The sequence below is a fragment of the Cornus florida genome, unplaced genomic scaffold (genome assembly GCF_030987335.1).
Source record: "Cornus florida cultivar Cherokee Brave unplaced genomic scaffold, ASM3098733v1 CherokeeBrave_3.0.0_Hap2_Chr07, whole genome shotgun sequence".
Classification (NCBI taxonomy): Eukaryota; Viridiplantae; Streptophyta; class Magnoliopsida; order Cornales; family Cornaceae; genus Cornus; species Cornus florida.
The window spans coordinates 38,204,172-38,276,260 of record NW_026775577.1 but is presented as its reverse complement, the minus strand read 5'-3'; the positions used below and the strand labels follow the sequence as shown (position 1 = coordinate 38,276,260).

Sequence of the window (72,089 nt, the reverse complement as noted above, 5' to 3'; positions counted from 1 at the left end):
ATGTTGTGAAATCATTATTTTAGGTTGTATAGACCTTATTTGACTTACTTAGAGTCAAATCTCCCTTCTCATTTGTAAATTGACCATTTCACCCCTTGGTTAATGGATTTTGCCCGTTTTGACCCTTGTTTCCGCTTTCATTGTCTTTGAATTTCATAACTTCATGGAAAGTCACTTGGGTGTCTTAGAGATGATTGATATCTCTATAGACCTTGTTTCTGGTTTCGCTTTCACATTTTGGACCCATTACATGGTCAACTTTTGGTTCATCACTGACGCACCGAGTAGAAAAACCAGGGCCATCACGTATATCATATGCTAAGACAGTCAAGGTAAACTTCTAAACAAGTTGCTACGTAAGCAAACAAATATGTTATCAAATCAAAACATGTTATCAAGAAGTATTTAAACACATAGAGTATGGCAACACAAGCATGATATGCACCCAAAACCTGTTGTCCAAGGTATTCGAATGCGAACGCTCTGATACCACCTGTGATGGCCCTGGTTTTTCAAGCTAGTGCGTTCCGTGATGAACCGAAGATTGACCCGATAAGGAATCCAGATGCGGAGGTAAGAAACTAGACAACGGTCTCTCAAGGCACAACACACCTCTAAGACCCTAAGATGACCTTCCATGTGGTCACAGAACCCAGAGGAATAAAGTGCGGAAGCAAGGAAAAAAAAAAAATTTCAAATAAGCCCCGAGGTGCAAAATAGTCATTTTTGAAAATATGGATTCGAGTGCTACCGAGCACACCGTTGGAAAGACAACAAAAAAAAATCAAGATGGACTCAAGAATCAATTGATTCGAAATCCGGATGAACAAGATATGAAACTCTAAAGTTTCAAAAAAAAAAACTTTTAGGTTTCAAATCAGTGTGGCAAGGGTACTTGAAAAGGGGTAAAATGTTCTTTTCAGTTAGAATTGAATGTAACTGTGCATACCATTGGATAAACAAGGAAAACTTAATGAACTTAGACTCAAAAATCACTTGATTCAAAATCCGAATGAAGAAGATATGAAATCCTAAAGTTTCAAAAAAATAAACTTTTAGGTTTCAAATCAGTGCGGCAAGGGTATTTGACAAGGGGTAAAATGGTGTTTTTAGATAGAATTGGATACAACTGGGTATACCATTGGATAGACAAGGAAAAATTAATGAACTTAGACTCAAAAATCAATTGATTCGGAGTCCGGACGAAGAAGATATAAATCTTCAAAGTTTCATAAAAATAAATCCAAAATGGTGCTCATGCTGCTAGGCAAAAAAAAAAAAAAAAAATCTGTTGGCCTGGGATTTTTCTGAAATTGCTACAACAAAGAGCTAAAAGGACCAATAAACGATTTTTTTTGGAAAAATACGAAAAAGAAACCCCTGCCAAAATCGAGTTTTCTATCCGGCCAAATGAGAGAAAATGAAAAAAGCACACTGTGAAATACCCAAAATGCCCCAAGATCAGTAAAAGGGTTAAAAACTCATAAAATGTAACTTTGCACCAAATATGCATTTGACCCTAAATACATTTCTAGGTTGAAACAAATGTGCACGCAAGTGTAATAAATGATTCTAAGCGTGCAGGAATGGTTCGCGGCTCCCGAGAAGCCCCAACTCAAACCCGACGACCAAATATGAGAAAAATGGACTTGAAATGGAAAATTTGAAATCCAAAAACATAAAATGGAGTCAAATTCCCATTTGGCCCTTGAACACACTTCATACATGATTAATGAGACCCTATAGAAGAATAAAATTGGAATTCCCACATCCGATGCAATCATGGTGAAACAATGACTTGTGATTTTCAATATTTTCATAATATTTCATGAAGTCAAAAGTTACATAGGATACAAAATAATTGTCATTGGCCTCCGGCCACATCTCATACATATCAATACATTCTAAAATGTGTAGTTATGTATACGTTACATATATGGAATCAAAGATACAAGTTTTGACATATAAAGCTATAAAATGACATTTCATGTTAACATTTGCATGAAATGTAAACTTAAAAGTTATAAGTCATCCAAGGAATGATATGTGTCTTGAACCAAGGTATCAGTACCTAAAATAACCCAGTAACTTTGGGGTGAGTAAACAAGTTACTCGTAGGGAATGAGCATGCATAGACCTAGCATTTTACAAAATTATCACCTTAAGGTGAAACAAGTCAAAAGGGCTCATGCTACCTAAAGTCTATGTTAAAATGAGAGTCAGGGAGCATCCTATACTACCTTAGAGTATTTCTAGCATAAACCACATCATTCATGCAATTTAAACAACGTAGGAGCACATAGTGTAACGCAACAAGACATAGGTATCCAAAGTTATCAACTTTTAAGCTAGAATGCAATAACTATTGAAACGGTTCATGCCACCTAGAATCTAAGTCAAGATGCTTACATAGGATCATTCCTAAGTCATATCAACATGAAGCAACATGAATCAATATGTCTATGAAATTGAACAAGGTTGGGACATTTCATACAACATGACAAGATTTAAATCTTCAAGAAATACTACTTGAAATTTAAAGAGGGAAATCAAGGGTAAAGCATGATGTCTATGTAATTTAAACAAGATTGGAACAATTCATATAGCACAAAAAGTTTCTTAAATCTTTAAAGAATAACACTTGAAATTTAAGGAGTGAAATCAAAGATTAAGCATAATATCTATGCAATGAAACTAGGTTGGAACATTCCACATAACACGACAAGTTTTAAATCTTCAAGGAATAGCAACTTGAAATTTAAAGAGTGAAATCAACTAATGCGGATACTCGGATATCGCCCGGATTAAAATCATACTCTTGGGATCACTTTAAGGCTATTAACCCATGGGTACCTTCCCCTAGTGTGCACTGTAATGTAGGGAGCTCTCTCTCTTCCATACTAGAACCAAGTCCTAGCCATGTTAATTCTTGATTGATATCCCAAGTTCCAAAATCAACAGGTTGTGCAACCAAGAGTGTATCAAGATACAAGTAATGCATTAAACCACATTCCATGCACAACCAATAATTTGGAAAACACAAGTCATGTCCTAAGTCCTCAACTATATTGGCATGTGAAATGTCAAGAAACCGTAATATGCATCTATATAGACTACAAACTAGTATTTATAGCATGAGGAACCCATTGATATAAATATACCACAAGTATATGATTAATGATTTAATTATTTGGTTAACAATACTTGAACAATTAAATCATTCCAATGTAAGGGTGCAAGTTCATTAACTACATTAATGAAACTAAGTTGCAACAAGTCATGATACATGATAAAAAGGCAAAACCCCATGAAATACAAGTCCAAATCATTAGTTTGACAAGGGTTCAATATCAAACCATAATTAACTCGATGGAAGCATAAAAGGGGATTTAATCAACTTAAATGATTAAATTCTCAAGACTATAAGGCAACTCTAAAAATTCTACGAACAAGATATGTCAAGAATCATGTCAAGGACAAATGTAATATCAAGTTACAAGTTCATTCCACACAAGATGCAATCATGTGAATTAAATTTCATATAAAGGAAATAATTAAATATCAGTCCCAAAACTTATCCGATTATTCTCTATTTGATACACGTGAAAGAACTTGTCAAGAAAATCATGAATACCAAGTTAGAAACTTAATCAAGCCCATAGAACCATTGAATAGATTTTAATTAATTCATTTAATTAAAATCTCTAGATTTTAAAATTCATCCCAATTCTCTTAAATTAAAGTATGTTATAAAACATGTCAAGACTTGATTTAATAGCACGATACAAGAAATTTCCCTGCAAGATACAACCATGATGATTAAACCTTCATACAAGAAAATAAAAAAATAAAAGGTTTCAAAATCTAATCAAATATTCCCGATTTAATATATGTGAAAGCATATGACATGCTCATCAATAGTATCAAGTCGGAAATCCAACGAAGTGAATAGTACACTTGGAATAAATTAATTAATCTAATTAATTAATTATCTCTAAATTTTAAAACATCTCTGAATCTCGCAAATTCGCATATGTTGAAGAGTATGCTAGGGCCTAATATAATATAACATCACATATTGATTTCAAGCTAGATACAGCCACATGAATTAAATTTTTATTCAAGAAAATAATTAAATAAAATTTTCAATACTTGTCCAAATGCTCTCAATTTAGTACATGTCAATGAATATATCAAGGTGTAATTTGATAGCATGCCACAAGTTTAAACCAAGGTATAACTAACCGGGAGAATTAAATCTCACACAAACAAATAAATAAATAAAGTTTTTAGATTTAATACAAAGGCATGTGATTAAGTTGTGTAGGCATGGAATACACTCAATATAACCAAGATATAAACCTAAGACATCCCCTACCTCAATTTGAGTTGAAATCTCAAATTCCCACCGAAAGAAAAGTGCTCCGAATGCGACGATACTCTTAGGTTATGTTGGGAAAAATGAGAGGAACAACTTTAACTTTTGAGGTACCATGAAAATTCAAACCTGAACTCAAAAATGGTCGGAAATGGTTTCTAATAAGGGGCAAAGGTGCACGTTGTCAAGGCCTTCAATAAACGCTAAGGCACTACAATATTTTATACGAGGGAAGAAGGCTGAAATGAAGGAAAAAGAGGGTCAGCCATGGCTGCCATGGATGGCCGGCCAAGAGAGGGGAAAGAGATGATGAAAAAGTGATTTTTGACTTTAAGTCATTTTATTTATAGTAAAACCCTAAATGTGCCCGAAAGGGCCCCGCGTGGTCCGAAAAAGTGAAATTTGAGTAGACGAGCTCAAATGGCAAAACCCCATGAATGAAAAAGAACTGAAATGAGAAAATATGAATAAAGGAAGAAACAACATCGAAAACTAAATCCCGAACAGAGAGATATGCCTGATTAAATTGGGCGACAACGTAAGTCAGAAATCCCTAAAACATGGGAAAACGACCGGGAGAAAATTCTAAAAGTTCACGACTTGACGAAAAGTGAAAATAAATCCCGTACGATGATTTAGACTCAAAATGAGGTATTTTGTAATAACTTTCATTAATTACACAATGGCCCCTATAAAAAGAGATAACTACAAAACTGTCCAAAATGAAAATATCTTCCATAAGATATTTTCTTAAAAACCCCCGAAATAAAATATCTCCAAAAGATATTTATGAAAAACACCCCAAGAAAAGAAAATATTTCCGAAGAATTTTACATCCATACTCTTATGGACACCGAGAGCAACCAAAAAGCTTTTCTACAAAAGTAAAGATACGTATTTCGTGGAAACCACTTAGGGTAAAGGTATGTGAAGTCAAAAATCAACTCTGAGTATGAAAAGTGAGGTTGTGCCAAAAAGTGACAAACGGGAAAAAAGACGAAAAGTGAATAGTGTCCAAAAAGTGAAAATGTGGAAATGACTCGGTCTTTAAAGGAAGTTGTCAATCCAAAAGAAAGAGTCTCAGACACCATTTCCAAGCTCTCGAGACGACACCAAATGACGAGAAATAGAACTCGGAAAAGAAAATTAAATGAAAAAAATTTATCCGTAAAATTTGAGAAAAAGAAAAAAAAGGAAAATGACCAGGTCATTACATCATCGCTAGAAGCCGATCACAATATATTTTTTGTGACAAATGTTGATTTGTCGCTAGAGGTGAGATATATTGTGATAAAATATTTTTTGTCACAAAATGAATAAAAATTGCGATAAAACATATGTCGTAAAATATTCTAAAATTGTCGCCTAATAACCTCCAAGACCTATGAAATTTGTAACTTTTTGTCACTATTTTATGAAAGTATTTTTTGTCACTATATGTATACTCATTTGTGACAAAAATTGTTGCTATAAGCTATTTTATTATGACAAAATCTTTTGTCACAATATACGTCCTATGTTGTAACAAAAATATTGTCGTTATAAGCTACTTTATTGTGACAAAAATTTTGGCCACCATATATATAACATGTTGCGACAAAATTATTGTCGGTATAAGCTATTTTTATTATGACAAAAATATCATCGCAATATGTGTCCTATGTTGCGACAAAATTATTGTCGATATGACTAGTTTTATTGTGATAAAAATTTCGTCACAATATATAGGCCATGTTGTGACAAAATTAGTTGTCGCTATAAGTTATTTTATTATGACAAAATTATTTGTCGCAATATATATATTATGTTGCAACAAATATGTTGTCACTATAAGATTAAATATTGTGACAAAATAAATGCCGCAATGTATATACCATGTTGCGACAATATTTTGTCACTATAAATGTTGTTTTATTATAACAAAATATATCTTTTATCACAATATATCTATCATGTTATGACAAATATGTTGTCACTATAAGTTAAATATTGTGACAAAATAATATATTGTCACTAATAAATTATATAATTTTGTTTTCACCTATTTGAAATTTGGAACCTGTAAATTAAATTAAAATATTAATAAACTAAACAATCTAAACCAAGATCCAAGCATATCATTCAAAATCAATATATTTGATAATCAAATATAAAAGATAAAACACATATTCCATTAAGAATTTAAATATTAAAATGTGCAAATCATCTAAAATGATAATTCCAGTACATATCAAAATGCTAATGTATAAATCCAATATTACTCAATGCTAATCGCATACACATTTTAAAATCCCAAAAGAAATCTGAATCCAAAAGGGAAACTAGATTGCAATCAATGTGAAACCTGGAAAAAAATAAATAAAAATAATAATAATAAGAATAAGAATAAATGAAATTAGAATTTGAAGACTGAAATAAAATTTTAAAGAGTATTTTAAAAACTTGATATCCAGGTGAGAATACACTACAAGAAAATAGGGGTTTTTACAACCTGTAATTATTGACATGCATAAAAAGTAAGCCTTGTTAAGCACTAATTTAAGCCACATGTTTTGAGGAAGTCATTACATATTATATCCACGGCTTGCACTTAATTTCCTATTCAATTGTTTTATAAAACCTACATTTTTAATTATAACAACCTATTTGTTGCATTGTCAATGTTGAGCCAAAATTAAATTTAAATTAACATCATTCCCACCCTATGCCTTGTGGAAAAAAAATTCCCACACTGTAAGCCCACTAACTCGATGTCAACACTCACTATTACAATCGGCTACTATATACATGTAATGGCCCTGTCATTTTACGTCCTTTCTTTTTTCGGAAATTACCCTTTTTCGTCTTTTCCTTATTTCGTCCCCATCTCGTTTTTCACTTTTACTTGCATAACCTCATTTTTTGTGCTCGGATTTGATTCTGGTTTTGCAGACATCCATGATATTTAAATTCCATGACATCTAAATTTTTACTTTTGAAGAAATACATATTAAATGCTTGCTTTCTTTGTAAAAGCTATGAAAACAAGACTTTTTGTAATTATCTATAACTTGAGGGGTTTTTGGGTAATTAAGTAAAGTAATTATTTTTCGTCTTAGGGACCATTTTGCAAATTAATTTGGAAAATATTTTCAAAAAGGACCTTTTTGCAATTTCCAAAAAATATGACAAGTGTCACATTCCTATGGTGCCACTTGTTGATTTTGTGGTAAAACCACTTGGAGGCTTAATCTCATGACACATGGAGGGTGGAGATTCACCCACTTATTGTCCTAGGATTGGTGCACTTGTTGGCATGGATGGTTGACAAGTGTAGGGTTAATATTTAATCTTGGAAGCTTACTTGGATTCATGACAAGTGTAGGACTCACCTTCAGTCTTACATTAGTGTGTGTGTGAGAGGTAGTGCAAGAGCACCTAGTGAGTGGAGAAGCCCACCAAATTAGCTTAGGGTTTACACATTTTAATTCATTTATCACTTTCCTCTCAAGAACCCTAAGAAAGCCACCATTGGAGAAAAGCTTGACTAGTAGCTTTGACTTTATTTTTGGTGCCCTTTCACTCACCTTAGAACTTTGAACTTGAAATACTTTAGGTTCCTCCCACTCCCCTCTACAAAACCCTTGTTTGGTTTTTCATTTTTAAGCTTGGTTGCCTTGGATTCAAAAGGAACAATCCTCTTGTGAGGTAGGGGGTGTTATCATTTATCTTCCAAGTGATTTTATTTGTTCCTATAGTGATATCTAAGTTATATTTTTGTCTTGTATGAAAATGAGAAATAAATAATTAATTGTAACTTGAATGTAATTCACTTTAGACTTGATAAATAACATGACCATGGCTTGATTCATAACATATGTTAATTTGAGGTCATTTAGAGTCGTTTTGAAAATCTAGAGGGATTAATGAATTAATTTAATTAATTTTTATTTATACACTCCTATGACTTAAATCAAGTTTTGAAGTGATTTATATAATAACCATGACATGTACTACAACATATATTAAATTGAGCATGTTTAGATGAAAAGTGAAATCTAGAGAATTTAGTTGTTTTATTTAATTGTTGAAATTATGAGTTTAAACTTATATCATACTTGTGAGGCTATGTTCTTGTTGTTGAATGATATTGTTGTAATTAGTGGTAAATTGCATAATGATTATTCAATATTCTTTATGCCATTTTAGTTGAGAACTTAGGGCATGTATTGTGTTTCCAAAATTGATTTGTGCATGTTGATGACTTTACATTATATATATATGTTATGTTGATACATATATGTAATGTGCACAAAATGTTGATTTTGAAAACTTGGGAATGTCGTTGTTATGACTATGGCTAGGGCATGGTTCTAGTACGGGGGAAAGTCCCTCTACAAGTCTGATGCGCACATAGGGAGGTTACCCATGGGCTAGTAACCCTAAAGTAATCACATTGTCGGTTTGATCCGGCGTGACGTCCAAGTATCCACTTTGGTTTGATTTCGCATTTAAATTCCATGTTGTTAACCTTGTGAAATTACATCTCATTGTGTTATATTGAAAGTTCTATTGTCACTTGATAGCATGAATTAAATGGTATTGGATTGTAACTTGGTACAAAGATAAACCCATGCATTCCCTACGAGTAAACTTGTTTACTCACCCCTAAGTTAATGGGTGTTTTGCTGGTAAAGAAGCCTTAGTGAGGGACGCACAGCATTCTTAGACTTACTAGAGTTCTTGAAGTATTTTTGATGACATAGAATATGCATATGTTATGCTTACTTTGATAAAACTTGTACTTATTGTCTAAGTTATGTAATGTGCACTTAAGTGCACCTTTTGACACTCTTAGAATATGTATGTAATGAGGCCAATGGCCAAGGACACATATATGCCATGTATGTTACTTTATCCTTATAGTTTGTATGTGGAACTTAAGGGATTTCATCCATTGAAGGGTCATATTTTTCATATGACGTCCCATGAGGCCGTAGGCCATTGTACCACGTCTATTTCATCATAATACATTTGCGTGCATGCTCACTTGGGCAAAATTCACACCATTTCATGAAATGAACTTCCTTTGGACACTTTTTGACATTTTAAATTGTAAATCTGATGTGAGGGCATTTTAGGGATTTAACCTTGACAAATTAATTCCGTTCTTCACATGGTCACTTAGAAAATGTGATTTTAGGGGGGTTTTATTCTTTGTGTTTTTCCAGAAAATGCCATCTTAGCATTGGAAATCGCATCTGAAATTCAGCTCTCAGTTTTTAAATTTAGTAGCTTTTTGGACCCTCTGGACCAGTTTTCTTGGGAGGGCATTTTGGGCATTTCACATTGCGTATTTTTTTATTTTTCTCTCGAGTCACGTAGAAAACTCGATTTTGAGGGGTTTCTTCTTTGAGTTTTTCCAGAAAATGTCATCTTGACCCTCTAATTTCCATTTTTCCCGAAAAAACCCCTGCTGCCAGGGTTTCTTACTACCCATTCTGCCGCCTTCACATCTAAACAGTTACAAGGGGTTTCATAACCAGTTAGATGAGTGTGGGCAGTGTATTTCTCGTGAATTTTGGCCTCCTAACCGGTTAGATGTTCAAGGGTTGCCTCTTTTGGACCGTTTTGCCCCTTCTTCTTTCGTTAGTCATATCTTCTTCATCCGGACTCCGAATCAAGTGATTCTTGACTCTAAATTCATTAATTTTTCGTTGTCTTTCCAATGGGGTGCTCGGTGGTACCCACTTTTAAGCTGGAAATGATGATTTTGCCCCTAGGTTCATTCATGTTCATTTTTGAAACGTTGCTTCCGCATTTGATTTCTTTGGGTTCCGTGACCTCGTTAAGGGTCATAGTGGTGTCTTAGAGCCATGTAGTATCTCTGGAGACCTTTATTTTGTCTTTTGCTTGCGCATTTTGGATATCGGGTCATTTTTTGGTTCATCACTAACGCACCAGGTTGAAAAACTTGGACCGTCACAATACAAATTTAATAACTCTAATTTCTTCTAGAAACCATCTCTAAGGCCCTAAAAGTGACGGCCCAAGTTTTTCAACCCGGTGCGTCAGTGATGAACCGAAAGATGACCCGATAACGGATCCGAAATGCGGAAGCAAAAGACAAAACAACGGTCTCTAGAGATACAACATGGCTCTAAGACACTATTATGACCCTCAACGAGGTCACAGAACCCAAAGGAATCAAATGCGGAAGCAACGTTTCAAAAACGAACAAGAATGAACCTAGGGGCAAAATTGTCATTTCTAGCTTAAAAGTGGGTGCCACCGAGCACACCATTGGAAAGACAACGAAAAATTAATGAACTTAGACTCAAAAATCACTTGATTTGGAGTCCGGATGAAGAAGATATGGCTAACGGAAGAAGAAGGGGCAAAACGGTCAAAAAGTGCCAACCCAAGAACATCTAACCGGTTACCAAGCCTTCCTAACAGGTTAGGAGACCAAAAAATTTGCCCAAAACACTGCCCATGCACATGTAACAGGTTACGAGGCCTTATCTAAACGTTTACATGTGAAGGAGGCAGAATGGGCAGTCCAAAAACCTTGTAGCAGGGGTTTTTCCGGAAAAAATAAAAATTTGAGCCCTTAGATGACATTTTCTGAAAAATCACAAAGAAGAAACCCCCCTCAAAATCAAGTTTTCTATGTGACTCAAAATGCCCTCCCAAGAAAACTGGTCCAGAGGGTTTAAAAAGCTGCTAAATTAAAAAACAGAAATTGAACTTCGGGATCGATTTCCGATGCCAAGACGACATTTTCTGGAAAAACACGAAGAAGAACCCCCCCTAAAATTATGTTTTCTATTCAACCATGTGAAGAACGGAATTTATTTCCCAAAGAAAATTTCCAAAATACCCTTAGGTTAGATTATGCAACAAAAGTGTAAAATGAGTCCGTTGGAGGCTCAAAACACAAACGATGAGGTTTTGCACAAAAACGACTATGCACGCGAACGTAACTTACCTATTTAGAAGCGTTACAATGTTCCATGGCTTAAAAATATAGCCGATGCAAAATCCGACCCCCCAACGGGCAAAAAGGCAAAAAATGGAACTTGGAACGAAACCTCGAAATTCAAAATTATGAAATGGTTCCAAAATACCGTTTAGCCCTTGGCCATATTTCATACAAGATTAACAAGACCCTAGGAAAGAATCAAAATAGAATTCCCACATCCAATGCAAACATGGTGAAGCAATAACTCAACATTTTTCAATACTTTCATAATATTCCATGAAGTCAAAAATTACATAAGATACAAATTACATGTCATTGGCCTCCGACCTCATCTCATACATGTCAAATACACTATAAAGAGTGTACTTACATACACTTTACATAAACGAATCAACGAATACAAGTTTAAACAAATAGGGCTACAAAAAGGCATCTTATGCTAACACTTGCATAAAATAAAAACTTAGAAATTGTAAGCCATCCAAGGAGCAATGGAATCTTCAAATCCTGAGTCCTGTACCTGAAATATGCCCCAGTATCGTAGGGGTGAGTAACGTAAAGCTACTCGTAGGAGATGAGTGTGCATCGACTTAGCATTTTACAATTTTATCACCTTATGGTGAAACATGTTAAAGGGGCTCATGCCACCTAACGTCTATGTCAAAATGAGACTCAAGGAGCATCCTAAGCTACCTAGATCATTTCTATCATAATCACATTATTCATGCAATTCAAACAACATAGAAACATGTTATACAAGGCAACAAGATATAGATTCTCAAAGTCTTTAACTTGAAATCCAAAATACGAAAACAACAAGTGTGGATCATGCCACTTAACGTCTATATTCAAAATGAATCTATAAGATCATTCCTAAACTACATTTGAACATCAAAACACAAATTATGATATCGATGCAATTTAACTAACATTGGAACTTCCAATACAACGCATGAAGCATGCTTTCACAAAGCTACATCTTAAGCTCAAAATAGGAAATCAAATAAGGAACAACAAGTTATGATATCGTCTAGTTATCAACTTGAAATGAAATACGAAATCAAATAAAGTGGATACTCGGACGTCACGCCGGATCAGACCAACAACATAGTTACTTTAGGGTTACTAGCCCATGGGTAACCTCCTTATGTGCGCACTAGACTATATAGAGGGACAATCCCCCGTACTAGAACCAAGTCCTAGCCGTAGCCAAACAACGACATCCCCAAGTTTCCAAAATCAACAAATTGTGCAACAATGTATATATATCAACATGTATATACAAGATATCAACTATTTACCAAGCACAATCCAAATTTTGAAAACTTATACAATACATGCTCAAAATTCACAACTACTATGGCATGTAAGATGTCAAATACAAAGTGTGCAATTCCTCACACATAGCAACAATATATTCAATAAGGAAAACCATATTCTCATGAATATAAAAGTAACAACTATGTTATCCAATGCTCAAAAGTAATCAAGTGAACATACATCAAATCCAAATCCATGATTTAAATATAGAAACAACTTCCAAAATGCAATTAAAACCATGGAGTAATAAAGTAGAATTTAATTAAACATAGATAGTTAAATTTTCTAAATTCCAAGTTAATCCAAATAACCTCAATTTAATATATATTGAAAGACATGTCATGGTCATCATATATATAACATCAAATGACAAGTTAAGTGATTAAAACTCTTAAAATAAAATTAATCAAACTAATTAATTAATTTCCTTTAGATTTTTAAACAATTCCAAATGCCCTCAATTTAATCTATGTTAGAGAACATGTCAATGCCTATTTAAATACCACATTACAACTTGATTTAATGCTTGATACAACCATGTGAATTAAACTTTCACTAAAGATAAATATTAGATAAAAGTTGTAATTCTTAATCAAATGATCCAAATTTAATATATGTTAACCAACATATCTAAGCATAATTTTCTAACATGTTACAATTCAAATCAAAGTTATACATCATCATAAATTTTAAATCTTATAAAAAGAAATAAAATTTACTAACTTTCTAGATTTGATACAAGACATACATATATGTTGTATACTCATGGCAAACACACAATACAACACACAAATAATCCTAAAACATTCCCTACCTCCATTTGAGATGAAATCTCAAATCCCCACCAAAATAAATCGGCTCCGAATCCGACGAAACTCCTAAGTTTTGTCAAGGACAACACCACGAACATGAATCCCAAAGAAGCCCCATCAAAAACACAACTTGACTTCAAACCCGAACTCAAAAAACGGCCAAACCAAGATTCCAATCGGTTGGAATCGAAAGACTCACCGAGGGGAACAATAAGCACAAAGACATCACCACTTTTTAATGAAGGGAAGAAGTCCAAAAGAGTTAAGACCTCCTATTTATAGAAAAACTCAAAAAGTGCCCCGAATGGGCCCCGCTGGGTCCGGAAAAGTGGAATTCGCGCAGACGTGCTCAAATGGCAAAACTAAGTGAACGAAAAAGATTCCAAATGAGAAAATATGAATAATGGAAGAAACGGCGTCAGAAACTGAGTCCCAAGCAGAGAGTTATGCCCAAAACAAGTTTGGCACAAACCGGGACCAGAAACCCTGAAACTGGAAAACATCGTCCAGGAGGAAATTCTAAGAGTCCATAACTCGACGAAATGTTAAAATGAATCCCATACGAGGATCCAGGCTCAAAACAAGGCATTGAGTAATAACTTTCATTAATTGCACAATAACCCCTCCAAAAAGTGAAAACTGCGAAACTGCCCCAGAATGAAAATATCTTCCAAAAAATATTTTCTTAGATACCCCTTAAATAAAATATCTTCAAAAGATATTTATGAAAAACACCCCAAGAAAAAAAAAAGGTTTCCAAAGAACTTTGCATTTATACTCCTTTGGACACCGGGAGCAATTAGAGTACTTTCTCACGAAAATAAAGATACGTATCTCCTAGAAATCATTGGGAATGAAGATACGTGAAGTTAGAAACCAACTCCGAACACAAGAAGTGTGGTTACGCAAACAGAGTGACAAATGAGGAAAAGACGGAATAGGGAAAAAGACAAAAAAATGAATAGTGTCGAAAAACGAAAAATGTGGGAATGACTCGATCCTCAAAGGAAGTTGTCAATCCACAGAAAAGAGTCTCAGAAATCACTCCAGAGTACTCGAGACGACACTAATCGACAAGAACCCAAACTCATAAGGGAAAAGACAACGAAAAAAATTTATCCGAAAAATCCGGGTCATTACAATAAAAATTCCAAATCATTCATGCACTGATGGAAAGCTTAGTGAGGTCCACATTGGAAAACAATTAGGTGTTCCACTATTTTTCCATTTAACTATTGGGTGATCATTTCTTTGAATCAGGAATACGCTCTATGAATTTTCTTCCATTGTTTTTGGCTATTGAAACAATTAGTTGGATAAAGACAATATCTTTATGAGTTTTTAGCCTTATTATTCCCTATAACATTTTTTTTCTTTGAAGATTTTCAAGTTTTCACAAATTCACAGGAATTAATCTACTGTACAGGCTTTCTGTACAGGTAGGATATATAATTTCTATCCTTTTTTATTTTTTTATTTTATATATATATTTGGTCACCGATGAATCTAATTTTATACTAATTTTGTTGATTTATATTTAGAATTAATAACCAGGCCTGCATGATTGATCCCATTAATATATCCCATGGAATAAACTTTCTTATGAGTGATGAACCTAAGCTATTTGAGTGCTCCTATATGCTTATAAATTGGTAAATCACTTAAAAAAATAGTTGTTTGACTTGATAGTAATTTTCCCTTTAATATATGGAAATCTTTCAAAAAATTTCTAATTATCAACTAATTGATAATGTTCTCCAAGCCATTGCTTTAGGGAATTAATTTATTGTGGTTGTAACAGAGGTGCTGAAATGAATGCACACATGAGAAAGACCTAATTCGAATGGTTTATTCACATGCAACAAAAATAACTAATCACACTAGCTAGGAAGACTCTCCTTCTCACACACAAACCCAGCTAAACTATTAATTTTTGAAAGAAAAAAAAAATTAATAAATTACTTTGTATTTTAACTTTAAATAGAGCATTAATCTGATTTTATATGGATCACAAATTAATTCAAGGACATTTTAGTTAAAATAAAATAAAATATGACTTTTATAACTAATTTGTTACATGTAACGTCACTTTTCTAACGTTTAGCAAAATGTAGTGGGGAGGATTGCAAATGCTTGAATTGGTAAGTTGAGGAAGATTTGTTGCCAAGTCTTTTAACAAGTTGTCTAATATGTAAACTATAATATATATCTCTTCAGCATGTTTCAGCCAGGAATGGAACTATGTGTGATCATCTGTGATGCAAAGTATAATTACTATGTTTTATTGCCTTTTTTCTAGGTAATATTATTATTGTAATCCCACAATATGTACTGCAAAAAAACCAAATTATGATTAACATTACTAGCTTAAACGAAGAAGTTACCAGATTAACCATGGAATTATCCATACACATACAATTCTTCTTCTTCTTTTATTTTTCTTTTTTTTTAATCACCTAGGGTTTGAATGAACTTTCTGTCACACTACAAAGTTTTAGAGGTAAGAGATTCAAAATTGTATATGGATACATTTGTGATGTTTTAATTGCATAATTTTATTTTGCAATTTCATCAGATCATATCTGATTTTGTTTCAATCTTCCGACTATTTTCGGTACATTAAGTTTAATCTTCGTAGATTTTTTGATTATGAAGATTTAAAATTGACAAGTACATGCAAGACAATTTCATCCCTAATCTACATCATCACTAAAGTGCACCAGGAAGACAAAGGTCTTCGATGAGTTCTTCAACTTCATCCCTCATTGTTGAGTTTTATTTTGAGTTTGTACTTTTTAGTTTTGACGTTGAGTTAGACTGTGAAAATATGATCTGATGCTAAAATTGAGGTTAGATTGAAAGAATGTAATGACCCAGTCATTTCCTTCCTTTTCTTTTTCCTTAGAATTTCACGGATAAATTTTTTTCGTTGAAATTTCCTTTCTGAGTTCAGTTTCTCGTCGCTTAGTGTCATCTTGAGTATTCAAAAATGGTTTCTGAGACTCTTTCCTTTGGATTGACAATTTCCTTTGAGAACCGAGTCATTTCCACATTTTTTGTTTTTCTACACTATTCATTTTTCGTCTTTTTCTCTATTTTGTCATTTTCCCTATTTTGTCACTTTGTTGGCGTAACCTCACTCTTTGTGTTCGGAGTTGATTTTTGACTTTACGTATCTTCATTCTAAGTGGTTTCCACGAAATACGTATCTTTACTTTTGCAAGAAAATACTTTAGTTGCTCCCGGTGTCCATAGGGGCATGGATGCAAAGTTCTTTAGAATTATTTTCCTTTCTTGAGGTGTTTTTCGTAAATATCTTTTGAAGAAATTTTATTTCAGGGGTTTTTAAGAAAATATTTTTAGGAGATATTTTCATTCTGCACCATTGTGCAGTTTTCACTTTTTGGAGGGGCCATTGTGCAATTAATGAAAGTTATTGCAAAATTGCCTCATTTTGATCCTGGATCCTCGTACGGGATTCATTTTCACTTTTCATCGAGTCGTGTACTTTCCTTCTGGTCGTTTTTCTCCAGTTGCAAAGTTTCTGGTCCCAGTTGCCGCAGAACTTGTTCGGGACATATCTCTTTGCTCGGAACTCGATTTTTGATGCCGTTTCTTCCGTTGTTCATATTTTCTCATTTTTAATCTTTTTTGTTCACAGAGTTTTGCCGTTTGAGCACGTCTACTCAAATTTTACTTTTCCGGACCCGTTCGGGGCACTTGTTGAGATTTTCTATAAATAGGGGGACTTAAAATTAAAAAGTCATCTTCTCCCCTCTCCATGCACAACCAGAACCTACTATGGCAGCCCAAGGGGGCTGCCATCCTTCTTCTTTTAGTTGAACCTTCTTCCCTTTGTCAAAAAGTCGAAGTGCCTTCGCGTTTTGTGTTTGTCTTGACCACGCGCATCTTTCCCCCTTATTAGAACCCATTTTTGGCCAAATTTTGAATTCGGGTTTGAAGTCAAGTTGTGATTTTGATGGGGCTTCTTGTGGGTTCATGTAGATCGTGTTGTCCCCGACAAAACCCTTCGGTATCGTCGGATTCGGAGCACTTTTTTTTCGGTGGGTTTTTGAGATTTTCATCTCAAATTGAAGTAGGGGATGTCTTAAGTTTATATTATTCTTGTATTGATTGTTTTATAAGCATATACAACTTGTGAGCATGCCTTGTTCAAGTTTTTAGAATTTAATTTATTTATTTTCTTTGTTTAGGATTTAATTCTAATAGTGGTATATAGTTTAGAATTAAATTGTGGCATTCTAATAAATTAGGCCTTGGTGAGTTGTGTAACATGTATTAAATTTAAGACATTTGAATAAGAATTGCAAAACTTATTTAATATTTATTTTTTATAAAAGATTAATTCACATAGTTGTATCAAGCATGAAATTAACTTGTAATGTAATATTTAAGTAGGCCTTGGTGAGTTCTTTAACATATATTAAATTGAGGATATTTGGATATGTTTGAAAATCTAGTGAAAAATTAATTAATTAATTTAATTAATTTTATTTTAAGTGTGTTATTTGGATATTTTAAATTGAGGATATTTGGATATGATAGGTTGATAATTTCTTGAAATGTAATCCGTTTAATTACCTTTTGAGCATGCTACTAACTTGTTGTAGAATTAGTACTTGTGGGCTCTAAAGATGGTGATTTGATTTAACATGATATGTGATATCATTGTCTTGTATAACTTGTTTAGATATATCTTGTGTAGGTATACAGTTTGTTAGAATATTACAATTGTTTACCTTGGAAGTTAGTTACTAAATTAGGACTTATTTAGTACTTGTGGATTAGTGTGGTAATTTGGCTCAATTGTTGTAAAATATTCTTGTTTTGGTATATAAATTGCATATTGGAGACTTGACATGTCATATGCTATTTAGACTAGAACTCTAGGACATGGTTTGTGTGGATTCAACCTTATGCATGTAAATTGATTCCTAAATATTATTTGAGATGTATAAGTTTGGTTTAACTTATTAATTTTGCATAAATTTTGAACTTATTGTTCTTGGAAAGCTTGTAAGGACATATTTCACGTGATGGGTAGGGTATGGCTCTAGTACGGAGACAGGAGTCTTCTAAGTCATAAGTGCGCACTAGGTAGTACCTTGTGGGTCGTAATTACCCGGAATAACTTATGCATGTGCGCACTAGGTAGTGCCTTGTGGGTCGTAATTACCCAGAAACACTTGCTTGGTCTAGTGACCACATGTCCTAGTCTTTCTACTCTGTTTTCGCATTTAATTTCAAGTTGTTAATCATGGATTACTTGTAGCTTGAGAATTGGTGTTTGCTTATGTATTTTGATCTCATTTAGTATACTTGAAACTGTATACTCGAACTTGTATCCTTATTGGTGTATCTAAACTCTATCTAGTATGCTTACGCTTAGTATGTTTGTCTTGTGTGTGCGGATTTCATTTTAGTATACTTGTGCCACGTATACTTGTCTTGTGCGTACGTGTTTAGCTTAGTATACTCGTGTTTGTATACTTGATTTATGAGTACTCTATACATATATCTTATACTTGTGTGTGTATGCTAGATATTGCTTATCCCGTTTAACATGATTTAGTATACTTGTGAGCATGTGTACTTGAATGTCGTGTATCATGTTTTAATATGGTTTAGTATACTTGGAAAATGTATGCTTGTATGTTGTATAACATATTTTAATATTGCTTAGTATACTTGAGCATGTATACTTGTATGCCGTTATTCACTTTAAATTGCATGAGTAGCTTAGGATGACCCCTGAGTCTCACTTTGACATAGACGTTAGGTGGCATGAGCCCCTTTAACATGTTTCACCTTAAAGTAATATAATTGTAAAATGTTAGGTCGATGTATACTCATCTCTTACAAGTAGCTTTATGTTACTCACATATGTAATGAGGACATTTTTCAGGTACTGAGATCAAGATTCGGGATTCGCATCATGCTTGGATAATTTGTAGACTTGAAGTTCTCATTTATTGTAAATGTTGGCTTAAAATGCCATTTATAGCTTTATATGTCAAAATGTGTAAATTTGATTCTATTTTTGTAATGTGTATATATGTACACTCTTTACAATGTATTTGACATGTATGAGATGAGGCCATAGGCCAATGACATCTAATTTGTATCCTATGTAACTTTTAACTTCATGAAATATTATGAAAATATTGGAAAATGCCGAGTCATTGCATCACTATGCTTGCATCAGGTGTGGGAATTCTATTTTTATTCTTTCATAAGCTCTCATTAATCATGTCTGAAGTGTGGCCAAGGACCAAATGGTAATTTGAAATCATTTGTTAATTTTAGTTTTCAAATTTCCCATGTCTAGTTCATTTTTGCCTTTTTGGCTGTTGGGAGGTCGAATTTAGTATCGGTGGTATTTTTAAGCCGTGGACCATTATAGTACGTCCTAATAAGTAAGTTACATTTGCGTGCATGGTCGTTTCCGGGCAAACCTTCTTCTTTAGTGAAATGAGCCTCCTATGGACTCATTTTGAAATTTTATTGCATAATCTGTTTTAAGGGCATTTTGGAATTTTCCTTCGGGAAATAAATTCCGGTCTTCATATGGTCACTTAGAAAACGTGATTTTAGGGGGGGTTTCTTCTTCATGTTTTTTCAGAAAATGTCGTCTTGGTACCAGAAATCCCTCATGAAGTTTCAACTTCCAGTTTGCATTTTAGCAACTTTTTGCCCCTCTTGACCAATTCCGATCTAGGGGCATTTTGGAAATTTTACAATGAGTTTTTTTCATTTCCTTCAGCACTGTCGGGTAGAAAACTCGATTTTATGAGGGGTTTCTTCTTCGTGTTTTCCCAGAAAAGTTTGTTTCGGTCTCCGTTTCAAGTCTCAATTCTGAAAAACCTGCTTTGGACCCTTGCTGTCAGCATGGGCATGCCATTGGGCATCGGCGCGCGCGTTGGCCTGGGCGCCGGGCTCGCGTAGGGCTGCCATGGCCTTCGTCGGGCTGCCGCGACATCTCAACTTCAAACACTCGTTTCTCCCTCGTCCGGACTCCAAATCGAGTGAACTTTTTTTTGAGCTTGACTAATTTTTCACTGTCTTTCCAACGGTATGCTCGGTCGCACCCGGATCTTCCTGGATAATTACAAGTTTACCCTTTTTACCTTAAGCACTCGTTTTTCTTCGTCATGCCGTTTCTCCTTCGTCCGGACTCCGAATTATGCGATTCTTGAGTCTATCTTGATTAGTTTTTCGTTGTCCTTCCAGCGGTGTGCTCGATGGCACCGAAGTCCACAGTTTTTTGAAATGACTATTTTGCCCCTGGGGGCTTATTTGTCATATTTTTGGTCTTTTGCTTCCGCACCAATTCTCATTGAGTTCCATGACCTCATGGAAGGTCACTTTGACTTCTTAGAGTCTTGTTTTCTGTTTTCGCTTCCGCATTTCGGATCTGTTATCAAGTCAAACTATGGTTCATTACAAGACGCACTGGCTTGAAAAACCAGGGCCGTCACATGTGGCATCAGAGCTCTTAGGTTCGAAAACCTTAAGACGACGGGTTTTGGGTGCATATCATGCTTGTGTTGCCATGCTCTTTGTTTTTATTTGCTTCTTGATAACATGTTGAATGTGATCACATGTTTACGTGTTTATGTGGACGTATGTTTGGAAGTTTACTTAACTGTCGCATGATATGTATATACTTGTTGCTTTAGTATATAGTATATATTTGTGGGTCTTAGCATGTTATATGTGCTTGTTGTCTGGGTACATTGTATATGCTTGTTTGTTTCAGCATGTTGATTTACGCTTGTCTGCTTAGCGTGTGGGTTATGCTTATTTGCCTTGGCATATTGCATGTACTTGTTATTCTTAGCATGATCGTGTGATGCTTACATTAACATGCCTTATATGATTCTTTTCTACTTGTGTGAGTACGTAGTCCATTGTTGTGTTACGTGACAACTGCTTTCTTTTATGTCTTGTTTAGGCATTGTGGGTTGTTCCAACTTGGTTGGTTGAGACTGATGCTAGGGCGTCATCTCTTGGGGTTTCATGGTAACCTTGATGTGATGATGTCATTGGGTTCTTGTTTCTAGCGTCATAAGACGATGAGTCGGATTGACTCGAGTCCTTCCTTGGGGATTGAGAAGTTTGTTTTCTTGAGCCTCAACGGCAGGGTTCTCGTGTCTTTTCTTCTTAGAGTGATGGTTAGGGATTTAATGGGTGTGTTGACTTGGAATTCTTCTTGTCTTACCTTGAACAACTCTTACGAGCTTAGGTTGGGGTGTGAGTGTTCCCGTGTAATTAATTGCATTGGTGCAATTAATTACTCTCCTTTGTCCTTGGAGACTTGGGATTTTGCGTTTAGGGTTCCGATTGGATCCTGTGGAGTTCTCATCGAACTCGTTGGCATCTTGAGTTGAGTTCTCTTGTTGGTGTCATGTAATGGTTAATATTGGGACTATCCATTGCGTCGTTTTGTTTTGTGTGGCGTTAGGATTCCACTATGTGTTGGGGCCAGTCTTGGGAAAGACTTATAGGCTCTTTGTTTCAGGGACCTTAGTGTTCATTCTAGGAGATGATTCATTTCCTCGCGGTGGGGGATTTGACTCATCCAGGTTTTGGGGATTCACTTTCTGTGAGTTTGTACTTTCGAGAGGCATTTCATCCCTTCTTGCTTATGATTTTACAGGATTGTTATTTGCATAGTCATTCCTACATGTTTTCATACCTTGTTGTTTTGAGCATGCCTTAGAAACATGTTAGGGGATGTGACTATTTGATGGCTATGTGCTGGTATAGATGGTATATTTTTCATTTACTATATCTGTTTGTCATGCTAGCGTCATCGGTGATGTGTAGTATGTCTCTGATGCTTGACCCCTATGTGATAGGTAGCATATTTGATTACCCTTGTACACTATGTGTTTAGTTGTTTGGTGCATAGAATTTCAGTTATGTTTAGTATACTTGTACCTAGTATGCTTGCACGTTATTTATTTCATTCCGTTTGGGTTTAGTATACTTGAGCCTGTATACTTGTCTAGCATGGATTTAGTACTACTTAGTATACTTGCGAATGTATACTTGTACATATATATATATAGTATTTCCATTTCGATATTTCTTAGTATACTTGTGAATGTATACTTGCATATGTATATATATGTTTCATAACTAATTGCTTTATTAGTTTATTCCTTTTTATCATTGCGCACTGTCCTTGGGGTTGTATGACCTTGGTTGTCGGGATTGTGTGTCTGAGCTTGATCCAATGTCTTGATTCCTAGGCGTAGCCTTATAGTAGGTCAGCTTTAGGATGACGTGGAAGATTTTAGGTGCATTGTTTTGTTGGGAGTCGTTGTGACTAGGGCGATGATGATGTTGCTTGATTTGTAAAGTTTGATCCATTGGTTTGAAGGTATAGACTTGTCAGGCTTTGGATTCGTGACTGGTGTGGTTGACAACAGTGTTTTGAGACTTATGGTGGTCAGTTTTTCCAGTATTGAGGATTTAAGGCCTTAAGCATAGCGGTGCCTATGACATTGTTGTCAGAGTTTTGGATTGGCCAGAATGGTCCGACCGGACATTTTGGACCATATCGCAACTCTCACAGAATGCCTGGTTTCCATGGTGCTTTTGGTAATGATCATTTTGACATTGATGTCATTTGTATCGATAGGTTTCACGGGTAAACTTATTGGGGGCAGGTGTGAATTAGGGCTTTATACTGTCATGCTACCGTACAGGTTGTGTGTGGGCGAGTGCTAGTTGCTGTTGATGCTACCTTATATTACCTAGCTAGTAATGTGAGTGTGGGCGGGCACTTGACACTGTGGATGTTACCACACCTTGGGTACGTTGTGGGCGGGTTCCAGTCAGTATTCGTGCTGTCATGTTGCTTCTGGTTGTGTTCCTTGTTTAGTTATGTAGTTGCCTTGATCTCTTTTGGGTGGTTGACATTGAGTTAGTATGTCAATTCGTTGGAGAGGTGTCTCACTATTCGCGGTTTCGTGTCTCTTCGTTGATTTTGAGACCTTTGGAGTTGTCCTTAGGTACTTTATGATATGTTCTTTTATATGACCTTGTGTACAGTCCTTCTTCAGTTCTTCTGAGAATGTTCCTGATTTCGAGGATGAAATCTCTTTAAAGAGGGTAGGTTGTAATAACCTGGTCATTTCCTTCTTTTTCTTTTTCCTCAGAATTTCACAAATAAATTTTTTTCGTTGAAATTTCCTTTCTGAGTTCAGTTTCTCGTCGCTTAGTGTCGTCTCGAGTGCTCGGAAATGGTTTCTGAGGCTCTTTCCTTTGGATTGACAACTTCCTTTGAGGACCAAGTCATTTCCACATTTTTCGTTTTTCGACACTATTCACTTTTCGTCATTTTCCCTGTTTTGTCCTTTTCCCTATTTTGTCTTTTTCCCGTTTGTCACTTTGTTGGCGTAACCTCACTCTTTGTGTTCGGAGTTGATTTTTGACTTCACGTATCTTCATTCTAAGTGGTTTCCACGAAATACGTATCTTTACTTTTGCAAGAAAGTACTCTGGTTGCTCCCGGTGTCCATAGGAGTATAGATGCAAAGTTCTTTGAAATTATTTTCTTTTCTTGGAATGTTTTTCATAAATATCTTTTGAAAGTATTTTATTTCAGGGGTTTTTAAGAAAATATTTTCGGGAGATATTTTCATTCTAGGCCATTAGTGCAGTTTTCACTTTTTGGAGGAGCCATTATGCAATTAATGAAAGTTATTGCAAAATTACCTCATTTTGATCATGGATCCTCGTATGAGATTCATTTTCACTTTTTGTCGAGTCATGTACTCAAGGAATTTCCTTCTGCTCGTTTTTCTCCAATTTCACTTTCCGCGATTGCTGCCGAACTTGTTCGAGGTATATCTCTCTGCTCGAAACTCAATTTTTGACGCAGTTTCTTTCGTTATTCATGTTTTCTCATTTTGAATCTTTTTTGTTCACGGAGTTTCGCCGTTTAAGCACGTCTGCTCAAATTTTACTTTTCCGGACCCGGCAGGACCCGTTTGGGACACTTTTTGAGATTTTCTATAAATAAGGGGACTTAAAATTAAAAAGTCATCTTCTCCCCTCTCCATAAACGACCAGAACCTTTTATGGCAGCCCCTTTGGGCTGCCACCCTTCTTATTTCATTTGAACCTTCTTTCCTTTGTTAAAACGAAGTGCCTTCGCGTTTTGTGTTTGTTTTGACCGCGCACATCTTTCCCCCTTATTAGAACCCATTTTTGGCCAAATTTTGAGTTCGGGTTTGAAGTCAAGTTGTGATTTTAATGGGGCTTCTTGTGGGTTCATGTAAATCGTGTTGTCCCCGACAAAACCTTTTGATATCTTCGGATTTGGAGCACTTTTTTTTCGGTGGGCTTTTGAGATTTTCATCTCAAATTGAGGTAGGGGATGTCTTAGGTTTATATTATTGTTGTATTGATTGTTTTATAAGCATATACAACTTGTGAGCATGCCTTGTTCAAATTTTTAGAATTTAATTTATTTATTTTCTTTGTTTAGAATTTAATTATAATGATGGTATATAGTTTAGAATTAAATTGTGATATTCTAGTAAATTAGGCCTTAGTGAGTTGTGTAACATATATTAAATTTGGGGCATTTGAATAAGAATTGCAAAACTTATTTAATATTTATCTTTTATAAAAGATTAATTCACATAGTTGTATCAAGTATGAAATTAACTTATAATGTGATATTTAAGTAGGCCTTGGAGAGTTCTTTAACATATATTAAATTGAGAATATTTGAATATGTTTAAAAATCTAGTGAAAAATTAATTAATTAGCTTAATTAATTTTATTTTAAGTGTATTAGTCACTTAAATTGATATTGGATGTGATAGGTTGATAATTCCTTGAAATGTAGTCCGTTTAATTACTTTGTGAGCATGCTACTAACTTATTGTAGAATTAGTACTTATGGGCTCTAAAGATGGTGATTTGATTTAGCATGATATGTAATATCATTGTCTTGCATAGCTTGTTTAGATATATCTTGTGTAAGTATATAGCTTGTTATAATATTACAATTGTTTACCTTGGAAGCTAGTTACTAAATTGGGACTTATTTAAATCTTGTGGCTTAGTGTGGTAATGTGGCTCAATTGTTGTAAAATATTCTTGTTTTGGTGTATAAATTGCATATTGAAGGCTTGACATATCATATGTTATCTAAACTTAAACTCTAGGACATGGTTTGTGTGGATTCAACCTTACTTGTGCATGTAAATTGATTCCTAGATATTATTTGAGATGTATAAGTTTAGTTTTACTTATTAATTTTGCATAAGTTTTGAACTTATTGTTTTTGGAAAGCTTGTAAGGACATATTTCACATGATGGCTAGGGTTTGGCTCTAGTACAGAGACATGAGTCTTCTAAGTCATAAGTACGTACTAGGTAGTACCTTGTGGGTCGTAATTGTCCGGAATAACTTATGCATGTGCGCACTAGGTAGTGCCTTGTGGGTCATAATTACCCGGAAACACTTGTTTGGTCTAGTGACCACATGTCCTAGTCTTTCTACTCTGTTTTCGCATTCAATTTCAAGTTGTTAATCATGGATTACTTGTATCTTGAGAATTGGTGTTTGCTTATGTATTTTGATCTCATTTCTCAAGGGGAAAATGGAGGGTGTAATGCAGGCTATGAAAGGAAAAAGTCCTGCAACCGTGAATGACCTGGTACAAAGGACATACTTGCCGTTCAGCCCTGCCGTTATGTTCAGGATGCCCTCATTCGAAAGCTTCGATGGGACCAAAGATCCCCTCGATCACCTGGAAATCTTTAAAGCTCTTATGCATTTATACGCCGTACCAGACAAAATTATGTGCCGAGCTTTTCCCACTACACTTAAGGGATCAGCAAGAGTTTGGTTCAACAAGCTGAAGCCAGGAACCATCTACACCTTCGAAGAACTGAGTAAGCAATTTGTGAGGCAGTTCATTGCAGGTCAGAGGCATAGGAGGTCAGCCACCTACCTGCTTACCGTAAAGCAGCAGGAGGGCGAGTCGATCCGGGAATACATCACCTGATTCAACACAGAGATGTTGCAGGCAGAAGAGGTGGACGACAAGGTGGCCTTGACCGCTTTCATAGGAGGACTCCAAACCTCCAGATTCTTGTTTGCCCTATCCAAAGAACCTCCCACCAGCATGGCAGAGTTATTGATCAGAGCATAGAAACACATGAATGTTGAAGACGCTATGAATGCACGGAAAGGAAAGGAAGGAGAAGACAAAAAGAGGTCAGCCCCTCTCACCAGGGATGAGAAGGATACCAGTTATAAAAGATCATTCTTCAGCCAAAGCGATAAGACATATAGTGAGAAGGACTCAGATAAGTATACCAATTAACAATTGCCTCACAGCTAGAATTAGCCTTATCAAGTCATTCAAAATAAAGACTGGAGGCATCTCAGTTCATCATTTCACATGTTATTTTATTTTCCAATAAAGTCACCATCACCAATGAGGTGGATGACCCTCAATTTCTCCACAATAAAATATTATATTTTCAGTTCCCTACTACCTATGTGGTAATATTAAGCCTATAATAATCTATTTATCTCTTTAAAGGGCCAACTACACATTCTTCCCTTATTAAAGGGACAAAAAGCCGACTACTCCTTATATACAGAAGGGAAAAAAAAATAATAAAAATAATTAAAAAATAAAAATTGTACTGTTCATGTGAATAGCACCCGCGGGTACTGTTCCAGGGCAAGGAAAAAAAAAAAAGTTTCCTGTATTGTTCCAGGGCAAGGAAATAAAAAAAAAAGTTTCCTGTAGGGTTAAAAAAAAATAATAATAATAAATTATTATTATTATTACATTCCCAAAGCTAGACGAGCAAGCTTAGGAATGGGGGACAACTAATAGCGAAAAGTAAACCTAACCTACTTTGACCAGCCGCCAGACCTCTTCGGTGATCAATGATAATATTTTATTATTAGAGATAACGATTTCCATGGATAAAAATGATGACGAAATCTTATCAAGGATAAGATCTCCATGGGATAAGTTCCATGGGATAAGGATGATGAAGTTCCCTTATCAAGAATAAGGGAAGCGACGATAAATAGGACGACGACTCGGGAATAAGGTATGACGAAAAAACTATTATTAAATCCCTGCCTTCCTTTTTAGACCTCTGGTGACTAACTTGATCGTCGGAGAACTCTTGGCAGGCACCACACCGGTGCTGTCAAGGTTGATCGATTTTCTCCTCTTTCCCTTGCAGGTAAATGGCGTCGTATCGGACCGTGCGAATTTCACCCTCAACACTTAGAAAACGTGATTTTAGGGGAAGTTTCTTCTTCGTGTTTTTCCAGAAAATGTCGTCTTGGTACTGGAAATCCCTCGTGAATTTTCAACTTTCAATTTGCATTTTAGTAGCTTTTTGCCCCTCTTGACCAGTTCTGATCTAAGGGCATTTTGGGGATTTTGCAGTGAGTTTTTTTCATTTCCTTCCGCGGTGTCGGGTAGAAAACTCGATTTTAGGGAAGGTTTCTTCTTCGTGTTTTTCTAGAAAAATTCGTTTCGGCCTCTGTTTCAAACCTCAATTCTAGAAACCTGCTTTGGACCCTTGCTGTCAGCATGGGCATGCCATTGGGGGCCGGCGTGCACGCCGGCATGGGCGCCTGGCGCGCATGGGGCTGCCATGGCCTTCGTCGAGCCGCCGCGACGTCTTAACTTCAAACACTCGTTTCTCCCTCGTCCGGACTCCAAATTGAGTGAACTTTTTTTTTTAACTTGACTAATTTTTCACTGTCTTTCCAACGGTGTGCTCGGTTGCACCCAGATCCTCCTGGATAATTACCGGTTTACCCTTTTTGCCTTAAGTGCTCGTTTTTTCTTCGTCATGCCGTTTCTCCTTTGTCTGGACTTCGAATCATGCGATTCTTGAGTCCATCTTGATTAGTTTTTCGTTGTCCTTCCAGCGGTGTGCTCGGTGGCACCCGAGTCCACAGTTTTCATAAATAATTATTTTGCACCTGCGGGCTTATTTGTCATATTTTTGGTCTTTTGCTTCCGCATCAGTTCTCATTGAGTTCCACGACCTCATGGAAGGTCACTTTGACTTCTTAGAGTCTTGTTTTCTGTTTTCGCTTCCGCATTTCGGATCCGTTATCGGGTCAAACTACGGTTCATCACAAGACGCACTGGCTTGAAAAACCAGGGCTGTTACAAAGAATATGAATTTGATGTAGAAATTGAGGTTATATATATATATATATATATATATGCACATTATTAAGATTTATCATCAAGTTCTCTTATAGATTTTTCAAACATCTTAAGTTTCTGGATGTCTTGTACTTGGGTAGGATTTGGTTAGTAGTTTTTGTTTGGGTTGGTTTTGCCTCAATTCTAACACTTGTAAGTATTATTCACAGCAACATATAATGTTAGCTTACTGAAAAAAATAAATAAACTGGGTAGTGGGGCAATTTAAATGGGAGCGAGGATAGACGATGGGAGCTACGGTTATTGGTCTGTGGGTGCTAGTGTTGTTGTGATTACGATGCAGTGTCTTTGATCTTCTGTGCTCTGTTATTTGTTACTTTTTATTTGGGTTTGATCTAGCAAGAGATAGCCCTACTATCAGTTGGCTTCACTCTATGTTGCTGCAGTTTTTACGGTGTTTTTTGGAAAGATGCTAGCTGTTTTGTGGGCTTCTATTGCTGATTTGTTGGGGGTGCTTTTGTTGGTGCTTCGGGCAAGTCCTTTAGTTCCTCCTATGTAGATACTAGCTATATTTGTTGTCTACAGGTATTATTTGTTGTTGTTGCTGCTTCAATGCTTGTAGTCATTCATTGTTGGTATTTTGCTTTGCTACTTTGTTTTGGTATGCTCTAGGGGCATGCAGTCTCTTTTTTAAGTGGTCTATGTCGTTTTGTCCATTGGCCTTGGCTTCTATTGTACTCCATTGTTTATATCTATACAAATTTTACTTTACCCATGGGAAAAAATTTATTTCTTAGAGTGGTTATTATTTAGCATATCTTGGGTGGTTATTGCTGAAGATCTTTCAATTGATACTATACTTAGTTGTCAATATATTTCACGTATTCATTTTTTTTTCCCTCTCCTTTTTAGTTTGGATGTGTTGCTGGGACATACACATTAATAAAACATTTAGTTAGATCTTTTATAGTTTATGTAAACTTCAATTATTGATAATTTTCCATTACTTCAAGTAATTTTTTTTTTTTTTTTTTTTTTTGTTCCTAGTTCAAGTAAGAATATTTTCATGTACCTGTAAGCTCATGCAGTATGTCTCTATGCCTCGTAAGCTTTTTGGACACTGAAGTAATAGGTGCAGCAGATGCAACACTTCTCGAGCAAGTACTGAATTTCCATTTCCATAGATTTATATAACTTGCTGGACCCAACAGCCGGGGATTCAATATCCACATAACCTGGAAGTAAATACATGATTAGAAAAGCAGACACTTTAGCCAAACTATTCAGCATTCAAACTTTGAATTTTTTAAAGAAACTTAAAGAACTTCTCCCCAATGTGCTTCATTCACAACCAAGAAGAGCACTACCATCTTAGCCCTTGGGCACCCCAAAAGGCTTAAAGAAGTAACTGAACAAAAGGCTAAGCAGTCCCTCATAAGATATCAATTTCTAATTGGCCCAATTGAAACAATCAAAATTAAATAGAAAATATAATCAATAAGTAGGATCGTTAAGAGGATGCCATCTATAAGGAAGAAAACCTTCAAATCTAGTAATAAAAGGAGATTAATACCCTTACAAATGGACATCAGCAATGACCAGACCCAAATTACAAGTACATTGTTTTTTCAATAATTCGTTTAATCCATATAATATGCTAAAAGTTAGTCGTAATTTTCAAAAGCATTTGCCAGTTGCTTACAGAACAATAGAGAATATTGTTGATGCCAAAAATCTTACACGCCCCGGAGTCGGTGGCGATTCCTACAAAACAAGAGATGTGATGACTGGCGTGATGCCGACTGGGTGCACTCCGCCGGTCAAGTTAGTACTTGACGATCTAATATCCGATAAGGATTACATATAAAATTTGTGGCATACCTTTTTAGGTTGAATGATCATTTCTTTTATAGAAGCATTAATGATAGTAGTTGTTGAAACGAGATTCTCCCTGATCCAAGATGATATTGTTCCCTTCTTACAAGAATGGTAACTCTGGTTATATATGGTAACCAAATATTTTTTATGATTCCATAGAGATTTTGGGTAAGCTAAATCCCTTACCCTTATCTTATCTCTCTTTTGACTTTGAGTTGCCTATTATTTTTATCTTTATCAGTTGCCCCCTATTCTCGTGCTTGCTTATCAAGTATCGAGAATGTCAAAGTGTTTTTTTTTTAGTGACGTGTCTTTGGCATAAATCAATCTCTTTTTAGGTTAACCCTTGTTGGGCGACTTTTTTTTGGTTGATCTCTTAAGATTTGCCCGAACTTCATGAGCTAGGAGAGTAGGCTTTCTTAAGCTTAATGAGCTTACCTTTTAAAAAAGGGAAGTATATTTACGAGCTTTACTCAACTCGCCCCTTAAAAAGAAAAATATATTTTACGAGCTTCACTCAGCTCGCCCTTTAAAAAGGGAAGTATATTTTACAAGTTGATTTTTGATTTCGACCCCTTTTAATACGGAGGACAACGATCACGAGCTTCTTTTAGCTTGGGCCCTTATAGTACGGGGCCCTTTATATCAATCCCTTATAATATGGGGAATGGCAATTACGAGCTTCATTTAACTCGCCCTTTAAAAAGGAAAATATATTTTACGAGCTTCACTCAGCTCGCCCTTTAAAAAGGGAGGTATATTTTATAAGTTGATTTCGACCCCTTTTAATACGGAGGACAACAATTACGAGCTTCATTCAGCTCGGGCCCTTATAGTACGGGGCACTTTTATATCAATCCCTTATAATACAGGGATGGCAATTACGAGCTTTATTCAACTCGCCCTTTAAAAAGGGAGTAGGTTCTCCAAGCTTTATGAACCTATCCTTTTAATATGAGAGGTTCATCCTCGTGAGTTTCATCATCTCATCTTTTTAATAAAAGAGACTAATTTTCGATAGTTGCGTGAGCTCATCTATTTGATAAGGAAGACTGATTTTCCAGAGTTTTGTGAACTCGTATCTTTAATAAGAGAGGTTAATTTTCTGCCCCCATTCCCAAGCTTGCCTCTCATGCGCAAGGAGCACTAATGTATACAGTTTGAACAGATAATATATATACATATATATATATATATATATATATATATATATATATCAAAATTAGTACAATTAAGGCAAAAACTTATCATTGAACATCATAGGACCAAAATCATCCATGGATCTAGCAATTATTCTCTAGAATAAGAAAACTTTTTTTTTTTTTTAAACCCTGTGAACAATACCCGCGGATACTATTTATGTGAATAGTACTCACAAAATAAATTTTTTTTTTTTTTAAAACCCTGTGAACAGTACCCGCGGGTACTATTCATGTGAACAGTACTCACAATTTTATTTTTTATTTTTCCCTGGAACAGTATCCGCAAAACTTAGTATTCTATCGAAGGGTCCCCGAGTGAACAATATCATTATGTAGGTGAACAATATTTTGCAGACAATTGGAAACACATAAAAAATTATTTCTCTTTAAATCATGTGAGGAAGTATAGACATATATTTTGATATACGCGTAATGCATGAAACTCACCCGGTTAACAGCGATGATGAAACAACTGCTAGCAGTCGGGTGGAGCTTTCCAGCAATTTTACCGGATTGAGCAACTGTACCCTTGCTTTTGGCCACGCAATCCATGAACTATTCTTTTTCTTTTAGAGAAAGCCAGATTGTAAAGGGACTGAATTGCTTTCAAGTTTTGTCGTAGATTTCCCTTGTACGAAGCATGATTTGTTGGGACTAATATACGTTCCCACAAACGGCGCCAATTGTTGATGCCAAAAATCTACACGCCCCGGAGTCGATGGCGATTCGTGCAAAACAAGAGAAGTGATGACCGGCGTGGTGCCGGCCGGGTGCACTCCGACGGTCAAGTTAGTACTTGACGATCTAATATCCGACAAGGATTACATATTAAATTTGTGGCGTACCTTTTTAGATTGAATGATCATTTCTTTTATAGAAGCATTAATGGTAGTAGTTGTTAAAGCGAAATTCTCCCTGATCCAAGATGATATCGTTCCCTTCTTACAGGAATGATAACTCTGGTTACCTATGGTAACTAGATATTTTTTATGATTTCATAGAGATTTTGGATAAGATAAATCCCTTACCCTTATCTTATTTTTCTTTTGACTTTGAGTTGCCTATTATTTTTATCCTTATCAAATATGAACCTTTTTTTAAGTAGAATAAGGCACACATGTGTCTAGTTTGATAACTAATTCCTACACCCCCTCCTCAGAATGGCAGGAGAAAGCACTTAAGCTAATAACTGGTTGTACTTAAAAACATGAACTTAAATAAGGAATGCCCTTGGTACGTAGATTTAACTAATTCTTTACAAAATGAAAATATGATTTCACACTATATCGGCAACTTCAGATGTGAAACTAATGAAAAATTCCCTACCTTCTCCAGCATAAAGTAAATGTTATGAGAACATGCATCAAATGTTATTAGTTTTATTGCATCAAGTTTGACTACTGGGGAAAAATTAAGATTTGGGAAGGGATGGCTTTACAATGTGAAACATCAGCTAAGATTTGATATTTAAAATGACTATACAACAACTGGAATTTTCAATTTTTCAAAATAGAATCTTTAGTCTGAAGGGATGGAAAGTATTTTCTAGGAACATTAATGCAATGAAGAGCTGTCATAAGACTTTTAGTCAAGGTTTCAGCTACACCCAAAATGAGGCTTATCGTGAACTGCAAGTAGAATATCTAAAATACTCAACGAATTTTTAAACAATTATAGATTCTCGTTTAATTAAGATCAGTAACAAAAAGATAATGAAAAATCGGCAGATAAGATCAAAAAAGAGAGTGAAGAAAAATCAAAGGAGACAGCAATTGTAAGCAAAAAATAGAGTACTAGAAAGTAAAATCAGATCTGGACATACCAGGAGCAGCAGAACTAATACTCACTGCCAAAAAAAAAAACCCATCTCTTAATAGCAAGCATCTAGAAAACATGTATGATTCATACATAAAGCCCTAAAGAAGTTGTCTGATTTTTATTACTTACAAAATCGATTGTGAGCTGTAGATGATGCTGGTTGTGAGCTCAAACACTGGCCGTAAAAGTGATTGTGAGTGAATCTAGATAGGTTGAGCTAGGGATTCGGTATTGAAACCTCTTCGATCGTCAGTCTATGATTTTTAGAGATTGAGAATTGTCGATTCGATTGTGGAAGTAGTCATTGAGAGGAAACAAGGGTTTGTTTTCTGTCAAGATGAAGAGATGGAGAGAGAATAATGTGGGTTCTATCGGTCAAGAAAGAAAACATGGGCAGAAATACCAATTCCCAAAGGAGATGATGTGTAATGCGCGCGCGGGACTAAGTGGCGCGTAATTTAATTTTTTTTAGGTTTTTTGGGACAAAATATGTAGTTGTAATAATAATTTTTTTTAAATAAATAGATTTGTTCGTTAATTAACAAACATATTTTGCTTCAGAATCTATTTTTATAAATAATAAATTGTAAACATAAATAGTTACCATAAATAAAAATAAATCTGTTTATATAAACAATAAATTATAATTAAAGATTTATTTATCTAGTTATGAAATAAAATAGCAAATTTGTACTTTTATTTTTTATAATTATCATTTTAAATTATCTTGTTCTTTTTTAACACTTGCAATTGTTTTAATATAAATTAATTATTATGCGCCAATTTTAACCATACAAAGTTGATGAGATAATACCCAGATTAGAAATTTTTTCACTTTTTGTATAGAACAATTTTTTTAAAAAAACCAATTAGATCTTCTAAACTCATGTGCTCCGAAATCAATGATGAGAAAGTTCAAGGACAGAGCCAGGATTTCAAATGAGAGGGGCACGCTGCAAAAAAAAAAAAAACAACCAATACGGGGTGTATATATATATATATATATATATATATAACAACTATAAAATTCAAAAGGCAAAAAAAGAAGAAAATTATTCAAATATGCACATTAAAAAGAAGAATTTTAAGAGTAGAAGTAGAAAAAGAAAAAGGAAAGAAAAATTAAAAAACTTTAAAAGGAAAAAGTTAAAAAGTTTCAATTGAGGAAGGAAATTTTGACTTTTTTATTAAGGAAATTTAAGGAATTTGAAGAGTAAAAGAAAAAATAAAGAGATAATTCTAGAAACCACAAAATTTAGGGGGGGCACTGCATAAATTTTTTTAATCGATTGATCAATTAGGGATAACTTTACTTAATGATCGATGATGGAGAAGTTGGCAGGACTTGCTATAAAATTGTAATTAATTGAAATATATATTTGTAAAGAACGTTTGAAAAGTTTAATTATTAGCTATTACTCATAAATGTATTTATAGAGACTGTCACGTTTAAATTTTTTAATTATTAATTATATAATGTATTTAATTAATATATAATTTATGTTTTAACTTTGGCCAGTATGCGAAAAACAAGAAAAACAAAATTCAAAATTTATCTAAAGTAAAAACATTTTGTTAGAAAAGTTATAAATATTTATATTTCATTCAAAAAAAATAATTTTTTTAGTTTAGGGCATTAAATTCCATGACACAAATAGTTTTGTTTTTTAAATAAAGATTCTTCTACAATGCTTTGTTCGGTAAGAAATAAAAAAATTGGCGTATGCAATTCACTTGAACAACGAGAGATCAGTGATGGAAAAGAAGTTGCAGAGAGTAGGGATAATCTAATATAGTGATATGCGGCATATGCTGATATGAGTTTTGAACTTTTGATTCTCACAGTTACAGAGGCTAGAGAGAGATATAAATAAAGATATGCATGTTTGGTTTGTAACTTTGAAAATAATTCTCAAGAATTCGGAGAACAAAAATCTATTTTTAGAGAACTATAAAAGACAATTATCTAAAAATAGGTCTTTTATAACTGAGTTTTCAAAAAACGGTTCTCATAATACTTAACCGAGCAGAATTTTTTGTACAATTTTCTATTTAAATTTTCTGAAGCAGAATTTTTTGTGCAGTTTTCTGTTTTCAATTTTCTGAAAACAAAAAACAGTTCTCAAAGTTACAAACCAAGCAGACTCATAGAGCTTGCTTAGTTTGTAATTCTGAAAATAGTTCTTAATAATTTAGAGAATAATAAAAGACAGTTCTCTCAAGGAAATGTTTATTTATTTATTTATTTTACTTTTAGGATATTCCTAAAAACAAATCCAATTAGGGGTGTACACAGTTCGGTTTGGACCATTTTGAGAGTTTTTTTGGAACCAAACCATTTCTAATGGTTTAAGAAAATTTAGAATCAAACTAAACCATTTGACCAAAGGAACCAAACCGAACCAAACCGTGAAACAAGGTTCAATTCGGTTCGATTCCATAATTTCTCTTTTATTTTTTTATTTTTCCTATTACAGAAATATTCATGCATATTTCAAAATTCAAATGAACAATAATAAACCAAATTAATCAACACATTCAGAACTGTTAATACCTTCACTTCTAGATCATTATAAGTTAATACATTCAAAAGTGTTAATATATTCAGAACTTTTAATTCATTCTTCTGCTAATATATTCATAATTGAAGTGAATTAGTGTACACCTTTAGAACTACTAATAGCCTAATACATTTAGAACTACTAATTCATTAACTTTATTAATATAATTAATTTATCATAAAAATAAAAATATATATATTTATAACTACCATTTTATAAAATGATTAACGTATTATTAGAATATTAGGGCATTTTAGCAACATGTGGTATTAGACATAAAATATAATTCATGAGTTTTTAGCACTTTAATTACCATATACTTATATATACACACACACACACTTTTATATATTAAAAATATAACTTATGATAAGTTTTAATTTTTCTTATTGTTTCTCAAATAAGTATATGGTGACAGAAGGCCAATTTGTTACAAGAATTTACTCTTTTGTGATGAAATATCCTTTGTCGTTAAAAGCTAGAAATTGGCGACAAATAATTTGTCACTAAAAATCTATCAATGGTGACAAAGTCAATTTTTGTCACTAGAATTTAGTTTTTTGGGACAAAAATTTATCGTCGCTAAATGATAATAATTAGTGACAACATATTGTCATTAAAAGTCTATTAATGGTGACAAAGTAAGTTTTGTCACAATAATTGAATATTTTGCGACAATATATCATTTGTCACTAGAAGCTTGTTAGTAGCAACAACAATTTTGTCGTTAAAATGCCATCAATGGCGACAAAGTTATATTTGTTGCTATAAAAGTCTACTAATGGCGACAAAGTGAGTTTTGTCACAATAATTGAATCTTTTGTGACAATATATCATTTGTCACTAGAAGCTTGTTAGTAGCGACAACAATTTTGTCGTTAAAATGCCATCAATGGCAACAAAGATATATTTGTCGCCATAAAATTCTATTAATGGCGACAAAGTGAGTTTTGTCACAATAACTGAATCTTTTATGACAATATATCATTGTCACTGGAAGCTTATTAGTAACGATAACAATTTTGTTGTTAAAATGCCATCAATGGCGACAAAGTTATATTTGTCTCTATAAAAGTCTATTAATGGCGATAAAGTGAGTTTTGTCACAATAACTAAATCTTTTGCGACAATATATCATTTGTCACTAGAAGCTTGTTAGTAGCGATAACAATTTTGTCGTTAAAATGCCATCAATGGCGACAAAGTGAGTTTTGTCACAATAATTGAATCTTTTGCGACAATATATCATTTGTCACTAGAAGCTTATTAGTAGCGACAACAATTTTGGCGTTAAAATGCCATCAATGGCGATAAAGTTATATTTGTCGCTAAAATCCAGTCAATCGCGACGACGTATTCTTTGTCACTAAATTGTAATTACTTGAGACAACATCTTTGTCACTAAAATCAATTTTGTCGCCATACCCTTTCCCGCCATATGGCGGGACTAGGAAAATTCCCAAGATTGATATTACGACAAGTTTTTGTGACAAATTTGGATTTTGTCGAGTAAAGTTAGTTTAAGGCGACAAGGCAACTTTTTGTCACAAAAGGTCATTTTATTGTAATGAATTCATCTTGTCGCTACAATTTTTTTGGCCAAAGATCAAATTTCTTGTAGTGAAGGAAGTAAGTCTTAAATCTACATTGATCAAGGTAATAAGCCTTAAATCGAGAGTGTTTGGACAAAGGACTCGTAAAGCTGAAGACATTCAGCAATTAATTCTTAGTAGAGTGGAGAGAGTATGCGCCTGAATCTAATTATATTGTACTTTGTTTCAACTATAGTAGATTTGTTCGCTCGAAACCGTGTGACAGTCTCTGAGATTTTTCCCCACAATTGGATGATTTTCTCTAAGTAGGGTTTTCACCCTAAAATCCCGATGTCAAGCTCTAAACCATACTATTACTTTACTTGAACTTAATTTTTTCTTTGGTGGGTTGTTTAATTCAATTTTATTTCAGTACAATTTGTATTTAGCAAAAATCGGATAAAAGGCAAGTTGAATCTATTTAACCCCCTCGTTGAATCTATTTAACCCCCTCTAGGTTATTTATTTATATCTTTGTTCCATAACCATCCTGCCTTACGTAACTCATATCACCTCTATGCATTTTGCCTTTTTCATAGATTTACACGTATATTACATATGTATATATTTAATGTTTTGGTTTAATATACAATAATTTAATAATGTTGTGTTCGGTATGTAGGAATGGAATGGAATGCAAGTGTGAATGGAATGAGAATCGGAATGGTCATTCTCATTCTATTGTTTAGTTGCAAATATTAAATATGTAAAAATGTAATGATAATACCATTCTAGTGTTTGGTTAAACCAATTTAAAATTTAGAATGGAATGAATTTCGAATTAAATTCTCCAAAATATCCCTGTTAGTGACAAATAAATTAAATTAATAAAATAATATTCTTCTATAATTTTGTAAAAAGAAATGGCGGCAGTGGTGGATGGCAGTAACGATGGTGATGTGGAAAGCGATGGTGGTGGTGGCAGAAGATGGAAGTCGTGTTGGTGGAAGGCGGTGGCTATGGTGGAAGCAATAGTTGACAAGGCCGCTTGTGTATGTGAAAATAATGTAGTGAATGTGCGGTTCAAGAAAAGCCTTTTAGGTCAAATTTAAATTTATAAAAACCACTACCACCACTACTACTAACGTAGCAAGAATGAGTAGGGATCGTCCAAAGGGATTATACATGTTGGAATTTAACTTCAACTCTAATGTATCAATTGATTGCAAAAGATAGAGATTGGTTGATTAAACTAAGATGCAAGGAAATTAAAATGAAATTAAAGTAAACTAGTGAAAGATAGGGATTTAAGAGATATGAAGAAAGGTCTTAGGGTGTTGGAATCACCACTAAGCTCGTGTAATTAACCACTTGTTTTCCATCAATAGGGAATACATTGTTGTGAACAAAATGCAACTACCAATTGCAATATTAAGCATGGACCATCAAATTCATGTATGAATTGTCTACCTAACCAACAAATAAATTAAGTGTAGAACAACCTATCAAATCTAAGCATAACCCATTAAACTAGTTACAATTGTAGCACACATCAACCTAGAGAATCATGGAATTTGCAATAATAAGCCATGGAATATCAAATCAAGTATAGATTGTCTACTTACCTACAAACATGAATTAAATTGTAGAAAAACCTATCAAGCATAAGAATAATCCATCAAATTAATTAACAAACCGATTCAATGAAAACCCATTCTTAGCCATCACTAAATCCTTAATTAATCACACATAGATATGCAACCAACATAGAGAATCTAGTGTAGAGATCAATTCCCAAATAATCACACATAAGACAACATGTAATCAAATAGAGAATCAATAGAAAGAATTAATCCATATGAATCATGTAAGAAATAATTCATAATTTAATCACACATAGACATATAAAGAAACTAGAGAATTAATAGGAAGAATTAAACCATAGAAATCATAAAAATATACCAAGATTCATTAAATTCATGAGGCTAGAACACAAATCACATTAATATATATAAATCCCCAAAAATAGAAATACAAGGGTTTAGATTACACAAGACTTAGGGCTCATCCAAGCCCTAAGTGTAGTTCTAGCCAATTATGGAGGAGGTAGATGTGGTCATGGAACCCTCAAAGGGCAAGCTCCAAACATAGCTCCATCTTCTTCTTCTCTTCTTTGAAGCTCTAGAGAGAGAGAAAGAGTGGATCTAGAGATAGATCTTGAGATGTGCCTCCACTTCCCTCTTTTATTCTAACCCTAATCTCTAACTTTTCTAGAGAGAGAAATTAAAATTACAATGTAAATGTAAAATAATAGAAGCTCTTTTACAAAATGGGTCACTTCCCTTTATATAGAAGGTCCTTTTCTTAGCCATTAAGTCAGAAATATAGCCCTAAAAATATCTAATCCAGTACTATGTGGTAGGTGGGAGTTCGGGCGCGGGCGGGAATAAAACAGCTCGCTGCTAGCACATTTTCGATCGATCTCAGAAAAGTTCGATCGATAAGAGAAAAGTTCGATTGATCAGAGTTTGATCGTTTTCACTTTTTTCAATCATTCTCACAATCGTTCTCACTTGGCAGATTTTCAACATCAGCCTCTTTTTGCTCCAGATCAGTCTCATTTTGCTCTAAATCATCACTAAGACTTAGTTTGACTCCAAAAAGGCATTAAGAAACCATTTTTAACCCATTTTAACATTATTGATCTAAAATAGACAAAAACACAAATAAGTACTAAAATGAAAAAATAAGATAGATAACAATCCTAGAACGCTTAAGCTTAAAGGGTTTAAATGCGCACTTTTCAGCGCTCATCAATAGTGGAAGTGATAAAAGACGTCAGTGGTGTAAGTAATGATGGTGGAAGGTAGTGGTGTGGTGGTGGTGGAAAAACGGCAAGGTGTAGGTGGTGATAGTGGAAGGTAGTGGGGGTGGTGGAAGTCGGTAGAGGTGGTGGAAGGTAGTGATGGTGATGGAAGTTGGTGGTGGAGGATGTGAGATATATATTTTGTAATTTGTAGATTTCGATGTCAAAACAAGTCCTGATCGAGTAGTAATTTCAAGTTACCATATTAAGATCAAGATTGACTGCGAAATTGGAAGGTTGTTCGAAGATGACTGAGATGACCTTGGTTTTTCAAGCCAATGCGTCCTGTGATGAACCGAAGATTGACCTGATAACGGATCTGAATGCGGAAACGAAAATAGAAAACAACACTCTAAGAAGTCAAAGTGACCTTTCATGAGGTCGTGGAACTCAATAAGAACTGATATGGAAGCAAAAGATTGAAAATATGACAAATAAGCCCCCAAGGGCAAAATGGTAATTTTCTAAAAAATATGAACTCAGGTGCCACCGAGCACACCGTTGGAAAGAAGACAAAATATTAATCAAGATGGATTCAAGAATCGCATGATTCGGAGTCCGGACAAAGGAGAAACGGTATGACGAAGAAAAACGAGCACTTAAGACAAAAATGGTAAACTGATAATTATTTAGGAAGATCCAGGTGCAACCAAGTACACCGTTGGAAAGATAGCGAAAAATTAGTTAAGTTAAAAAAGAAGTTCACTCGATTTGGAGTTCGGACGAGGGAGAAACAAGGGTTTGAAGTTGAGACGTCGCAGTGGCCCGACGAAGGCTATGGCGCGCCCGGCACCCATGCGCGAGCCCACAGGCGCCCCATGCCGCGCCCAATGGCATGCACATGCTAACAGCAAAAGAAAAAAAAAAAAAAGAGTTTTTAGAACTAAGGCTTGAAACGGAGGTCGAAACAATTTTTCCTAGAAAAACACAAAGAAGAAACCCCCCTCCCCCCCCCCCCCACTCCCAAATTTATTTTTCTACCCGACAGTGTGGAAGGAAATGAAAAAAACTCACTGTAAAATCCCCAAAATGCCCCTAGATCAGAACTGGACAAGAGGGCAAAAAGCTGTTACAGTGACTGTCCACACATGAGATAAAAAATGGGCTACTAAACGAATTTTTCTGGAAAAACACAAAAAAGAAACCCCTCCTGAAGTCAAATTTTCTACCCGGTAACTTTAAAGGAAATGAAAAAAACTCACTGTAAAATGGCCAAAATGCCCCTCCAAGAAATCAGATCAAGAGGGCTAAAAAGCTGCTAAAATGCAAAACTGAAAGCTGAACTTCATAAGGGATTTTTGGTACCAAGACGACATTTTCTGGGAAAACGCAAAGAAGAAACCTCCCCTAAAATCACGTTTTCTAAGTGACCATATAAAGACCAGAATTCATTTCTAGAAGGAAGACCCCAAAATGCCCTAAAATCAGATTATGCAATAAAAATGTAAAATGAGTCCATAAGAGGCTCAAATCACAAATGATGAGGTTTTTCTTAAAAACGATTATGCACGCAAATATAACTTACCCATTTGGACATGCTACAATGGTCCACGGCTTAAAAATATCGCCGATGCAAAATTCGACCCCCCCTATGGCCAAAAAGGCAAAAATGAACTAGAAATGGAAAATTTGAAAACTAAAATTAACAAATGTTTCAAATTACCGTTTGGCCCTTGGCCACACTTCATGCATTTTAAATAGGTCCTAATGAATGTACTCATGCACACTTTGCATCACCCGGTTTGGAAATGAACCCTTAAAGGCTCGAATTTTACTATTTTAGCTCAAAATGCAAAGTATGAAACTAAAATGCAAAAATGAAAACAAAATGGTGATTGGACCTTAGCCACACCTCATACATATTAAATGAATGCTAGATAATGAATTTCATACTCGATGCACACTCCGGTGCAAAAATGTCGTGCTAAAACCCTAATTTCTCATATATTCTCATTAAAGGCAAGATTTCAATATTTATGAATATACATGAATTTCAAATATGGTTTGGCCCTTGGCCTCATATCATATATATAAAATGAGAATCAAAAAGTGTGCTTAGGCACACATTACAAGTTTAGAACTAAATATACACATTTGACAAATAAGGCTACGAATGACTTTTCGAGCCAACCTTTACAAGAATGGAACCTTCAAGTCCACAAATCATCCAAGCATAACGAGAATCTCAACCTTGATTCCTGTACCTGAAAAATGTCCCCACTACACGGGTGAGTAACATAAAGCTACTCGTAGGAAATGAGTATGCATCGACCTAACGTTTTACAAAGTTATTACATTAACTTAAAATAATTCAAAAGGGTCATGCCACCTAACGTCTATGTCAAAGGTGAGACTCAGGGAGCTTTCTAAACTACCTTAAAATATTTCTAGCATAAATCACATCATTCATGCAATTCAAAAGACATAGAAGCATGCTATACAAAGCAACAAGATATAGATCCTCAAAGCCATTGACTTGAAATCTAAAATGCGAAAACAACTAAAGTGGGTCATGCCACCTAACGTCTATGTTCCAAATGAATCTATAGGATCATTCCTAAGTTACATTTGAACAATATAGCATAGATGTACTTAACAACATCAAAAACCTGCAATGATTCATTAGAAATCATAATGCCTGAATGTACTTAACAACATCAAAACCTGCAATGATTTATTAGAAATCATAATGTCTGAATGTACTTAACAACATTAAATCGCCAATAACCAAAACCACAAGTCACAATTAAACATTGGTTGCCAACTTGGAATTGAATGCGAAATCAAGTAATGGAAGACTTGGACATCAAATCTTAGATAAAGCCAAGACCTAAATGGTTATTCCGGGCATTAACCCGCAGGGAATACCACCCTAGTGCGCACTATAAAATAAGGAGAACTCATACCTCCCGTACTAGAGCCAAACTCTAGCCATATCTCTGTAACAATGTCCTAAGTGACTCCAAAATAAATAAGTTAACAACTTATATACGAAAATATATATAAAGTACGAAACTACATTCCATGCACAAGTAAAATGTAACCACACAGCTCATGCTCTAAATTCACAACTACTATACGATGGCAAATGTCGAATCTTCAGAGTGCGATTCGTTATGCGCTATAACAATATCACATGTCGAATCTTCAGTGTGCGATTCATTACATGCTATCACAATATATTTCAACATTGAAATATAAACTCATGCATCCATTACAAGTCTAAAATCATGCTTTAAACATATTATCAATGTCAAATACATGATTTAATCAATGATGCAATAGAATCGGAAATTAATCAAATAAACTAATTAATTTTCTTAGATTTCAAATCTCAATCAAATGGCCCTTAATTAATACATGTTATCAACATAGCATGGTCATTGCATACACTAAATCAAAAACTTAATTAGGTCATTAAAACAATAAGGTAGAATTTAATTAAAACATGATAATTAAATCTCTAACTTCTAAAATAATTTCAAAAGGCCCCAAATTAATATATGCTAGTATACAAGTCCTAGTCATCACAATTATCAAATTAAAAACTTGATTAAACCAACGGAACCTTTAAATATATTTTAATTAATCCTTATAATTAAAATATCTAGATTTTCATACTTATCCAAATGTTCTCAAATTAAAGTATGCTAAGGAACATGCCAAGGCCTATTTAAATATCATATTACAACTTGATTTCATGCTTGTTACAACCATGTGAATTAAACTTTCACAAAAGATAACTATTAAATAAAATTTGTAATTCTTAATCAAATGATCTAAATTTAATATATATCAACAACCATACAAAGGCCTAAATTCCTAGCATGCCACAATTTAATTCTAAGTTACACATCATTATGAGAATTAAATCTTAACCATAGGAATTAATTAATTAAATTCTAGATTATGAACAAAAGCATGCATACAAGTTGTATAAGCATCAATAGCATGCAAGACAACAAAAATATAAACCTATAACATCCCTTACCTCAATTTGAGATGGAAATATCAAAAGCCACCAAAATGAAACGGCTCCAAATCCGACAATACTTCGGGGTTTTGTCGGGGCCAACGTCGTGAATATTAAACTCCAAAGAGGACCTACCAAAATCCTAACTTGACCTCAAACTCGAACTCAAAAATTGGCCAAAAACAGATTCTAATAAGGGGAAAAGATGCGCGTAGTCAAGACAAACACAAAACGCAAAGACACTATGACGTTTTAACAAATGGAAGGAGGTTTAATTGAGAGAAGAAAGGTGGCAGCCCCCCTTGGGCTGCCATAGCAGCTTCTGGTCGTGCATGAAGAGAGGGGAAGATAACTTTTTAATTTTATAACCCCCTATTTATAGGAAAACCCTAAAATTGCCCCGGAAGGGCCCCGCCGGGTCTGAAAAACTGAAATTTGAGCAGACGCGCTCAAACGGCAAAACTCCATGAATGAAAAAGAACCAAAATGAGAAAATATGAACAACAGAAGAAATGGCATCGAAAACTGAGTCCCGAACAGAGAGATATGCCTCGAACAAGTTCGGCGGCAACCGAGGCCAAAAACCCTGAAACTAGAAAAAAATGACCAGAAGGAAATTCTAAGAGTATGCGACTCGACGAAAAGTGAAAATGAATCCCGTATGAGGATTCAGGCTGAAAACAAGGCATTTAGCAATAACCTTCATTAATTGCACAATGGCCCCTCCAAAAAGTGAAAACTGCACTAATGGCCCAGAATGAAAATATCTTCCAAAAATATTTTCTTAAAAACCCCTAAAATAAATTATCTTTAAAAGATATTTATGAAAAACACCCCAAGGAAAGAAAAAGATTCTGAAAAATTATGCATCTATGCCCCTATGGACACCGGGAGTAACCAGAGTACTTTACTGCAAAAGTAAAGATACGTATTTCATGGAAATCACTTAGAATGAAGATACGTGAAGTTAAAAACCAACTCCAAACACAAAAAGTGAGATTATGCCAACAAAGGGACAAACGGGGAAAAGACAAAATAGGGAAAAGGACGAAAAATGAATAGTGTCAAAAAAATGAAAAATGTGGAAATAACTCGGTCTTTAAAGAAAGTTGTCAATCCAGGGGAAATAGTCTTATAAACCATTTCCGAGTACTCGAGACGACACTAAGTAACAAGAAACCAAACACAGAATAGAAAAGACAACGAAAAAAAATTTATCCGTAAAATTTGAGGAAAAAGAAAAGGAAGAAAATGACCGGGTCATTACAATGATAAATTGAGATCATCGAAACTGGAAAGAACAACACTTTTGAAATCTGTCAAGTGGGAACCAGTACCAACATTTGGGAATCGGCTCAAGAAGCTTTCCTTTGAAGAAAACCATTTTGTCCATTGGGAACCGGTTCCACATGTGGCTACTAGTACCACTGCTGTTTCAAATTAAGGTAACTTTGTCCTATTATGTTTCAAACTTCCTAGTTGGTTTAGAATTATACCAAAAGTCCTATACACAAATTTTCCTTTATTTTATGAAGGATTAGGTCTTGAAAATTTTATATAAACCCTGATAGTCATATAGGTTTAGTACGGCTTTTGCATTACAACTTCATATTCTATAAAAGTTTTAGGAAGATTATTTTTGCAGAAAATCCAAGTTGATTTCTCTGTCAGTCTTTCTAGAACATACACATAAACATAAGAGTGAGTTTAGAGTGTTGTTCAAATCCAGATCATGATCAAAGTCTTGCATCTACAACGATCAGAGAAAAGCATATCTACTTCTACATCGAATCCAGATATTGAAGAATAGAAGTAAAAGTGATCACACTTTGAAAGGGTCAAAGCATTCGAGGAGTGTTATTTGATCTACCTGCAACCCTTCTACAGAGATCAAGAATAAGCCTAAGGTCAAGTGCTGTTCGACAAGATGTCACAATGCTAAAAGATTGTCAGCGATTGGTGTTTGGTAGAACGATAGGATATGAGCTTGAATCAAAGTTCAGTGTACTTTACTTCAAACATAGTGGATCAGTTTACTTTAGACTACACAGTCCACGAGGTTTTTCCCACGCAAACAATTGGTCTATTTTACCAATTGCGATTTCCTCACTAAATATTTTAGTGTCATCTCTAACTTTATTACTTTGTTTTATTTTATCTTGCATGTGATTAATTATTTAATTGCTAAAATAAGCAAAGTTAGAAGTGGTGTACGCTTGTCGCTTGCATATGCCAAAATTGATTGTGATTGTGGCCAAGTTTAAATTTGTAAAATGTCACTACCACTACTAACTACTAACGTAACAAGAGTGAGTAAGGATCGTCCCAAGGGATTTGTAAGGTATTCTGGAATCAATGTTGGACTAGTAGGTCGAATGATCAAATAGGGTTTGGTTGGTTGAATTACACTAATGGTTCAATTAAAACAATGCAAATTAACTGACAATCTAGAAATTAGGGAAAAAAGTATAAGAGAAAGGTCTTGGGGCTTAGAGTTCATCACTAAGCTTCACTTCACCAAATACTAGCAATTGTAAATTAAAAGGGAAATTCATGTTGTAAATTGTGTGTGTGTGTGTGTGTGTCATTAATTGAAAACTAAGCATAGATGGCAAATAATAGGTATATTGATTGTAATTTTGTAAAGTGAAAAAGAGAGAACCGTGAGTCACAGAAAGAAAGAATCAAGGAAGCAGTAGTCAAAACCTCTTCAGCTTTTTTCTATATTTATTTTTGGTATCTTTAGTGCACAAATAAAATATTAACGATTTAGTTAATTATGTGACAGTTACACGTAGGATTCGGACTAGGTTTAGGCCAATTTGATCGGACAGAGTATCATTACTCTTATATTTAACTATTTTATTTATACATTATAGGTATCGAAGAATAATGAAGTTCTAAGATTTTGGGATTCATGTTTATTTGTGATTAATAATTTGCACGAATAATTAAAGTTTACATGTGGTATCAGTGCTTATGGTTTAGAAACTCATTGTTTTTCATTAGTGTTGTATAAATAATATATAAATATAAAGTAAAATTTAAATAATTGTATAATTTAATTTTCCTTTGGAATCGATATTATATACACACAGTAATTATTTTGGTGGATCGATTTGCGGATTGCTCACGAATAACTAGTTTTGTATTATACTATGCATATGGTTGTGGATGATAAATTGAAGTTACAAGCTTGTGGCTCTATAATTGATGCTTTAGAAATTCATGATTTTGACACGGTTGGCATATAAACAACAAGATACGTTAATTGTTTCTTGGTTTCTGTGTATGTTTTGAATGGTATATAGAAAAATAGACTAGGTACAACTTGGATTGCATGATAAGTTTTAATGTTTTGTGTGTACTGTGTATCAATAAATGATTGCATAAGACTGTAACGACCCAGTCATTTGCTTTCCTTTCCTTTTTCCTGAAATTTTACAAATGAATTTTTTTCGTTTAATTTTCTTTTCTGAGCTCTGTTTCGGGTCGCTTAGTGTCATCTCGAGTGCTCGGAATTGGTTCCTGAGACTCTTTTCCGTGGATTGACAACTTCCTTTGAGGACCGAGTCATTTTCACATTTTTCGTTTTTCGACACTATGCGCTATTTCGTCCTTTTCCCTATTCTGTCTTATCTCCGTTTGTCAGTTTTTGGCACAACCTCACTTCTCATGCTCAGAGTTGGTTTTTGACTTCACGTGCCTTCATTTTGAGTGGTTTCCTCGAAATACGTATCTTTACTTTTGCAAGAAAGTACTCTGGTTGCTCCCGGTGCCCACAAGGTCATGGATGCACAATTCTTTAGAATCTTTTTCATTTCTTGGGGTATTTTTCATAAATATCTTTTGAAGATATTTTATTTCAGGGGTTTTTAAGAAAATATTTTTGGAATATATTTTTATTCTGGGCCATAAGTGTAGTTTTCACTTTTTGGAGGGGCCATTGTGCAATTAATGAATGTTATTGCAAAATGCCTTATTTTGAGCCTGGATCCTCGTACGGGATTCATTTTCACATTTCGTCGAGTTGTGTACTCTTGGAATTTCCTCCTGGTCGATGTTTTCCAGTTTCAGGGTTTTTGGCCCCCGTTTTCGCCAAACTTGTTTTGGACATAACTTTCTGCTCGGGACTCAGTTTTTGAAGCTGTTTCTTCTGTTATTCATATTTTATCATTTTGAATCTTTTTTGTTCACAAAGTTTTTCCATTTGAGTGCGTCTGCTCAAATTTTACTTTTTCGGACCCGACGGGGCCCGTTCGGGGCACTTTTTGAGATTTCTATAAAAGGGGGGTGAGATATTTCATTTTTCATCTTCTCCCCTTTCATGCACGACCTGGAGCTCCCATGGCAGCCCAAGGGGTTCTGCCATCTTCTCTCTCCTCTTTTGGTTCACTTTTCCTTGATGGAAAGTCTTTGGCCTTAACGTTTGTTGTTCCCCTCGCCGTGCTCTACCTTTCCCCCTTATTAGAATTCAGTTTTGACCATTTCTTGAGTTTGGTTTTGAGGTCAAGTTATGATTTTGATGGGGCTTTCATGGGGGTTATGTTCACGGCGTTGTCCCCGACAAAACCTAATAGTTTCGTCAGATTCGAAGCCGTTCCATTTTGATGGCATTTCATCTCAAATTGATGTAGGGGATGTTCTAGGTTTAAATTCTTGTCATATAGCATGCTTGTGATACTTATACTACTTGTTTGCATGATTAAATATAAAATCTAGAGATTTTATTATTTATTTTTCTTGTACGGGATCTAATTTTTCCGGTTGTTCATGACTTCGTTTAAATATGTAGCATGATTTTATATTGCCCCTCGATATGCTCATTGTCGTGTATTAAAATTGGAACATTTGAATAAGTATTAAAGATTTTATTTAATATTTATCTTAGGTGAAAGATTAATTCGCATGGCCTTAACTAGCTTGAAATCAATATGTGTTAGCATATTAAATTAGGCCTTAGCATGCTCTCCAACATAGTTGAATTTGAAAATGATTAGAGGTGTTTTGAAAATTAGCAATTATTAATTAATTTGCCTCAAGTGCAGTATTCACTCTATTTAAATTCTGACTTGATATTCTTGACTTACATGCCATATAGCTTCACATATATTTGATTTAGAATATTCGGTTAGGTTTTCAAACCCTTTATTTAATTAAATTCTATGTTTAAGATTTAATCCTCATGGTGATATACAATTTGGAATTGTATTGTGCCATGCTAGAAAATTAAGTTTTGGTATGGTTGTTCACATGTATTAAATTCGGATTTATTGCATGAGAATTGCAACTTTTGTTTTATATTTAACTTTAGTGAAAGTTTAATTCGCATGGTCGTAAATTGAATGAAATAAACTTGTAATGTGATATTACATTAGTCCTTGGCATGTTTTCCAACATTGGTTAATTTGAGAGCATTTGGTTAAGTTTGAAAATCTAGAGATTTCAATTAAAAGAATTAATTAAAATCTATTTTGTGGTCCCATTAGCTTAATTAAGGTTTTAACTTGATGTTTGTATTGGCCATGACTTGTTTACTAGTATATATTAATTTGGGACTATTTGAAATTGTTTTAGAGCCTTGGGATTTAAATTAGCATGATTTAATTAAAGTTCTACCTTGTTATTCTAACAACCTAATTGAGTTTTAGAATGGATATAGGTGATGACCTTGCCATGCCCTTTAACATGTATTAAATTGAGGTTAATTGAAATTGAATCGGAAATCTAGAGAATTTAATTGTGTTTATCTATTTAAATTCTATCAATTTGCTCCATGATTTAGTTGTATTTTAGAAGTGGTTTCTATATTCAAATCATGGACTTAGACTTGTTGTATATTCATTTGGTTATGTTTTGAACATTGGATAACATAGTTGCTATGTTTATATTCATGAGAATATGTTTTCCTTATTGAATATATTGTTGCCTTGTGTAATGATTTGCACACTTCGTGTTTAACATCTTTCATGCATAGCGTGTAACGAATCGCACACTGAAGATTCGACATTCATCATATCATATTAGTTGTGAATTTAGAGCATGTATTGTATAGGTTTCCAAATTTGATTATGCTTAGTCGATAGTTGATTATCTTGCATATTCCTGCTGATATATCCGTTGTTGCACAACTTGTTGATTTTGGAAACTTGGGGATGTCGTTGTTTGACTATGGCTAGGACGTGGTTCTGGTACGGGGGATAGTCCCTCTATATATAGTCTAGTGCACACATAGGGAGGTTACCCATGTGCTAGTAACCCTAAAGTAACTATGTTGTCGGTTTGATCCGGCGTGACGTCCGAGTATCAACTTTGTTTGACTTCGCATTTCATCTTCAAGTCGATAACTAGATGATGTTGTAACTTGTTGTTCCTTATTTGTCGTTCCATTTTAAGTTACATGATGTTAACTTTGCGAAATTGTGCTTTATGCGTTGTATTAGAAGTTCCAATGTTGGTTAAATTGCATCGATATTGAAAATTGTGTTTTGACGTTCTAACAAAGCTTAGGATTGATCCTATTGATTCATTTATAACTTAGACGTTAGGTGGCATGACCCACTTCTGTTGTCTTCCTGCTTTAGATTTCAAGCTGCTAGTTTTAAGAAATTGTTACCTTGTATAATATGCTTTTATGTGGTTAGATTGCATTGAAGTTGTAAATTGCATTTTGATTGTTCAGCATGGCCTAGGATGATTCCTTAGACTTATTTAGAACATAGACGTCAGGTGACATGATCACTTTAGTTGTTTTTGTATTCGAGATTGCAAGTTAATACCTTTAAGAACCTATATCTTGTTGCTTTGTATAACGTGCTTCCATATTGTTTAAATGGCATAGATGATGTGATTTATGCTAGAAACACTCTAAGGTAGCTTAGGATACTCCCTGAGTCTCATTTCAATAGAGACGTTAGGTGGCATGAACCCCTTTAATATATTTCACCTTAAGGTGATAAATTTGTAAAATGCTAGGTCGATGCAAGCTCATCTCCTATGAGTAGCTTTATGTTACTCACCCCTACAATACTTGGGTATATTTCAGGTACGAAGACTTGGTTCGTGACGCCTAGCATCCTTGGATGTCGTGTAGCTTTCAAGTTTCCATTTCATGCAAATGTTAGCATAAAATGTCATTTTGTAGACTTATATGTCAAAATATGTATATTTGATTCCATGTATGTAATGTGTACTTAAGTACACTCCTTTCAATGTATTTGATATGTATGAGATGAGGCCGGAGGCTAATGACCATTATATTGTATTCTATGTACTTTTTAACTTCATGAAATATTATGAAAAACCTTGAAAAATCGCAAGTCATTGTTTCACCATGGTTGCATCGGGTGTGGGAATTCCGTTTTCATTCTTTCATAGGGTCTTATAAATCATGTTTGAAGTGTGGCCAAGGGCCAAACGGTCATTTGATCCCGTTTTGTATTTTTGGATTCCGAGTTTTCATTCTAAATTCCATTTTTACCTTTTTGCCCGTTGGGGGGTCAGATTTTGTATCGGTGGTATTTTTAAGTCGTGGACAATTGTAGCACGTCCAAATAGGTAAGTTACGTTTGCGTGCATGGTCGTTTCTGGGCAAAACCTTATCGTTTGTGTTTTGAGCCTCTTGTGAATTCATTTCGCATTTTTTTTGCATATTCTAATCTAGGGGTATTATAGACTTTTGACGGTGGTTTTATTTCCTTATTTCAACATGGTTGAATAGAAAACATGATTTGAGGGGGGGTTTCTTTTCCGTGTTTTTCCAGAAAATGTCGTCTTGGCATCGGAAATCGCTTACAAAGTTCAGTTTTCAGTTTTCAATTTAGCAGCTTTTTAGACTCTCTGGACCAGTTTTCTTGGGAGGGCATTTTGGGCATTTCACAGTGAGTTTTTTTTATTTTTCTCATGAGTCACGTAGAAAACTCGATTTTGAGGGGGGTTTCTTCTTTGTGTTTTTGCAAAAAAATTTATCTAGGCCTCCAAATTCAGCCTCTATTCTGGATTTTTCTGGAAAAAAACCCCACACAGCAGCTTTATGGGCTGCTGCCAGCCATGGTGCACTTAGCAGTGCGTGTGCGGCGTGCATGGGTGCGCGCATGGGCGTGCGCATGGGGCTGTCATGGCCCCTTATTAGGCCGCCGCGATGTCAATTCTTCTTTTGGGCTTTTCTCCTTCGTCCGGACTCCGATTCAAGTGAATTTTTTTTTAAACTTGACTAATTTTTCACTGTCTTTCCAACGGCGTACTCGCTTGCACCCTGTTCTTCCTGAATAATTACCAATTTACCCTTTTAGCCTTAAGTGCTCGTTTTTCTTTGTCATGCCATTTCTCTTTCGTCCGGACTCCGAATCATGCGATTCTTGAGTCCATCTTGATTAGTTTTTCATTGTCCTTCTAGCGGTGTACTCGGTGACACACGAATCTAAAATTTTCAGAAATGACTATTTTACCCCTGGGGGCTTATTTGTCATATTTTTGATCTTTTGCTTCCGCATTAGTTCTTATTGAGTTCCTCGACCTCATGGAAGGTCACTTTGACTTCTTAGAGTCTTGTTTTCTATTTTTGCTTCCGCATTCGAATCCGTTATCGGATCATCCTTATGGTTCATCACAGGACACGCTGGCCAAAAAAACCAGGGTCATCACATAGACTTCCTACTTCCTACTTCCTATTTCCAATTTAATTTAATTTAATTTTTTTTTTACTATTGGAAGAAACTTTATGCAGTTATTGTCTCATTAATTAAATACATAAAATTTGAATATTGATTTATTTTTTAATTTCTAAAATAATATGTGAGTCTAGAAATTTAATTTAATTTTAGTGGGCATGCATAACAAATTATTGTGTTATACCCAAACATGCATACATGATGGAGAATCAATTTTAGATTGATTCAATTATGATCTTCAATTCTGAAAATAAGAATTTATATATTTTATTAGGTATATAAAGTAAAAGGATATTTTTATTGAATTTTTGGACTATTAAGTTTCTGAAATCGAACCTACTTAAACTTGGATCGATCAGTATGAGTTTATATGTATAATGTTAAATGGATAAATTAATGATTAATTAGTTACTAGCTAATTTAATATTCATATTATATAAAGGTTAGTTGCTACTAAAGTGGCCTAACTATGATGATTGATGAATATTAATTTTAGTAGTAAACATAATTAATAATGAATTAGTCACTAGCTAATTTAATATTCATATTATGTAAAGTTTGGTAGCTACCAAAGTGACCCAACCATAATGGTTGATGGATATTAATTTTAGTGATATATATAATAGCAATATTTCATGAATTACGATGTTTATGATTTTTTGTGATATTCATGAATATTGAGTTTATTTAATTATGAGAAATAATTCTCTAAAGGGAATAGATTCTCAAGTGTTTAAATGAACATTAAGGAGTTTTATGTATTTTTAATTGGATAAATATATGATATTCAAAGGTAATTTATTTGTTTAATTAAATAATGCATTACCAATGAAGGTATACATATAAATACAAATAAGCATCATTATTAGTATTTTATAATTGTCACCCAAAGGGATACTATAGTTATACATTGTATTTATATTTTAAGTTATATATATATACGTGTTGTTAACTTAAAGCATTATTGTTGTGAGCATTTTATCTTATTATGTTTATTTAATTACATCCCTCAATTCGTATGCTACACCTGTTCTAATTCTCAATAGGAGTAACTTCTCGTAAAAGAATGAATAAGTTAAGTTTAAAATTTAGGTGCATTAGATCTTGATTTAGTATTTTAAATTGAGAAACCTGCTGTCATTACAAATGAAGACAGTGAGGAAGAAAAGATTCTCCATAAAGCCTGGGAGAGATCGAGCAGATTAAGCATTATGATTATGCGAATAATTGTTCTCCATAGTAATACTGTTAAGGAATATTTGACTAAAAGAATGTTTTCGTATTATAGATAAATATCTAAAACGAAAATTATCGATTGATATCACTACTATTTATTTTTTGTTGGTACTCATACCATGTATGAACATAATTTTTAGATGACTAATGTTGCTGTAAAATTGAGAACCTTAGGGATGATTATGGATGAGAATTTTCTCGATTTCTTGTCTACTTAGTATAGGTCATTTGGAATTAACACTATTAAAACAAGTGAAAAGTGAAAGAATTAACCATTATGTTAATTTAGGAGGAGCCAAGGCTTAAACAACAAGATAATCATTATGTTCATCTTATGACTCAAGAAGTTAGAAAGAAATTTGGGAATAAGCCTAAAAAGGCATTAAGTGAGCAACACTTAAAATTAAAAGATTTAGGTCAATTTACTAAAAGAAAAGAATTTAATAATGCCAAAAGTGTCATTTATGTATTGAACACTCTTAGAAAGATTATATGAAACATAAAAAATGATTCGAAAAAGAAAGATAAGTCTTTTGACTTTTGTATATTTCGAATCACTTATTGATATTCCTTCTAATACATGATAGGTTGACATAAGTATTAATATTTATGTTTCTAATAGATGCAAGGATTTCTAATGACCTAAATTACAAATTCAAATGAGAATTTATTATTTATAAGAATTGTGAAAAAGTTTTGTTAAAACAATTGAGACATTTTGTTTGATCATAGACAATGAATTTTATTTAAATTATTTTAAACTCTTTATATTTCTTTAATTTCCTTAATTTGATTTTATTTCAAAACTTTATGTTAATAGTTTTTCCTTTAAATTTGATAATGATGTTTATTCAAGAAATTCTAATTTGTGAGTTATGGTATTCTTGTTGATGATTTCTGTAAATTCAAACTTGATAATTTATTTATTAAAACCCTTTTGACCTGGCATCATAACATTAGAATTATGCATAGCTTAATTAATGAAAATTCATTTTTCTTGTGGCATTAAAGACTGGAAGAATATTTAATGAAAGATTAGAAAAAATAGTAAAGGATGTGATTCTTCTGAATCTAAACTTTACTAATTTTGGGGTGTGTGTGGATTGTATTAAGGGTAAATAAACCAAACATACAAAGAAATGAGCCACAAGAAGTACAGAACTTCATGAACTTATTTATATAGACATTTGTAGACCTTCTGATGTTCCATCTATTGGTGGAGAAAAGTATTTTATCGCCTTTATAGTTGATTTTTCACATTATGGATATATCTATTTGTTACATGAAAAATCTCAAGTAGTGGGTACTCTTGAAGTATACACAAATAAGGTAAAGGCGGTGAATATTACAGAAAGTATGATGAAACGGGTTATTAATCAAACCGTTTGTTAAGCTCCTTAAAATGTATGTCATTTGTGCTCAATACACTATGCTAGGCATGTCATAGCAGAAGCCTGTAGCTGAAAGGTGTAATCATACTCTTATAGATATGGTTAGGTGTATGTTAAGTAATTTCTTATTACCCATAATATAAAGGGTACAAGTTTTACTATCATAAATATGTGCGGGAATTGTTGAAATCGGAAATGTCAGATTCATTGAGAATGGTGAAGTCAGTGGGAGTGATAAAAATAAAAATGTGATCATTCAAAAAGTTAGCGTACAAATTCTTTTACCTATAACTTATAAGGAAATAATTATTCCTTCAGTTGCTGAACTGTATAACAACGAAAAATAATTGAATGATCAACAATTCCATGATGAGATTGTCACCAATGAATAGATTGTAGAAGAACTACAAGAAATAACATTAAGATGATCTCAAAGAGAAATAAGATCTGCTATTTCGGATGACTATGTGTTATATCTGTAAGAATCTAATTTTGATATTAAGATATATAAGGATTCGGTAATATTTTCACAAGCCATTAACAGTAATGATTTTACTAAATGGATTAATGCCATGAATGAAGAGACTTTAAAGAAACCTTCTCTACAGTATCTAAGAAGGATTCTCTTAAAATATCATGACATTAATAGCTTTTTATGATTTAGAGTTACATCAAATGAATGTGAAACTAACTTTTCTAAATGGGAGTTTATAAAAAGGAAGTCTATATGGATCAACCTAAAGGCTTTACATTAGAGGGTAAAGAATATATGGTCTATAAACTTAAGATGTCAATATATGTACTTAAACAATCTTCCTCACAATGGTATATTAAGTTCAATGATACCATTATTTATTTTGGTTTTAAGGAAAACATTGTTGATCAGTGTATATACTAGAAGGTTAGTAGGAGTAAGTTTATATTTCTGATTCTATATATTGATGATATTTTGTTTGCTAAGTAGTGATCTTAGTTTATTATATGAAACTAAAAGTTATCTCTAATAACTTTGAAGTAAAATATATAGATGAGACATCTTACGTGATAGGAATATAAATATTACATGATCACGTGGATTTTTTGGATTGCCTTAGAAAGCATATGTTAAAAGAATGGAACATTGTTTAACCAGTATTGTTTCATATATAAAAGGAGATAAATTCAGCCTAATACAATCCTAAAGAAAAAGTTAGCTAGAAGGTAAAGAAATGAAAAATATTCCTTATGCATATATTGTGGAGTTTGATGTATGTACAAGTTAGTAAGGGATAAAAGATTATATGCTCACACTTAGGAAGATAGTTTTATAAATATGTGAATAATAATTAATTCACAATTAGTTATTTGTTCCTTTTGGCTGGAGGAACAATATTATGAAAAAATGCAAAGTAATTTATTATTACTTTGTCTATAATGAATTTTTATTTTTATTTTTTTCAAATTTATAACATGCTTTGAGATTACAATTTATGGTTGCAGAATTTATTTTAGGATTTGGAGTTATGGGTACCATTTTCAAATTGCTGAAAATTTATGCTGTAATTGTTGATCTTCTTGTATGAAAAATGATAGCTATTCTAAAGTTGAATACTTTATCATTAAAGAAGGATGTTTAGAAATAACGAGTGTCTATTGAACACATAATTACACAACTTATGATTGCAATCCATTAACGAATGAACTATCACCCAAGACATTTATGCAACATGTTAAAAGATTGGATCTTGAATGTAGTCAATGATGATTATTTTTTAATTGTGGATTGCTCAACAGTGCTTATATATATTTGATGTTTTGCGCTTATTAAATATGTTTCTAATATTTCCTATTAATTAATGTATATGTACGTATTGCTTTAATAAGTGGTAATATGAATAGTCTTGGAAAATACATTATTATTAGATCATTATTGATACTTCTCATTTATAGACTATGTTGAATAGGTTACTAGTGTTGTGGTACATGAAAGAGACTGTGTCATTTAGTGATATATAACTGCCATGACTCGCATTGGTAATTTATTTACCATGGTATTTATGATGACCAACTTAAGGACTCAATTTGATTTATGGTGCACACTAATGACTATTTTACTAAACTACTACAGAAGTTATCATATGGGCAAGTGAGAGAATGTAAAATTATTTATTAATTGTGTGACCCATATGATATGGACATGTGATATATTTTATTAATTAGTGATTAAGTAAATAGATATCAGATTAATATTATATTATTTGGTCAACTTATAAATTACTTTTTTGGTAATTAATTATTGGAAAAGTATTTTCCTATTTATTCCTTACTTTGATGTAAAGTGGAATTAATGTTACCAAAAGGAAAATCAGTCATCTCTTTGGCTTTAAAAAAGTGCATATTCCTATCAGTTATGTACGCTAATGAAAATAACACGTATAAGTTTTATGTGTGCAAAAAGCCGAGAGAGAAATCAGTTTCCACATTTGTGCATTGTTTGGAGTTGCAGCTTAGTTCATTGTCAAAGGATCTCGACGTTGGACTTAATCTCTACAAGATTTGCAATCATATATTAAGGTATTTATATTTAACTACTTTATTTATGCATTATAGGTATGTGAGAATAATGAAGTTCTAAGATTTTGGGATTCATATTTATTTGTGATTAATGATTTGCACGAATAATTAAAGTTTACACTGAGAAGTAAGAGTCTCACCTAGATTCTTGGAAATGTTTCTCATTCATCATCCAAACACAAGCAAATCGAAATGTTTCTCATTCATCATCCAAATACAAGCAAATAATAGTAAGACTCCGTTTGATTAAATGGAAATTAATAATGAAAATTGAAAGTAAAAGAAAATGAAGTGAATGCAAGAAAAATTAATTTTTGATGGTGCATTTGATTAAAGGATATTAACATTCATGTATATTAAAAAAATTTCAAACAAGATTAGATCTTGATCTAGTTTCTTTGATTTAGATTCAAATTAGAATATGCATTATAGACATGTGAATATAATAAGTTCAATTTCTTGGAGAACGTATTTTATTTTTTATTTTTTAAACTCTAAATACAATTATAAGTCCTATGAAATATTTCCAAAGACAAAGAAGTACTACTTTTGAAAAATATTTTCTAATAAGTCAAGATTCTATGAATAATGAATTTTTTTTCAAGATTACCCTTTATTGCGAAGTTAGTACTATTACCGGGTTATTTTTTTTTTATCAAGATGCAAATTTTCTCTTTACTTTCAATAGTTTGTAACTAATAATTTTTATAAAAAAATTTATTTGTTACCATAATAAATAATCCTAAAAAATTAATAAAGTATGTCAAATACACTCTTCATAAACACTCACATGTTAAAATATGAAGTAGAAAATTTAAAAAGAATGGAAATAATTTGAAATGTATTTAATGAAAAGTTTTTCATTGTATTTTATATATATTTTGGTATCAAATAAATTTATTTATAAAAGTTATTAGTTACAAATATTGAAAGTATGTATTTCGGTTAAAAAAATAAAAGATAAAATAAAAAATAAAATAAAATAAAAAACAGTAATAGTAACTTAGCCATAAAGGGCAATCTTGGAAAAATATTCATTATTCATAGAATCTTGACTTATTTAGAAATATTTTTCAAATGTAGGACTTCATTATCTTTAGGAAGATTACTTATTTGTCTTTAGAGCTTATACGTAGGAACTTAATAGGATTTTTTCCTAAATTTTGGACTTTTAACTACAAAATTTTGACTAGCAAAGAGCCTCCCTTTTGTAGTGGGGGTTAATTCGGGGTTGAGAGACCCTTCCCTCGTATTATATGCACAATTTAAAGTCATAGATATGAGACACATCGGACTAGAATTCTCTAAGTTAAAAACTATCTACATTATGCTAAGTTGAATTACTAAGACATGGACATGTAGCGTTTTATGCAGATCAATAGTTTATATCATGCCACATCAGTTCATTGAATACAACTACAAAAATGATGTCGTTTTAATTAGGACCACAAGAATAGACGCCGTCACCAACACTTTCTCCCTCAATATTCTTTAAATCCTCTGCAAATCAACCTGGAGAGGCTCCCCTTTGAATTTCCTCTCTTCATTTTCTGTGGCATTATTTGAGCCCGATTTTGATTACAACAACCTTAAGTGTAAGCCTTTGTTGCAATTTTTAAAATTTGTCTTGAAGTTTAGGATTTTTTATTTTTTAAAAGTTATATTGTTGTTTTTTTCCCATGCAAAATCGTGAGAAAGTCTGTATTTTAAATTGTGTATAAGAATTTTGTTGATAAAGTTTGTGCTTCAGAAAAAAATTAAAAAAAAATTGTGCATATAAGGTTGTGTGTTTTTTTTTTTATTTGGAGAATTTAAGTGCATAGGATTTTCCACTCCATAACCTGTGTAGGAATCAAACAATTACAAAGCAAAAACTCAAGGTGAGGTGATAGGGCTGATCTAGGGGAAAGATTTTCAGTCCAAAAAGAATATGAAAACCTCCTCCATACAATTATAATGGGAGTTTTCAGACGTGTGTGGAGAGAGAATAAGTTGGAGACGCCGTTAGTGGATGGTGTGTTTTCAGCACTTCTAAAACAAAACCTCAATTTGATGATGTGGAATAATATAAGTCCTAGATATACAAAGAATACCATGTGTCAAAGTCTTATAAATTTAACTTAGGATAATATTTGTAGAGAGTTTTTAACTTATAGGATCACATCACCCATGTTTTGAAAACATAATTCTATCATAAATTATGGACACCTCCAAAAAAATCATAAAGATGGTTGAAATGGGCTTATAAGCACTTACCAACACTCCACAATTTTTCCAAGTCAATTCTCAATTCTCCATGTTCTAACCACAACTAGAATTCAAATGAAGCCAATAAATAACTGTGTGTTCTCTTGTTATTTTATAAATAAATAAATAAAATTACACTGACCAAATAAATGGTTGAAAATGAAACTAAAGTAGAACAACTTCAGCTTATAAACCAATTCATATACAAACTGTATAAATGAATGAAACTATATATATACCTTACCTAACCTAACTAAACTTCAATTAATTCACTTATCAAGACACTGTTTGTGTCAACCAATGAATCTAACAAAAATCTTCTATCGATCTTATTGGTGTGTTAAAAAATGAATTATATTTGTATACAGTACCCCCTTCCTCAATTGTTCTCTGGGGGCCTTCTAATCGAATGTAGTCATACATGACTCCCATGAAAGGGCCTGAACCTCTTGACTGTGTTTGAAAGATTATGTTCCTTCCATTGGAAAGCTTCGAGCTAGAGATATCAACATTATACAACCTGTATAACCCATGAATCCTATATCTTGTAATCACATTTTCTCTCCCTATAAGCCCTGTCGTAAAGTCAGGTCGCGCCACTTTTGGGTCGTTGAGCCGAACCTTCAGAGAAAAAAAATAAACCATAAGCAAATCATATTAAACTTGACCATATTGCTGCATTAATCTGTATATAATCTAAAACAAACATTAGGTCTCAGGATCAATTCCTCCTAAGTGCAGGGACGAAGCTAGAATTTGGGTTTAGGAGGGGCACAACTATTGGCTTATATATAAACCTATATATACAAAGGCTAATAACAAAACTTAGGTGGGTATTTTGTGTTTTTATAAGAAAGTATATATTTATATATAAATATAGTTAGGGGGTCACGCTAGAGACATAATCTGAGTTTTACCCCATCCATGTGGAGGGGGCTCTTTGCACGAGTCCTGTAAATTAGTTGGACAAAGTCTCAGACACCCCAGTTATCAAAAAAGTGTCCTCGTTGTTAGGAAAAAACATTAAGGAATGTGGCTAATGCCAACGCCAATCGAAGTGTATAAGTTCCCATTGGATTCACATTTTTTAGATCGAATACAATTTGCCATGTGGTTGATACATAAGTTTTATTTCCCAAGTTCTTGTAAATAAAAAAAATAATAATAAAAAAATTAATTAGAACCACATCTTTCAACATTAACAAGTTTCAGGTACTGAAAAAGTTGAATCAAACACCTGTTAACATGAGCAAAAAACCAATCTTTTTTGTAATCACTAACGCCAACAGTGTAAATGAGATCATTGTTAGGATACAGATCTGTATACCGATCCCATAACCCATATTGCCTAAACCTGTAAAAAAATAATAACAATAATAATTTAAAATTTTTAAAAAATAATAATTTAAATTAAAAAATTGTATGAGAAGCTTGATAAGAACTAACTTGTCTGTATGGTTGTTGTAAAGCTGGTTCATGAGGGTTGAAGCTAGAACAGGCACATAAAACTCAGCCGTGGTCCGGTCAGGGAAGCTTATTTCCCAGAGAGTAGGACCACTTTTTAGGGGATAATATATGAGGTCACCCAATTTGATTTCAGATCCTGATAATGGTATTGTGTGAGCAAGTTGCTAACATATATATATATATATATATATATATATATATATATATATAAGGAAATCAATGGAATGTTGGTGGATATAGAAATATAAACCTGGTGTCACAATAACTTGAACATTGTACATGTAGTCCCCAATAACACCAGGTACCCATGTATACAAGTTATATTTCCCTGCTCGGACGCCTTTAATAGAGAATTTACCCTCTGCATCAACTCGAGTCCAAAACTGATAACCCTGTAAATAAGTTTGATTAAGACAATTACCAATTTAAGTAAGTAATTTGTCCCATATCGAAATAATACACAAAAAAACAAGTATTGATATACCTATTCCACACAAATTCAAAGCAAGAAGGTTTCCCTTGACAGTTAGATCATTAAATGATAGAACACTCCCTAGTTAGTGACCGGACCGTCAGGAGATTTTCGTTCTTACCATCTTCTCCATTTTTGCTTCAAACTACAAGGAATCCAAGTCCCTAGAGAAAGAATGTTTCTTGAAAAACTATTCGGTGACAATATGCAACTCAGATGCATCTGTAGGCATGCAACTCTCCAAAGGCAAATTCTCAAAAGTAGACATAAAAAGTATAGCAGTTACTGTTCGAAAGCAAGACAAATATTGTTTCAGTTTGTCTCAGAGCAGGAATTATACAAGATCACTTCCTTTTGGGATCAAAATGAGCAGAATCAAAAGCATCCACTACATTCGGACTTAAGGCTGGAGGAATTAACAGGTTAAAAGATGGGCGAGCAGACGAGCCTGGAGCTGGATGGTCTTCCTGATGAGATTTCACCATAGCAGCAGATAGCACCTTAGCTTTTTGGGCCTGTGGACCCTTAGCATAAGGGAAGGACACATTCATGTCAACATCAAATGCCTTTGGTCCTTCGTTTTTTCACCTGAGCCCTGGTTGAAGCCAAATTTGAAGGCTTTTGCGCTAGATAAGCATACCAAGGTGGAACAACATCCTTGTATCTGTTTCCCAACAGTGATGCAGGTACCAATTGCATCATTCAAGTGCTGGACCTCAGCCTCCAATGTCTCCACCTTTGCTTCAGACGCTGCCAAGCAATTCTTGTAAACATCCCTTGCTTCAGAGGCAATCTTTGCATTCAGGGCAAAACTCAAAGCCTTCTTTTCAGCATTGCCAAGGTCTCTTTCCAATTTCTTGATGGAAAGAGACTGAGCCTCAGCAGTAGCACACAACGCCATGGTATGGTACAAGTTCTACATAGTCAACAATAACAATGGCATTGTAAATGGAGTGGAAAGAAATTTGAAGAATTAATAAAGAAGGGAAAATGACAAACCTTCATAGCATGAACTGGGGTAGATAGTAGTAGCTGGTTTAACCCCATGTTCCCAATGATTTTTTCATCCTTGGGTAGCTACATTCCTCGGGCCACTGCCAAAGCAGCAGAAGGGTTAGTGACTATCTAGTCCCCAGAATGGAGAACTAATTTGTCAGCCTTTGAGAAGATAGGTCTCCAAGGTTCTCCAACCTTGGCCTGGATATAAGCCCTAACCTCCTCTTCAGGGTCAGTTTCTCCAGCCTTTTTTCCCCTGCCTTTGGGGATATTTTTGCCTTTGCTGGATGAAGGTGGATTTGGCCTTGTCTTCTTTAGAGGAGGCTCATCAACCTCTTTTTTATGCTCAATAGATCTGATGACAGCTAAAGGCTGCTCTTCAGCAGCTTTCTTCTTCAGAGCTTCAACTCTCTATTTTTCTTCCTCAGTCAATGGGAAGCTGTCAAAGGATGGAAGGGCTAAATCCATAAGGTCTGTAGCTATAGCACTAGAAGCAATTTCTTGGGGGTTGGACGAAGTGAGCAACTCCTCAACAAATGGGGGTTCGCTCCAAACTTGTCCTTCGAGAAAGGAGAGCCTATTCTTAGCTGCAGAAGAGGGGAAGGTTACTGAAAAAACACCAAGAAACTCATAAGTATGACGAAAAATTAAGACTTGACATGGGAAGTAACCAGAGCACTTGGTATGAAAGGATGGTAAGCATTCTATACCTAACTTCCCAAATTTGCGAGGGATTGGGAGTGCGTTCGATTGAGGCACAAACCATTTCCCTTTAACTACAATCATCTTCTCTTTTCATTTCTTCTTGGAGGAAGGGAGGTCCGTGTATATCCTTTGCTGAAGGTTAGAGGTGAAATAAAAATGACCAGGCTCGGTCCCATGCCTGGAGATGGTGTAAGTAATTAATAGGTCAGTGAGAGTCAAATCAAGAATTTCAAGCCTCGGTGAACCAAGAGTGCCGAGACTATTCGGAAAAAGTTAGGGTTTACTTAAAGGGGGGCCAGACCTAACTTATTAAAGACCAAATGGTAGAAGGGGTGTAGAGGAAAACGAAGGGCGTTAAGATGCCCAACTGAGAGAAGTAACTCATTCTCTTTGATGCCCTCGCCTGAACTGAAGTCAGCCGTCCATGGGTATACAACAATTTCTACCCCCTCAGGGATTTCAAATTCCTCCATTACTGAATCAATGGTGAACTTGATACGTCAAACAAATAAAATTTTCTCTTTCTCTTCCTTAGTAAAGATGTTATTTGACCCATAGGTGGATGTCTCAGCCAAAAGTAAGGAATCATCCAACTGATTGGTCGAGTCATTTATAGGTTTAAAAGGATTAGAAACCCTTTGGGGAGGAACCTTAATGAGAATAGGGGAAAACGAAGGCGTGGATTCAAAATCTATAATTTCTATGTGGCCGTGAGTGGTTGAAGTGCTCATGATGCAAGATCAAAAAATAGATGAAGAACTAACCTGGCAAAACGACGAGGTAAAGAACGCAATGAATGAAATGAGCGCAGTATAGACAAAAATAGATCTTGAGGAAGCTCTTGAGTCAGAATAACAATAAACACTCCTTAAACCGCCTCGTGCAAAAGTGACAACCGTGTAACTTCAATTTCCTTTTAATTAGGAGCCGTAGTCCAATTAAAGAGGGAATTAGGGGCAAAGTGTGGAAGGAAAAATCCCCCTCCAATAAAGATCATCCACATCACCTCACTACAAAGATATATTCTTTATATTACGAGGGCCAATCCGTATCAAGCCCAAATTACAACAACCCAATTCGGGATGAGCCTAAGTTAATTCTTCCTTTCTATTAAGATCGCTGGCACTGGTTTCCCGGCCCATTATTCAAGCCCAGCTGGTTCAAGATGCATACAACCCAAGCTATATGTGAATAAACGAGTCTTGCAAATTGAAGGATTCATCATAAAAGGCAAATTCTATACAAGGAAGTTCTGTGAAAAGGGAAGTCTTGCATGGAATGAAGTATAAAAGGAAACAACATTATAGGATGGAGGATTGTATATGGAATGTATTGTAGGATAAGCAATGCGAGTCCTACTATAATTCCACCACCTTTTTTGTATATAAATAGAGGCATAGACCTCCAATAAAACCATCGAGCAATATATGCTTTTCTCTGAGTATTATTATTGCTTGTTATTATTGTTTTGAGTGAGTTGTATTCTTTCTTTTTATTTCTTTTAATAGAGAGAAATTTTGCACCTACAACAGACTAACTAAAAGTTGAGTTTCCCCCTAAAGCTGTCCATTTTGGTTACATTACTGTTCTAATAGGTCTCTTTTCAAATAAAACTATTATATCTCATAAAACCTTTTCTTCTAATAGAAAAGGCCAGGCTCATCCCTTTTTAAACTTAGGCTTTCATAAGTCCTTAGGTTTAAGTTCACTAATACATTTTAAATTAATTAGGACTATGAGATGAGAGCTCCCATATCTCACCGGCACTCCCACCCCAACCACCTTAAACCGCCCTTTCTACCTGCATAAATCCTTCCTCATGCTCCTCACCACCATCCCAAACCACCATCATCACTCTCCCTCCGCAAAAATAGCAACCCAAAAGTAGCTATTCCTATATTACCTACCCACAACAAACAGTTAACAAAAAACCACAAACAGAACTCCCACCCTAACCAAGAACAACCCATTCCTTCACCCCCACAACCTCTTCCTCCTATCTCTATCCTTAAAAAGCCCACTTAGCACAATGTTGAACCTCCTCCCAAAATTTCACATCATCAACAGCCATCTCAAACTACAAAGAAAGTCTCTTTTACATCCCCTTCAAAATAAGGACACAAACCAAAATTTATTGATGACCACAATCATATCATAGATAATATTGACCCACACAATAGACAATCAATGATTGATGAAATCTATAGGCTGCGTGTTGAGCTTATTTAGTTCAAGAGCAACTACAGGTATATGCATCTTCTTGAAGAGGTTGAATGGTTGAGGAGCATTATAGGTGATAGAGTGAAGAATCAAGCTATGTTACGCGCAAGGGTAAATGTCCTTAGTGATCAAATCATCGCCTTAAACCATCCGTTGCCATCACAAATGTGGGAGGACCCTACTGAAGCAAATGAAGATTCACCTATCCCTTCCCTAATCCATGGTGAACCTGCCTCACGACATTACTCCACTGCCATCACCACCCACCAGAGCCACCACAAAAACCACATTGATAACAGTGCATTTCAGTGTGTAAATTTAAATTCAAATATGCGACTGATGAGCGCTGAAAAGTGCGCATTTAAACCCCTTAAGCTTAGGTATTCTAGAACCTTTTGTATTATTTCTATTTTTAGGTACTTATCCCCAAAATAAGCTAACTCAGCAAAATAAGAGCATAATTGAAGCAATCTTGAGATGAAAGGTAGTAGTGGCATATTATAAATGTCAAACTTAGCCACACTCACCATAGTCCAACACCACTCTCTTTTACACAAACTTTGGGTTGTTGACGACGGAACCACCAAGTTTTTGGCGTCGTTACAGGGGATTGATTGAAGGCAACGTCATATTTGTGGAATCAATTAGGATTAGTACTCTTTTGATCGTATCTTTACTTTATTTTCATTTTCATTTTGGTTACTTATTATGTTGGTTCTTGTTTGACTAGGTGCATTGAGCTGGAAGAAGAGCAAAGGAGCATTTCAAGCAAGGAGCTAAGCAAAAGCAAGGAAAAAGCTAAAATTTAAAATTTTTTGGCAAGGCTGAAATCTAAAATTGAATTGAAGTGCTAAAGGACCCTTTGTGAGCTCTTTCTTAACTCAATCTCTAGTTAAATCGTCGGCTCGCGTGGAGGCTTGTATTTCAATTCTTAGATAAATTGTGAGCCTACGTGGAGGCAATTTTACTTTTCTTTGCATATTGTTGATAGCATGGGAGTATGGGAACATTGTATGTAGAGGAAGTTTGTTGATTATTGATTTGTTGCGAAGGTGAAGTGATTGTTCATTATTTGTTGCTTGTTATGTTTTGTTGTGCATGCGTGGTCGTAGATCATTGAAACCTACACTTTTCCCTCTAAATTTCTAGTCAATCCATTTCATCAATGGAAGGACATAATGAGGATCATGTGGAGGACCTTGGTCATATAGACCAACAAGATATCCTCCACCCCAATGTGCATCATGATAACATGCAAGTACCATTAGGCATGCCGAGGCCATTCATTTACCCACCACGGCAACAAAGCCAAGTTCCATTGGGAATGCCAAGGCCAATCTATGCTCCATAACCTCCCACCATCTAAGGCAATCAAGGTGCCCATGTTGCACCTCCAATTGCTAATCCTCCCCTTGCTTTAAGAAATCACTATGTGCCTAATGAATACAACGCACCCACATGCATTCAATTGCCACCATTTAGAGCACACCACTATGAGATCAAACCACAAACCATTCAAATGCTTCCTAACTATCACGGACTTCCAAGTAAAGAACCTTATAAGCATTTGGATGAGTTTCTTGAAGTATGTTCCACCGTGAGATACACGGACATACCGGAAGAGGTCTTAAGGCTTAAAATTTTTCCATTCACCCTTAAAGACAAGGTAAAATATTGGTTTAACAATCTTAGGCCTTTTTTTAATAACTTTTTGGGCAGACAATGCAACAAGAGTTCTTGAAGAAGTACTATCCGGTTTCTAAGACCAATGCCATGAGAACCTCAATTTGAGAGTTTTTATAAGGGGATAGGGAAACGTTCCATGAGGCATCATATTCTCAAGGAAATTCTAATTCTCGTTTTCCTAATCAACCATCATATTCTCAAGGAAATCAATTTTCTAATTCTTATTTTCCTAATCAACCATCATATTCTCAAGGAAATTTTAGGAGTCCCGCTTTTGAAGAGAAAGTTTTGACCACTCTAGGCACTCTAGAGGCGAATACTTAATTGCTTTATTCTCATTCTCAATCCATTGCTAAGCTAGAAACCCAAGTAGGGCAAATAGCTAGTACTTTAAATGCTAGAGAGAAAGGGAAAATGCCTTTGAATGCCCCACCCAAGCAACAATGTGTTGTGGAGACTCATTCCTCATCGGAAGGTCACACAATAGAGCATGTCAATGCGATGACTACCTTGAGAAGTGGAAAGATTGTAGATAACCAAGTAAGCATGTCCAAGGAAGAGAGTGAACCGGTGCAACTTAAAGTTGACACCCGTCCCGTTTCTTATCATATTCCTTCTTCATTGCATATGCATGATCTTTCAAATGAGAATATGTTGAAAAGTGATTTGAAAGGTGATTTTGAAAAGAAAAATTTGCAAAATGATTTCAAAACTTCTTGTGTTGAAGAGACTTCAAAGAAAATTTCTAAAAAAGTTTTTAAACCAAAAGCTCCATTTCCGGATGCCTTAAAATGATCCATTTCAATTGACAAACAAAAGTCCAAAACAAATGAAATTATGGATGTGTTTAGGCAAGTGAAAGTCAATCTTCCACTTTTGGATGCAATCAAGCAAATTTTGACTTATGCCAAGTTTTTGAAAGACTTATGCACCCAAAAGAGGAAGAACAAAAGCCAAACACATAGGAAAGTAGTCTTAACCGAGCAAGTAAGCTCAATTTTGCAGCATAACACTCTTCCAAAGTTTAAGGACCCCGGTTTACCTACCACTTCATGCATCATTGGAGATCATATCATTAATTGGGCTCTTTTAGACTTAGGAGCAAGTTTTAACCTTCTTCTATACTCGGTATATGTCAAATTAAGCTTAGGAGACTTGAAACCGACGTCGGTGGTTTTACAACTTGCCGACCGATCCATTAAAAAGCCTAGGGGTATCATTGAGGACGTATTGATTAAGATTGATAAATTTTTCTTCTTCGTTGATTTCGTTGTCATTGATAAGGAACCGGTCCCGAATCCTAAGAGCCAAATTCCCGTTATCCTTGGCAGTCATTTCTTGACAACCGCGAATGCCAACATTAATTGTAGGACGGGGATAATAAAAATCTCATTTGGCCACATGAAGGTGTAGTTGAATATCTTCAATCCGACCCCCAATTTATTTGACAAGCATGAAGAAGTGAATGTTGTAGAGAAATATCATGACCATAAATATGAAGGAATAGAGTCTTTGTGTGAAACCAAAATTCCAAAAAGTTCATCTTCAACCCTGAATTCTAAGAAAGTAGTTTCAAAATCTTGTTTTGAAGGGGCATGGAAGCCCAAAGATCATTTTGACCAAAGACCAAAAATTTCTTTTGAGCCTAATCCAATAAGTTCTCTAAGGAATCATTTGTTGGGTGAAGTTCTAAGCACTTATCACCCCATCAAGGAGGGGATGCACTACAAGATGTTTGATCCGGGCTAAAAGAGCCTAACGTCTTGCTAAAGACGTTAAAGACTAGTACATTTCGTAGGGTGTCACAACCCTATTCCTCCCTCATTTCTATTTTAAATTTCATTTCTTGCGAAGTCTAGATATTTGGTTTAGGTTCATATACATTGTTAGGAACTGTGATTAGGAGTGCATGCACTTTCATATTGAAAATGAGCATTTTGCATAAGTTTAATCGATCTCCAAGGAGGTTTGATCAATCGAACTCCATACCTGCATCAAACCTGCATCCAATCACCTCTCTGTCCAATCGTTTGAAGAAAACCTGCATATTTCAGCTTTCTGTCCCATTGATCAAACTCGTTCCTAGATCGATCTTTAGTTCTTCGATTGATCCAACTTTATCTTGGATCGATCTGCAGTCCCAACACTTAGAAAATTTTTGAACCTGCATCCAAAGGCTCTCTGTCCCGTCGATCGAACATGTCTACAGGTTTTTGCATGTTCAATCTATCGGAGTTCATCTGAGATCGATCTTGGAGAGATCGATCTCTGTTCTTAGATTTGTTGTTTTAAGTTTGATTTTTTTTTGTTTTGTTGTTTTGAATTTTAAATTTGAAAAATAAATAAATAAATAAATTTTGTCTTTTAGTGAGGAGAGATTGATCACAGTTTGATCGATCGAACTGGTAACAGAATGTTTTTAAAAAACCAGACCTAGGGTTATTAGATTGATACCACAGATCGATCTAACACCCTCACCTTCGTCCCTCGCCGCTACAACTCACCTCCCAACCTTTGACCTGCCTCGAGAAACCTGGCGGAGCTGTGGACTACCATTGACGGCCACCCCATTAGTATCACTGTGGACACTCTTTCCAGGTCTTGCCGCTGTCCACACGTCTGCCCTCCCAATCTCCAGGATACATATCCTACCCTATCGAGGCCCTCATATGCAGACATGGCCGTTACACTCACAGGTCACTATGCAAGTGGCAAGACTTTTGCCACTCGGACTTATCTGCCAGACGACTTGTGGTTCTTTGATTCGGCGCTATTCCGAAGTGTTTTTATGGCCGGCCACAAGATACAGAGGCATGGTGATTATCTTACAGCTTTATACGGCTTCTATACAGGGCATTGGCTATCCATTCCTGCGCTCATCTGGAGTACTATGATGAAGCTATATGTGGATCATATCAGCAAGGCCAAGCCCAAACGGGCTAAGTATCTCCCATTTGGCTATCTTATCACACAGATTTTGAGAGACCAGCGCTATCCCTTCCAGCCACGGGAGCATACTGAGTCTGGGGCCTGCACATTCCAAAAGAAGGCTTGGGATAAGAGCTACAAGGCTCTTATAAAGAGTCTATAGGACGACGCTGTAGAGGCAGCTGAGGAGTTAGAGAGAAAGGAGTTAGAGTAGGTAGCGGCTGCAGCAGCTGAGCAGGCGGCGGACGATGTACCAGTCGATCCGGCTACCATGCATATGGATATTGACTTGGAGCAGCCCACAGAGGACCCAAAGCAACACTCTCCAGTTGGGTCGCCCGTTCACGATGAGGAACAGGCTCAGGATCATCATTCTCCCGCTCCAGCAACACCTAATGCTCCACTTCAGATACCTAGCTTTGGAGAGCGTCTTCAGACTCTGGAGGATGGCATGGTTTCCATCTGGGCTGATATTGCTTCACTCCACACGGATGTTATAGTTGCATTACGTGATCTATCCAGAGACATCCGCAGAGCACTCCCTGCTCGTCCTACCTCTTCTTCATGATTTCTATATCTTCTTCACCTATTATATATCTGTTATATCTGTCATATTTTTGCTACTGTTATATATTTGTGGCCAGTTTGTTGGCCTAGACACTAGATGTACTATACTATTCCTTACTTCTCTTTTATGCGTACTTTGTTTATGGATGTCATATTTACGTATTGATATATCTGTCTGTGCTTGACTCTATCAGGTGCATTTCAGTGACTTTAGTGAGAGAGAGTACTGCCCGAATTTTTCAGGACCACCCTTTTTCCTCTCTCCTTACTTCAATTTCCTATCCCAATTACACTTACATGTCCACTGTGCACCTGTTATTATCCCCTTTATTGTTTAATGAACTTTTATCCAGTGCCATCGTTTCTGGACCACAGTTAATCCCAAGTTTGGGGGGGTTATGCCACTTACTTTGGATACTTGTGTCCCGGCTATTCT

General features: G+C 34.6%; 1 protein-coding gene across 1 annotated transcript; it reads right to left on the bottom strand.

The window, feature by feature from the left end:
• Nucleotides 1-29,781: 29,781 nt before the first annotated feature.
• LOC132316589 (probable rhamnogalacturonate lyase B) lies at nucleotides 29,782-62,684 on the bottom strand. Its single transcript, XM_059815060.1, has 7 exons — nucleotides 62,673-62,684; nucleotides 62,330-62,471; nucleotides 62,059-62,215; nucleotides 61,850-61,966; nucleotides 61,635-61,755; nucleotides 60,984-61,233; nucleotides 29,782-29,921 (listed from the first exon to the last, which is right to left on the bottom strand). Exons 1-7 carry the CDS (start codon nucleotides 62,682-62,684, stop codon nucleotides 29,782-29,784), a joined length of 939 nt encoding a protein of 312 aa, XP_059671043.1.
• Between the last annotated feature and the right edge of the window lie 9,405 nt (nucleotides 62,685-72,089).

What these genes read in the sequence shown, in the direction of transcription:
- LOC132316589 (XM_059815060.1), bottom strand. An exon ending in TCAAGTTATTGTGACACCAG is followed by an intron (nt 62,216 to 62,329) that starts GTTTATATTTCT and finishes TACCATTATCAG; the next exon opens with GATCTGAAATCAAATTGGGT. An exon ending in CATTAGCCACATTCCTTAAT is followed by an intron (nt 61,234 to 61,634) that starts GTTTTTTCCTAA and finishes TTTTCTCTGAAG; the next exon opens with GTTCGGCTCAACGACCCAAA.